The following is a 72,089-nucleotide window of genomic DNA, read 5'->3' as shown; positions in this document are numbered from 1 at the left end:
TCAATTTAGCATGGCTATAAATGAAACGGACTGCAAGACAGACAATAAGTCATGCAGACCTCATTAGGCTTTCCTTTTGTGAGTGTGTATCTGCAGCAATAAGTTATTGCATTTAACCATAATACAGATTATGTGATAATAGCTTATTAAATTCAAAGTTCACAGTGGTCATGGAAATTAATTTCAAGCAGAGAGCACACATTTCCGTAACATTTAAATATGCCAGGACTTCATAATTGCATGACAAACGGAATTAGCCCAGCAGACAGGCTAAACTACAATAAAATGACAACACTAACTGCACAAAGTTCACGTTTCATTTAATCCAACTCGAAGACCACCGCTAGCCATTTTATGGACTTCCAGCGACAGCATCACAACCTGCAGCGGCCGACCTGATCAACCAATGATTTACTGTGGAAACACAATTCACTTGGCAGGTCTATTTCATGTACTATCCAGAGATTTTAAGTCAATCGAAGCAGACCATCTCTTTGCCAAACTTTGAATCGGCACAAAAAGGCTTTGTGCATCAAGCCAACCCCAAAAATACATGCCACAGGTCCTATATTAACCAATGTCATAGAAAGGTTTGGACAGAAAAAAAAAAAAGAAAGAAACTTTCAGCAAATATACTGAAACACCATTTTCAACTGGCAGAGATGCTCATAGGCCTGCGTCCTGCGTCTCTGACGCACAATATTGCGAAAGGACACATTCATGACACTGTCATGGCGTCCATAGGACGCACTAGAGTTGTCACCAACAACAGAAAAAAATATAAAAATAATTTGCGGTAAATATTATACAAATCCACGGGACACCACCATTTTGCATGGCCACGTCCTACTTTATCCTACTTTATAAACAATAAAATCCACGTAGCAATCGTCTTAGAAAGACGATACAAATATCAATAATAATCCACGGGAGCCGCCATTTTGCGCATGCTCAGACCGAATTCTTTAGGTAACGCGTTTGCGTGTGAAACCGTCCGTGCAGTTGAAACGTGACGCTTGTAGATCTGCTATTTTCGGCTGCTAGGGTTCAAGTGGTTAATGTAAAAAACGGACCCCCTGTAGTAACTCTGAGGACCCCCTGTTCTACTCTATTTAATCTAAATGAATGGATAAGTTATAGAACTGCCCCTGCATGTATTGTCATTACAGCATTTCCTTTAAATCAGTGGTTCTCAACCAGTGGTCCTTGAGGGGGTTCCAGGGGGTCCCCAGCAAAAGGTGTTAATACATTTTCACCCCTTTATCCATATTGTATATGTTGGCTATTCAAAAATAGCAGATATACAATAAATAAAAATAAAAGATTAATGTTAGTGGTGTAAAATGGCACCAAAGCGATTCTGAGGGCAACACAAAACCACCTGTTGACAAAACCGTCCCGGGGGGCACCGAACCGGGTCCAAGCACCGGGCACCACGTAGGGTGTGAATTTTTGTGGGACTCATAAAATGTCCCTGGGACCCATCTAAAAGACCACCCTTGGGTCCCAGGACCCATTACATTGAAAACCTAGCAACATCACTGACTGGCATCCCCATATTGGGCGTATTATAGGAGTACATTTCCAAAATAGTTTTCGAACCTCCGAAAAAAGCAGATCTACAAGCTCACAACACGCCGCTCCTGCGACACATTGGGAAGTTGAATTCGCTATTCGTCATACAACAAAGTATGCAAGGGCTAATCACCTCAAGTCAAGCTGGAAAAAAAGGTACGTTTAATTAATGCAACCACGATAATAGGGTTAGATTAATGTATGATCGGCGGTGTATCATGCCCGGAACACATTGTGGTTAATTTGGCGGCAGACACATCCTCTGGAGTAGCCTGTGCCTCCTCCAACAATGGCCAGGCCAGACACGGGGAGATTTGTCAGGCTTTCGGAGTTACTGCTAACAGAGGCTGGAACACTTCCACCCTCTATCCCTGCTTCTCCTTCCATCCCTCTATCCCCGCTTCTACCTCCATCCCTCTTCTTTAAATCCAGAATAACACCCGACTTTCTCAGGCCCACACGCTGGACAAGAACATGAGCAGAGTGCAGATAAGCGGACCGCTTTCATCTTCCACTTTCAATCCCTTTCACTTCATATAATTTAAACAGTCCATTTTAATACGCCGTGAAATGTTCTTGGGGATTTAAAAAACGTATCGTTATATACAATATATTATTAATAATGTATTATTAGTAGCAGTAGTATTATCTGTAGATACAATAGTGCTAATAGTATAGTAGTATACAGTAATTATCATTTCATCAACCATCAGTAGCAACAAGAGCAGCAGTTGGTGTTGTAGTAGTAGCTAAATGAAATTTTAACTGGCTCATTCCATTGCCATTTTTGTCTAACCATGCACTTGTAGGTAGGCTATGTATATATTTTACTCTACTCATTATGTATACATTTTGCTCTACTCATATCAGGAATGGCTGGGATATCTGAACCTGTTTTCCTTGTTCTTTCCTTGCATCTCTATTCTTGTTCCCTTTCTTGAAAAAGGCAAATATTGTAAGCTTGTACAAAAACGTAAACCAGGTTTAAACAACTGTAAACCTGTGATGTAACAACAAAGTTAAGTTGAATGAAATTGTATAGTACCGTAGCTCAGCACTAGCATTAGTGACATATCCATGGCCAAACTGGTCTTACAACAAAACTTGTTGGACTTTGCTCATGGTATATTCATTGCATATAAAATAAAGATGGCCATGAGACTTCAACACTGCCAATAGCCAACTGAACTGGCAAATATCTCCCGGTGTGGAGGGACCATTATGCAGCCTCTTTCCAAGACAGTGTGTGGGTGGGAGGGCCGAACCTCGTCTTGGCGAATAACCATTTTAACCCATTAAGGCCTAAATCAAAAACAGTTTTCTGAAAAAAACTTATGTTGCAATAATATCAGTGCTGCTCAAACTTTTTCATGTCAAGGACCCCCAAAATGATATGTATTTGGCTGCGGACCTCCCTCTTAAAATATCTCGTTCCAGGGACCCCAGAAGCAAAAATTTGAGTTAAAAATGTTTATATAGCTACAGTATATTCAAAGATTTGTCCAAAAAAAAAATAGCAGATCTACAAGCTCAGAGCGTGGCATATCTGCTTGCATATCTGCATTTTTTTTATAGCCAACCAATGTGCTCTATCTCTATATATATATATATATAGCTAAAATGACATGTATGCTTTCCCGGTTTTAACAGGTTAATGTTGCTATACTGTAGCTCTTGCAAAACACATTTAGAACTCTCGTCCAGCAGGTGATTTTTCAGGTTATATTTTAGTACAGCGTGGGTCTTTGTCGGACCATCCATCGTTCTTCCAGAAGCAAAGAAGCTGAGAGCTTCACGTCCACTGGGACCTCGGGCCTACAGTACATCTCTCTCCATTAGTCTTGTCGGAGCCATCTCCCTGATCCGTGCCCCACACGCACGCACACGCGCACATGCATATACACATGGGGGTTTCACACTGGGTATGGTATCAGATAGCCTTGCTCTCTGTAAACAAGCTCGGCGAGACGACACTGTGCCAAAACAGCTCATTAAACGCTATTAGCCAGTCATTTCAGCTAAGTGAATCCCCTCTCCGCTCTTCTGGTTAGCAAACAGCTTCGGGGGGTCACAGCTAAAGATGAAAGGGAAGGGGAAAAAAAAAGAGAAGCAGGCAAACGAAGCCGGCCACTCACCCGAATGGTACTCGTGGGACCGACATGAGGGATATGCGCTGTTGTTGTTAACGATCAGAGAACAGGATTTGAATCTAATTATGCTCTTGGAAAACGCAGTGTTATTGTTGTGTGTGCTTGTTGAAAGCATGTTACCGCCTCCAACCTCCTCGGGGTCAAGGAAGAGAAATCTACTGGCGATGAATATCAAATGAGCAATGCCACACCAGGGGTTTAATTCAGACGATTTGGTCGCAGGACTGTTTCGAAGTTGATAATCGGTGATGAATAAATCTAGTAAAAATATTTTGTCTTTTTAGTTGTTGCTGCACAAACAAGTATGTTTACAGGGAAATGTTTATATAGTTCTGAGGCTACATTTTGACACATTTACTTTCTGCAGAAGGCCTGTTTATGTTCCTCCAAAGAAGAGCTTTAGATGTAGACATAAACATACTGTATAACCTCCTCCACATGACAAGAACATCATGTGGATCTTGTTAGGTAGAGGAAAAGAGGGAAAACTTGCACAGATCAAGCTCTGCCGTCTTTGGAGCTGAAATAAATAAATGAAATAAAAAATGAAGGACTATGGGCTGTTCATGCTCGTGCACCTTGAATGAAGGACTATGGGCTGTTCATGCTCGTGCACCTTGAACAGAGATAAGTTGAGAGACTGAGGATGTCAGTGGTGAAATTTCTGCGTCTGCAGAATACATGGGTTGATGTATAAAATCTTTCCCAGCAGTTTAAGCTACCAGGAACAGAAACCCCTGTGCTTTTCAAACAGTCAAGAGGACGATTCCGGGTTTCTCTACAGCTTTACCAGTGTTGGGGTTGGCATATTAACTTATAGCATATCACTTCTAGGGCTGCAACTGTTATTTTCACTTTTTAAGTCAATTGAATAATTGAGAAGCGTATTAATTACCAAATAACAAACCACTGAAGCATTCTTTTTTTTTACTTTGTCGTGCAAAAACAAGCTCACAACGTGTTGCTTCACGACGCATTGTGAGCTTGTAGATTGGATATTTTCAGTATTTGGGGAATTTGTGGAAACATTTTTAAGCTACTCACCTACTGTATAATAACATGCCCAAAATAGGCATTGATAATAAATCGATTATTTTATCAAATGAGCGATCATCGATTATTTTTCATAAAAGATTAAATTGATTAGTTTGATTAACTGTTGCACTCCCCTAATCCAATCTGTTCTTTACGACATTCCTGATTAAGGCAGATCTCATGAGCTCACTGCTTATGTGAAATTATCAACACTGAAACCAAATGGCCAGCATTTCAGACCACAGAGGAAGTCACAATAAGGCCTCAGGGACAATTTTGTTATGGAGATTTTGTTTTTGTATTCTGTTCTTTTTTCATGTTTTTCTTTTTACATTTTCTCATAGGAGAATGACATGACGCCAGTCAGGTCTATTTGAAAAGCTGTTGTCTGGTGCCAGCCAGCAGACGCCTCCATAAATCAAGGTGACTGCGCAAAGTCAGACCGCAGCCCAAAAAGGAGACTCAACAAAAGATTAATATGGCTGAAGGTTTTGATAAAGGTCAATTTTGTAAAAGTATGCATCCGTTTGAAGCAATTACCACCGGCGATCTGGCTCCAACCGCAGAATTGGAGTTGCCATGGATACTTCCTGCACGGGAAATGAAAATGTTGTCTCCGCATGACAACATCGTAAATGTATTCATTAAACTTTGTTTAACCTGGAGATGAAATCAAACATGGAAAGGTTTATCTCCATCGCTCTAAAAAATCTACATACGTACTTGCATGGTAAAATAAATGCTGCACTATGAGTGGGATTTAAATGTGCGTATAAAAACAGTTGCTTAAGCTAGACCCATTTTTCTTGGCTGCATTTCCAAAGAGAGTATGTGCCAGTAATGACCTTATAACCTTCATTCTGGTGTGTCAGATCACAGACATGTCAATCTTGATACACATAAGCCCCGGCTAGCGGCAGGGCTCCATGGATAGGGATGCTGGTCGGCCCATCACTCCGTCCAGCCCACCGCTTTGGTTCAAACAACAAATCTTGAACTACTACTACCGGTACTATTACTGTCTGGAGCTTATAGGATATCAAATTTCCTATTGATTTTAGTAACCTCCAAAGCCATTTTCTCTAGCACCTCACTGAGTAAATATAAAACATATACCCCCCAAACTAATATTATTACTTTATTTTTTTGCCCCACAACTAAGAGTGCACACAGTGCTCTAAGGATGGTAATGTTGCATGTTCTAAACATTCCCCCAAGGGGACACTAGTGGGGCTTCTAGACTCTTTGTCTTGTTAATTACACTGTACAAAAGAAGTGGGGATTAAGCTGGTGACAACTGCCCTATCAAACGGATGACTCAAGTTCTCTTATAGGATGCCTGGGCATTATTTTCTATAGATTATTGTACATCAATGCCCTCCAATGCATACGTGCGATACGTTCAGAATTTCCGCATGTTCATTAGCCGAGCAGCCTGATTAACACAGAATGGTAATTTTACATGAATGATCTGGAGGCCAATTATGCTTCTGCGGGGCCACAAGTTCAAGTTCCTCTCCCACATGCACCAGCACATGATACACATCGACTGCCATGCTCAGCCTGACATTCCGGGGCCTCTTGATAAGTGCAGATGCTAAAACTAAGCAACCGCTCAATGTTTTCCTGATACGTGGTCCACTGAAAAACCATAGGCCAAGAATATCAGTCCGAGAGCCAATTCTTGACCACCTGCCATCTGTGTGTTGCACAAAGTTATGAGAAAGAAGTTTAGATTCATCCAAGTCAATATCTCAAAGATTTGTGCCACGTACGTCTCAATGAGAGTAGAAACTCATAAGGCATTTAGCACGATTTCAGCGTTGCCACGGTGGTGGGATATTGGCTGTGGCATTTCTTCTGAGGGCAATATTTTCTAAGATGTGGCTGTCATGCATATGATTTGCCAACATTGTAATTCAACATATATTACCAGGAGGTTCTGAGAGTCGCGGTGATAAAACCTCTCATCATGTTTGAGATGATATGCGCACACTGTGGCATTGCCACACGAGTGAACGGGGGTTTAATTAAAACCCCAAACACAAGGGTTAAGGATAAAGTCATCACAATGTAATGCCTTGTCAGTCGCTGCCAATGATGTCAAGAGATTGGCGAGGTTATTTACACCACGGCGGGCGAGTTAATCTGTCTTGATGCTCTTAGATCACTAATCAAATTGAAAGAGAGCGTAAATCACAGAATCATAGAATAATCCACTGAGCACATGTGGTTCGAGGAGTCTGATAGTTTTTGGAGTTCAGCCAGAAAAGAAAAGAAAAAAAGTTTATATTTGACAAAATAGGGGAAAGCAGAGCATCAATCTCATTAATTCATGACTGCATGTTTTCTACAGATGGTGCCAAGCAAAGGATCTCCTGCAAACTGCGAAATACTGTTTGGTATGTTAAAGAATTCATTTCATACTCTTCGGAAAAACTACAACAATTAGGTATTTCAGTAGTAGTAGTCAGTAAACTACCGACTCTTTTTTTCCCCCTAGTTTTTTTCTCTTTCTTTTGCTACACTCATTATTACATATGCTGCAACATTGTCCGAATAACAAAAATAAGTTTTACTCTTATGTACCTGTGCACAAGAAGCCCTACCGTCTTCCACACTGACTGCATCATAACCTACAGTCAGCAATGAAATGGTTTAATGAAACATTTTAAAGTATTTGGTATGTACACGGTCAACCAATCCAATACTACGGATCACTATAAATTATAATGTCGTAGCACGGCAGGAATACGGGGACATCAACCAGAACAGGTTTTAAGCTTTGATGTCTAGTTAATTGTATTCATGTGTAAAATAATTCTGTGTGATCTTATCCAAAATGCCTGATTGGCCATCTTTCTCTACTACACTGACAGAAAGGAACTGTGTTCCCTCCATTGTTCCTCTCTTATGAACCCAATCACATACTGCAGCCAGGTAAAAAGAAAAAGTTCATCGCGACAGTCTTTGATTCTTCAATAGACTAAGGCACATACCGTATGCATATTTCGTGGGTTCATTCACATCTCCAATACAACTGTGAAAGCCTCGCGGCCAAAAGCCTGGCTGAAAGGATTAAGTTCAAAGGCAAGCGAGAAAATGACTCACAGACTCCCAAGTCCTCTGCTATGCAGCAGGCCTTCTTAATACGACAAGTCTTCACCCAGCTCCGCCAAGCGGTCAGTTCCAGTCAAACAGGCTAAAACATGGAGGCTTTGCTCCAGTCAGGTTGAGCAGGTTTTGGAAACATTCACTATATACTAAACGCACAGGGAGGTTCTCCATACGTTTTTCCGGACATAAGCCACAACTCCATCACTTGTTCCATGTCACAGGCAGTCAGTGAAGACACTCTTGAAGAGGATTTATTTTACAAAACGTCATGGCTGGGAAGATTCTCTCAGACCAATCTTAATTTTTTTCAGCTGAGAGAATTCAAGGTCTGAAATCCTTCTACTCTGCTACCACCCAGAGTGTCCTGATGGATGCCATCACTGTATGGAAATAACCACAGCCTTGTATTAGAGAGTTGCATCACCTTAGGGGCAGAAAACAGCAACGATCACGTGGTAACAATGCATAAACTTAACATTACAATTAGGATGTTTTGGTAGCCATACAGCCAACCATCATCATTTTCTGGAAGATTGAACATGTATTTTACTGCTAGTTTGACCACTTCAAATAACGAATAACCAAAAATAGGCCATTGTGAGCTTGTAGATATTATTTTCGGTGCGTGACATGCTTCCATAGATTAGAAGACATACTGACTTCTATGGAATCCAAATGACTGAAATCAGTCGTGGCGACTGAGAACTTAAATCCATGGGGATGGGTCAGGACAGGAAGCCACAAGCTGGTGCATTTCTCCATTATAAATATCATCTGTATTTGCAGCATTCCCTTTTATCAGCACTCCATCGCCACTAAAAAGCGGACGACAACATCACCTGCATCTCATCAGAAACACAAAAGCCAAGTTGACGCAAACATTACTTTGTAAAAGCTTTCTAGTGTAGAGAGCAGCTCTTTAATGGTTTCTTTGTACCTGCTGGTCCTGATGAAGAGGCATGATGAAGGTTCATTGATTGACCATTATGTCTAATGTCTGCGCACAACAACAGGAGATTTGGGGGAAAGCATTCAAAATGAGCGCTAGTTTGAAACCACTCCGGCAAACCAAATTCAATCAAATCCAATTTACATATATATTTTTAGATTGAGTAAAAGTCTGTAGAATTGTGCTTCTTTTTTTTTTTTACTTCACTAGACAATCTATAATGCATATAGCATCTGAAAAGAAGTGAGAGAGATATTGAGAGGTGATGACAGAAGACAGATGTCCTTGGTTTGATTAAAGAAATAAACACACACGCACGCACGCACGCACGCACACGCACACACACACACACACACACACACACACACACAGTCACACACACACACACACTTAAGCCCTATATGCTTCTTTGTATGACGACATAGCGAAAATAGCCTACAAGCTCACAACTTGTTGTGTACATGTAGATCTGCGATTTTGGTTACAAGTCACTTTGAGATATTTAAAAATATATATTTGTCCATAATAGGGTCACCAGGATTAATGTGATTATAATTGTTTTATCAAATTGTTAAAGTGATATGGTCAAACACACCTATCAAACATTATCAGTCTACGTTTCCCAAAAGGAAATACATGTATAATTTAGTCTGACCCGAAGCAGGGATGAAATATTCATCTGGTATCAAAAGGAGAGGCCATCCACCCCAACAAATCGAAACCTGCCCACAACGTTTAAAAGTGTGCAACACACACTCCTCCAGTCCACCCGTTTCATTATCGACCCTTGTGGTGCACTCCTTCCTGGTTGAATCAGAAAGTGCCTTCATACACTAGTAAGAGGCTTATGTTGTAAAGCACCTCAATATAGGGAGTAAGTGCTCCTACTGCTGCTGATATATATATAAAAGAGCCAAAAGCACCATGTCTCCTTTGTCATCCCTACCTGGCACTACCTGCTGTATTTGAGGAAAACTGTGGCTTGAGAAGTAGTTCAAGCATTTTCATGTCAAGGTCAGGACCCACCAAATTATGTATTTGGCCGTAGACCCCCCCCCCCATTTGAAAAGACTTTCTGCCAGTGACCCCATAAGAGAAGATTTGTCAACGTTAGTCAAGATTTTCTTCTCCATTCGAGCTCACAAAGCGTTGCATTGTGATTGAAAAAGAAAAATAGGGAGTGTTTAAACTGCTCCTTATTTTGCTGGGGACTCCCTGGATCCCCTCAAGGACCCCTGGGGGTCCCCGCACCCAACTTTGAGAAGCACTGGGCTAGAGGTCCGACAATGCGGCATGTGTCCTCTACGGTCTACAGACCCTTGAGCAGTCTTTATTGAAATATATCTATATTCTTCTACAATGCTGTCTGAATTGTGTAAATGGGCCTTTCCCGCTCAACTGGTTAGGTTGTCTTGTTTTGTTATGACAATTCCCTTACAGTACTTGACCAAAATGCTCTTGTATTTTTCGATGCTAGTAGTGCACGATTATTGTGGCAAAAATGATTGTGATTAGTGACGATTAGTATTGCAATAATCAAAATATGCTTACAACTTTAAATGGCACTTTTGTTAAGCACTTGAACACCTAGCATCCCTATTCTGGGGTGGAACGTTCGCCAAAAAATAGCCAATCTTCAAGCTCACAACGCGCAAGCTTGTAGATCGATTTGTGTAGAGTGAAATAAGAGTGTACCAAATACGCTCTTTACAGGTGCGTTTTTATCAAGTATTTAATTTTCAGCAAAGATATTTGAGGTAGAGGGAAAGAAGATGGGGACCAAGTATAGACCTCTGTAGGACCCCGGTCAATGAAGTAAATATAGGGTTTGAGTTGTGAACCGTCAAAGCACCTGTACTTGCCATTATTATGACCTACATACAGTGAAGCGTCCCAGTAAATCACAACCCCTTGTCCATTGGGCTCTAGGACTCTTTTAATCACTTTCTCTACCTATAAAACATACATCTTACAGTTATATTCTTCACATCAGCTCTGAGCTTCAAGGCCTTTACGTTCATTGTTGGTAACACATTTATCGTTTTATGATGTGCTTGTCTCTGCACCAAGTGCAAACACAAACTCCTTGTGTTAAGCTCTTACTTGGCAATAAAGTGTTTCTGAGTTCTAAATGTGCCAAGGAACAGTAATTTGCGTGCAAAGCATATAGATAACTGCATTCTTCCTGCAGCATATCGTTAGGAGTTATATATAGCATTGACAGATGCCCTACTTATCTTAAATTCCTTACGTGGGATCAATAAAAGGTATATACAGTATAATGGATATATAGTTCTACCTAATCAGGTAGAACTCACTATTGTATGCCACTGATCAAGCAATAACATATCAAGTGTGAGATACTGTATGAAAATTGCTTTGATCAAAAGCTGTCTATGTTATTTAAAAAGCAGAGAATCTCAATAAGGCAATTCGCACATTTTCACTGATGTTTTCTCTTTCTCAATTTAACCACACCAGCAGTATCTAGTATACGTGCATCTCTAGTTTGTTTAAGTCTAGTAGTAGTTGCAGTCCCCCTAGGAACAAGCCTATTTTATTATCCCAATTCATACTTTGTCGCAATAGCATATTTCATCGAAATATGAAGCTAAACTCTTGAGTGACGGACTGATGTTGGATAGCTCATTACGGTCTGGGGCATGCCCCCTGTAAAATGGTTGAGTCTACTGAATCGTTTTATGGTCTCAAAATCAATCGCATCTGTACGTGTCTGGTCTTACCCTTCTTTTCAAACATAAAGGTACACAATCATGATTTTCAACATTATCTCTGATGGGCCCTTGTCGCAGTCTTCCCTCTCCATGGCTGTGTCCGTCAGTCCTTTTCTCCTGCTGATCGCCACTGTCAACAACATGCCCCCTCTTAGAAACATAACCTTCACCGATCTTGTTTGGACAACTTATTGAGTAAACAAGTGGAGTGGAGTGGACCCTCGGAAACTCAAGACAGTTGAGACATGCGTCCCCTTTGCCAAATGACTCTGTCTCTGTCAAGGTGGCCCCTGGTCAACTAACAGATCGCTGTCTAACAAATCATTCATTCTGAACGATTTCTTCACATCCTGTGGATTCGATTTTCCATTTGTGACTAAGACTTTGCTATGAGCTAGTGAGTCAAGACCCCTCCCCAAACTCTCTCCCACTGACTCGAACATTTTCTAACATTATTATCTGTTGTCTATATTTAAAAGCCTCTTCCACTGCAAGCCTTTGACCACTAACCTTTACTACAGTTTTAATTACAATTACGTGAAGCTGAACTGTAAAAATCTTTTTTTCCATAGTGTATACTGATAGACCACCTAAAATCAGGCAAACACTTTACACAAGACCTTTCTGATCTGCTGGCCTCGACAATGCCTTAATGGGAAATAATTGTAATTCTGGGTGAAATTAATATTCATGTTTGTTGCCCTAGTAGACCTTTGGTAAGAGATGTTGAAAACCTTGCAGAGTAATTTAATCTTGTCCAAAACGTAAGTGACCCTATGCGCCAGTATGGCCATATGTTTCCTATAAACTCCCTGTCTGTAACGTTGAAATATGTGACCAAGTAAATTGCTCATCCGATCACAAGCCCATTATGTTTGATGGAATCTTCCCTGCCCAACGCTCAATCCCTGTCTGCCTGGCCGTCCCTCTCCCTATTAACAGTTTGAAAGCCAGCCAATCCTCAAACCCCTAAATAGCTGCTCTTAAACCGCTGCAATACTGAGGTGCAATATTGAGGTTGATGAGTTGGTCACTTTATTTTACCCTGTTTAAAGCATCGTTGACACTGTTGCCCCCTTAAATCCAGGTGGCCTAACTCCAAATCTCAGCCCTCAATAACTGGCACAACTCGTGCCATAAGACAAGGACTGTGTAAGGCTAGGTGTATAAATGGAAAAAGGATAAGATTAAGCTTAATGTATCTGATGACATTGCAAGAGACTGTTTGACTTAATGCAAAGATGCTGTTATTTTTCTAATATCACCAAAAACGATAAATTCTGTTTACAGCATTCCTCATATATTACTACCAACCTTGATGTGTGCAACAACTTGAAAATTATCTTAGATTTCTTGCTAATAAGGTTACTGACAATCACTCATTTCACCTTCTATCAATGATCCTTCTGTCTCTCTTGGGTCTACTGCTGCTTATGTCAGTTTGAGCTAGTGTCCCTCCCTTGTTTGTTGGATACAGTCTCCAATTATGAAACCTACAACCAGCTCGCTTGATATTGTTCCCTCATGTCTCCCTAAAGTCTTACGCGCCGCGGTAACATCCATTTTTCCATCTTATGGCGACACTAGCTCCGTATTCTGATTCTCAGAATTCACTTTGAAAAAACCCCAAAGACATACCGTTCCAAAAGGAATGCTAAAGGGTCGTAACTCGTAATGCATGCATTTACACGCTGGAAAGGTTCAAGGTTGCGCTTCATCTTGTGTTCAGGTACAAAAGAGTAAAACCTATTTTTGTCTGATTCCTTCAGACAATAAAGCAGCATAGGTAATAATAATAATAATAATACAGTAAAAAAAAAAGACTGTTGCAGGTTCGAGTCCTGATTCCGACGGCCTTTGCTGCGTGTTACTCCCCATCTCTCTCTCCCTGTTTCCTGTCTACCTACTGTACTATCAATAAAGGCATAAGAAGCCCAAAAATATATATATATTTTTTAAACAAATTGAACTATCTTACCCTCTCCACTTTTCACATTTTGTGAATTTATTTTTTGTGTGTGGGAATATTTGCCAAATTTTGTGAATTCTGACGTCATTTATCATTAGTCGGAGACCCAAGGGGAATCCATGCTGTTATTATAACTAACAAATATGTTATAATATTGTATGAAAAGCCACTTTACATCTCTGACGACCTTTTGCACCCCCACTCTAGGCCACTTAGATCCTCTAACCAGATGCTTCTTAGTGTCCCGTGAGACCGGTTTGAAGCATAAGACCTGATTTATACTTTGCGCTGGGATGAGTAGTGAGCTTATAGAAAGGCTATTTTGGGTGCGCCGACACGATGCGCAACCAAGTATAAATCAGGCATAAGGGTGATCATGCTTTTTTCTATTGCTGCCCCAAAGAACAGCTTACCCTTCCCTGCTACAGTAGGTCTGCCCCCTCTATGAGCACTTTTGAATCCAGGCTAGAAACATACCTTTTCTTCTTGGCCTTACAAGAATAGTTCTGCGTATCATGCATGCTTTTTTTGTCTTCTGATCTCTGCGTTATCGTAGGTCTAATGTATTTTATCTAGTTTTAACTCACATGCAGGCACATGCTTGGTTATTGTTCTCTCTAACATGCATGTCTTTTATCTTCTGGTATTACGTTATATGTTGTGCTGCCAGCTCCGATATATTATCACAAGCCATTAGATTTATAAAAGTGGTTTTGGGGATATTAGTCCGTCAAGGCATCGTTTGAGCGCTCGCATGACATCCCTTGAAACTAATCAGTGTTGCAAGGGACCTCACGTTATATGTTTTGTACCACTAGGTTTCAGTTTGAGGTTATGGTCAGAGCTAGGGCTTTCACGACTAGAGATTTTTACAGGTCGACTAATTTGACCCAGTGGTAGTCGACTAGTCGACTAGTCGAAATTTAAATTTAAAAAAAAAAAATACAAAAAAAAAAATTTTTTTTTTTTTTTTTTTTTTTTTTGGTGGCACTGTTTTAATACCATCCTACTACTATATTACTATTATTATTATCCTCCTGCCCTTATTTTTATGGCGTTTTAAGGGAAGCGCTTCTGGCACAGCAGCACAGCACCACAGCAGCGTCTCCAAGGATCCCCATTGCCCAATAATAGGCTTTTATTGGGCATGCTTTTGACCCCCTTTTGATAAAAAATAAAGTCAGGAGGATAATAATAATAGTAAGATGGGCCTTTACTATAGCATTAAAAATTAAAATTTAAAAAAAAAAAAAAAAAAAAGTTTTTTTTTTTTTTTTTTTTTCAACTATCAACTATCAACTAACAAGGTCGACTAGTGGTTATACTAGTCGACTAGTCGACTAGTTGGTGAAAGCCCTAGTCAGAGCCAGTCAAATTAAAGCACTGGTTCAAATATTTTACAACTTACAATGAAATATAATAATAAGTGATTCATGCAAATCATTTAACCACTTGAACCCTAGCATCCTTATTCTGGGGAACATTCACCAAAAATGGTCCATCTACAAGATCACAATGCATTGCAAAACGACGCGTTGTGAGCTTGTAGATCGGTTGTTTTCGGTTTAGAGATTTGAGGGAAATACTAGAGCCCTGGTGGACCCCGACCAACTAATTCATTAATTAAATAGGGTTTAAGTGCGGTCAAGCCTCGAAGATGAATCACTCCCAGGTAATTATGTTAATCTGATAAAGACACCCTGTTCAATTGCCGTTGAAGTGGACAACCTCTCAAAGCCAGAATCCAGACCGACCATGTTTCTGATTTCTCTCGGTTCCCCCCCCTTTTTTTTTTACACTTTATAATCCTGTGGGGGAAATTCAAAGTTTCACACAGCTGATGGCTGCTAAGATGGTTATGATGAGTGCTGGAGGGGGAGCTAGGGTCATGTGTCTTGCTCAGGCCAGGGACACATAGACCAGGGGCCAGGAGGTGAACCAGTGGCTTGCTGATTACCAGACATCCTCTCTAACCATTAAGCTATGGCCGATCTGTGATTCCATGACGAAAAAGCCTGAAGCTTGACTACATTTTAAAACTGTTTAAAGTTCCCAATTAACACAGTTTCACCTTTTTTCTACCAAGATCTTCATCTACCAAGCCTGAACTGTACAGAATTCAAAGAAATGAATCCATAATGCATTACTGATGGGTTTCAGTAGTGTAGAGACGTTATGGATAGTTGCTCTTTCATGTCCAAAAATGTAAAGCCAGCTTTGCCAAGGCTGGTGATTCAGTGTCGTTTACTTCCCCCACTCCTCTCATATCAGTGGCCAGTGTTGCAGGTAGCATTACATCCCACTTGTAGCACGCATGCTTCTTACCCAACTTCGATGCTTCTAGTATCAGGAAGATGGACTGTCCTGTCTGCGAGACACGCTCTAGCATCCGTCTTCTCCCCACCGATATTATGAGCCACCGGACTATACCGTAAAGGCTATCCCAGCTTGAGCACAGTTTCTATTAACCTGCCGTCTTTGTTCAACATTGTTTGGCCTCTGCACCCAACTGCATTTTGGAAGTACTTGTTGACAGGCATAGATGTGGGCACTAGAACATAGAAACCAGTGAAATTGAACTTAGAGGCAGATGCGCCAGAATCATTTCAGAAGTGGGGGGGGGGGGTGGGGGGGGGGCAACAATTATATATGTATGTGTGTGCTGGGATATAGTGCTATTGCTATGCTGTAAGAGCGCACCGGAGCACAACTCTGCCTGTATTTATGGTGAAAAAATAAGATTTGGGGATTTATGTTTCTTTTATTTTTAATTCATCATTGAGGTGAGGCCTGTTCCGTTGTGATGCCCGTTTCACTGAATTAAACATAGCAAGGGCCAACGGTCTTGACAAGCAACTTACATTGATTTAACTGATTTCATCTAGGCTATAATATGCAATGCAACTACAACATAACACTAACTGGCAAGATCCCCAATTAATGTCCAAACACAACAAATACAAGAGAGAATCAAAGATGATTTGAATAAGCCAGACCACAGTAATAATATCAGACCTAGTAGTGCCTTAAAACACACCAGCTTGGAGAAAATAGCATTGGTCTCAAATTGAGCATACGTTACTGCATTTTATGGCACATAATATGTACCACACAGCTGGAGCCGTCGCACCTGGATTAGAACAGTGCACGAGTGAATCTGCGTGCTTGTGGCATGAAGATGATAGCCAAAGCGTCCTCCCCGTCATGAAATACAGTGTGTGTGGACACAGGCCATTATCTGTGTAAGAGTGTAAGAGTTTCTGATTCTGATTCTGAAGAGTGGCCATGTGCAGTTTGCAGTTTGATCATTCATCCCATAGCTTGGGGCGATATAACCATGGCGACGGCTCCCATAGCCCAAACTCTGATTCTCCGGTGTTGACATGAAAGCGTTAATAAACAGCTTACATTTTGGAAAAGTTAAAAACTGGCAACGTTATTTGGTGCATATGCTAATGGTCAATGGCTGTGTGCAAATTGAGGTCAGAGGTTTGGTCATTTATATGTAGGATAGACTGTATATCAGGGGTAGGCAACCTTAGGCACCAGGGCCAACATTGGCACAAGGGAGGGTAACCACTGGCACACAGTAAGTGTGAGAGAGAGAGGATTTCTTTTATAACATATAAAATATTTAAAATATTTGTTAATTAAATTAAGTCCCCTCACACCTGCATGCAAATTACATCCTGCACATAATTCTACATTCATTCAAACTCTGAACTCTGACTGGAGGAGGAAGGAGTCTGGTAGATACAGTAAGTGTGGGGTATTGATCAGAGTCTAATAAGCATTAAAATGTCCTGATAATTAAAAAAGAATTAAATACAGGTTATGTATATGGACAATCACAATCTGTTGGAAATATTGAATTTTGATGTGGTGTCATAATCAAACATAATTTGTTGATATGGCACACTAACTATAAAGAAAATAAAAACATGGCACTTCATGTCAAAAAGGTTGCTGGCCCCTGCTGTATATATATTATATATATATATATATATATAGTTATCATTTTTGTCTGTGTTCTCCGTGGAGCTCATATTATCTTCACCAGGTTGGGTTACCTCGCCACGGCTGTGTAAGTTGTGGGTAGTGAAATATGGGGGTGAAAAAGCTTTTCTATGACATACAGTGCGACTTTTAGCATTTGTGGTGCGCTTAAGTGAAAGTTATTTTGATGGTGTGCTCTATCGACACCCCTCAACATGAGATTTCAATTTGGGGTTGATTGGATGTGTGTGTGTGTGTGTGTGTGTGTGTGTGTGTGTGTGTGTGTGTGTGTGTGTGTGTGTGTGTGTGTGTGTGTGTGTGTGTGTGTGTGTGTGTGTGTGTGTGTGTGTGTGTGTGTGTGTGTGTGTAGGCGGGCCTTTCCCGCTAAATCTGGGAGGCAATAGTAGCCAAGCAGAATGGAATATGAACAATCTGAATGATGCATTTGTATCACATGACTCAGAAGACAATGTGTAGAAATGTATGTGAGGTTTGGAGTGGACGAAAAGTAGTAGAAAACAGTGGAAAATCGAGTTAGGCTGTACGACCTACGGTTCAAGGGTTATAAGCCAAAATGTAAGCCTAGTATAGTGCCACCATGAGGCCGAAAAATAATAATAATACTAATAATTGGGGTGAAGTGTCTTCTTTGGCCTATTATGTTGTTCATATAAAGTTTGACACCAATCGGTCTAGCAAGTTCAGACACACAGACAGATACACACGTCTTTACTTAAAGGTTTCATGACGTTCAGTTTTACCACCACACATTAAAAGTCTTTGTCATGGTCCTTCAAACGTGTATAGAAAGTTTTAACAAAAAAATCCACTCCATTGATCCATGGCAGGTGTTTTTCGCTCACATTTCTAAAGCCTTTTCAACTGCAATGAAAAAAGAAATCTTTGCCTGCGGGTGTCGCTGGTGAGGGATTTTGCCTGTCAATCATCGCCTCTGCTCCGCCCCCCCCAAAGGAAAGGATAGGCGAGGGGCGAGGAGGAGAGTGGGCGGGATTAATCGGCTGTGACCTCACTGCCGAAGGGCCAAGCTCAGATTACTTTTCAGCCTAATTATTCAGAAAACCCCAGACCACAGAAAATCCACTGAATGTTCAAAGTTCAGTTTTTTGGGTGTAATTGAGGTCATAAAACCCCCCCAAAAAATGAAAATGAATGTCATAGAACCTTTAAGATGAACTCAAATGCATTTAGCTCAATCCAACCACAGACAATCAACCCATCAGGGGTCACAATGAGGTTTCAAACTGACAAAGTCAGGAGATTTGACAGCACTTTAGTGCCATTAGTGTGAGATTAGTTAAACTGTCATCACTCCTTGTATCCTCAGATAACTTTTAAATCATTTCAACCCAGAGGAAGAAAAAAATCCCATTTAATGCAGTTGAGAATAGATAAGAGAGATAGACCTTCACTGACCGAGAAAATTCAGTTGTCATTGCAGCACCGCAGTAAGGATGAATGAAGATACAGGTATGGGCAAAGGATAAGTAGAGAAGTAGTACACAAACATAAAATAAAGTAGCTTAAAGGACGACTTCACCCATTTTCAACCTGTCTTCATATAACTGGTCCTCACTAATGCTCATTATAAAACATGGCACCATTTTTGTCTCAGAGGAGGGCTATGGACAGTTCAGAAACCCGTCTACCAGTGACATCGTCAATGGGGAATCCAAGCTAATAGAAACTACAGGCTTTCTATTCCTGGGAAGTTAGCATACTATAATGGAAGCCATTGTTCTCTCGTTAATAAAAAAATCAATAAAAATGTTGATGACGGTCAAATGTAGGACTCAAAAACAAGCTAAAAGACTGGCCATCTGCTCCTGTGCTGGTCAGGGGCCAGTTGCACCACCTCACACTAAGTTCAAACTTAGCCTAGTTATAGCATAAACACATTCAATCCGGGAAAGTATCTCTGTCATTTTAGATTTCTTTGGCTATTCAAAAATAGCAGATATACAAGCTCATAGCGCGGCACCGAGTGCCGCGCTATGAGCTTGTAGATCTGCTATTTATTTTTTTTAATCATGAAAATGAGTGCAAATCTTTGAATATATATTTAAAAATATATATATTCAAAGATTTGCACAAATGTTCACATAAAAAACAAAAAATATCAGATCTACAAGCTCATAGCGCGGCACTCGGTGCCGCGCTATGAGCTTGTATATCTGCTATTTTTGAATAGCCAAAGAAATCTAAAAATGACACAGATACTTTCCCGGCTAAATGGGTATAATGGCTTTTTTTAAAAGCCATTTAAGCTATAACTAGGCTAAGTTCGAACTTAGTGTGAGGTGGTGCAACTGGCCCCACGTGTGCATGTATGAGCCAATAGTTAGTAGATATGAAATAGAGGCATAGGTATCATGTAGGCATGTAACGATTTATTGTAAATCGATTCAAACTGCTGACAATTTAAATCAAATTTTTAAATGTTTTATCGCGATGCAAACAGGATTTTTTTTTTGTAAGAGAATTGATTAAAAAAAATGTTTTCAGTAATTTGCTACTGTATTGAAAAGAAGATAAGAGAAAACACAGTATTGTAAAAAAAATACTGGATTTGTGTAAGAGAAATAATAAAAAAGAAAACATTTTAATTTTAAATAACGAAAATAATTTTGTGTTCAAAAAATAGTGAGAAATCGTATCGTGAACCTAGTATCGTGATTCGAATCGTATCGTGAGTTGAGTGAATCGTTACATGCCTAGTATCGTGTGCTTTCCATCACCAGTGAAAAGGGCAGATAAATAAACTTAAAGGTCCACTTCACCCATTTTCAACATATCTTCATAGACTGTAATTGTGTAGTCTAGTCTCGCGTCACCAGACAACTATTCCACAATCTCTGAATGCTATATAGAGTCTGGAACTCCACTTCCCGAAAGCTGCTTAACGGAAGCTACTCAGACCGGAAAAACATTCGACCAATCACGACGCGGTGCCCGCGGACCTGTAGTCCCAGTGGAAACAGAACCGAGGCGGAAGCATAGAGTCATAGGTAGATTCATGTTACTTGTGCGAGGATTGTTTATCATTATATTCATATATGTATCATATATGATACATACATATATATTTGTATATATATTCATACATATATCATATTTATATTATTTAACACTTTTTGTTTTGATTCCAGTCGGACTCCTTTGCGCCACTGCACAATGCTAAAACGGAAGTGGGTAGGGGAGGGGCTTCCGCTTTCCCCTTAAGCATTTTTAGAGCTTCCGAGTCCCAGACTGTATGCCGGAAACATTTGTAAATTGTGTGAGGCAACAGTCTGGCCACGCGAGACTAGTAATTGTGCCTCACTAATAATGTTCATTATAAGATGGCACTATTTCTGCCTACTCAGTCTGTGTCTCAGAGGAGGGCTGTGGGCAGTTCAGAAACCTGCCTACCAAAGACATCATTGGTAGGCAGGTTTGGCCATTTCAAACAAGAATGTAACGTTTGTAAACTTTTATTTCATTCAAGCAAGAACAATGAGAGTGGGTGAGTTATTTCAGCTTGCTAACTTTCCAGGAAGAGAAAGGCTGTAGTTTCTATTTGCTTGAATCCCCATTGATGATGTCAGTGGTAGGCAGGTTTCTGAACTGTCCATATCTGTGAGACAGAGTCAGTAGACAGTAATTGTAATGCTCATTAGTGAGGTCCAGTTATACGAAGATAAGGTTGAAAATGTGTGACGTGCTCCTTTAAGGACTGGCCTGACCATCTACACTGGATTGAGTGGGTTAGCATAGGGTATTATGACATATTTGCATTATAATAGGCATTCTTTAAGAATCATGCGTAATCTACAAGGCTGTCTTAATGCACAGGCTTATGGAGGTTTCAGCCTCGGGCTTACAATGATCAGGGGCCTATCACAAGCCAAACTATTTTTTTTTTTTTTTAAATCACAGTTTTGTCATTTGTCAAACTTCCTTTCCATCGATTAATATCCATGTGGGTGGCTGACGATTAGTACAATTTACAAGTGACCCACGTGGCCAGATACAGAACAGATAGCCTACAAGAAATACTGTGACCTACGTCTATGCTTGTGTGTGACAAGTGTAGCAGAGTGTGCTGTCAAAGAGTCGGACAAGAAAACGTTTGAGAGAGGTGCGTATAAAAGAAAAGCGTTATGAGGAAAACAGATCTGTGATAAGGAATGATAAGGAACAAATCTAAGCTAAGAGAATTGCTTAAACTTGAAGCTAAATGAGAAGGAACGATCATCAACCTCACACTGGATGTGCAGAATGAGGAGAATGAGGAGCAATACTGAAAGTATTGTAAGCATTGAGATTAAGAAAAGTTCTGTCTGCAAAGTTTAAACCAGGTATAAAAGAGTGGGTGAGTTTGTGCAATGTTCCCTCAAATTATCCAAAAATAAAAGTATGGGTAAAAAACATTTCAAGAACATAATCAAGGACTTTTCCAAAACAAAAAAAGACCAGATGAAAGTTCTGAAGACAATGAATGCTCTAGTCTAGCCTATTCGTTACTTTCCAATCACAGATGGTGCAGGTTTTAAATAGGAAATTATTGTTCTATTGTTCCTGTTGTGCATTGTATTAATACGTATGATATAAACTGGATTTGTGTTCATACACATTGAGTGAGTTTCATATTCTTATATTCTGATAACTGGCATAACTAGGTATGTCACTGTCCGTGGTGCTGAATCACTGCATTGTCATGTGTCATAATATTGATGGATTCAAAGGCCCGCCGAGGCCAAACAGACTAAGAAACTTAGATTTGATATCAACAGTGATTAGACTGACTTTTGTGTTTATGCCAAGTAGGCCCAAGTAATTTTGTCATCTGTTACAAATTTCAATTTCTGATACAAATTTCTGGCTCAGAGAGTTAGAAGACACAGATGTCTCCGGACACAGAGATGGGGTGAGAAGGTGGCCTATAAAGCTTCTCAGCCCCAGTACAGGGCCTTATGAGAGGTTACGACCAGACTGACAATTTAACACCAGTAAAATTGGCAAATACTAGATATACAGTATGTACCAACAGTAATATGGATCAGTATGTATAATGGGTATGTGGTTGTAGTTAATTGAATTGCAATATTGGCTCTGTTCTGTCCCTGCCCTTCCATGCACATACAGTATACATGGAATGCCACAGGCAGGGAGAGCAGCAAGTACAGACCCCTCCTCTGGTACTACAGAACAGAGCAGCAGCAACAATGACATCAGACAATGCCATTGATAAAATCAGACCAGCATAAAAAGGAAGAGCAGGAGTGGAGGTGGGTTTTAGTGACAGACAGCCTGCGGGTATAGACAAGATTAATCAGTTATAAAGAGAGCTCCATAAAGTGAATGGCCAATGACAGATTGGCAGCTGAGCGTCAGCTGATAGGGGAGGGCTTGGCAGGAATCAGCCGATGCTCATGTAAGGATAATGGGAAATGGTGCATTTATGTAGCGCCCCTCTCCAAAGCGCTTTACAATGTGCCTTACATTCACCAATTCTCACACATTCACACATTGATAGTGGAGGAAACAGGGCTGCATCTATTGATTATTTTCTTATTTCTTCTAATTATCCCAGCCATGAGGCCGGAACGGCCGAGGCGAGGGATTATGTTTTTGCTCCCGTTTGTCTGTCTGTCTGTCTTTCTGTTTGTCAACAGCTAATCACTGCTGGACTGATCAGCATTTTTCAAGTTGGCTTCATGGTGGCACTATAACAGGCCATTTACGCTTTGGCCTATAACTCTTAAACCGTAGGGCATACAATATTAAAACAAAATCTCTGGATTCTTTGTATCACGACGCAACTTCACACACTTCACACACTTCACACTACTCCTTCAAATGCTGTCCAGAATCAATGATTATCTTTTATAATCAGTTCTACTTCCTGAGCACCTGCTGCCTCAGGCAAGCTTGAGGCAAGCTTGGCAACCATTAACACTGTTAAGACAATCGACAACACAGCACTGTACTTATCTGCTATATATATATATATATGCTATTTTCAAAAGGTCTTGAAAGATTTTGAATAATATTCAAGAAAAAACCTAAAGCAGCGTGCGAATGCTGTGAACTTGCTTGGGACCTTTTTCCTATTCCCATTCAAACACTGATTCCAACTATTTTTATGTATGCTACTTTGAGTATTTATCGTTTATTTTGGTGCCACAGCCCATGTAAACTCATGCAACAAGCATGTGAGTATTATGCTGGACATCTTTATATGAGGCAAGTAATGCATCAAGAAATGCATTAGTCTTTATCTTTCTGCATGCAAAGGCACAATGAACAGCTTAAACCTTTTGTACACTTGATTGTACAGCTCACCCAATCATGTTAAACCATCAGTGACTGTATGCACGCACTTCTTAGGTCTTAGGTCTGACTGTAGACAGCAAAATACAGAACAATAATAGTTAATCTTCTTACCATTTGTTTATTATTTGGTTCATTCCGGAAGTATTAAAATCACAGGATGACAATGCATGTTCATTAGACGGCGATAATGATTTTCTAATCTCAGTCAATTTAAAATGTCCTCGTAATACTCCGAAATTACCCTGAACTTAGCCGAGCAGAATCAGCACAGTTTTTATCGTACCAGATAGAGTTCCAATCCGTGTCCTTTCTATATAATTAGTTTCACTAAATTATGGCACCCGGCTAATTAATATTTCCATGTCTGCCTAAATGATGGATTAGATAAACGGCATTAATTCCCCCCTCAATAAGACTCCCTCCTGTGGTTAACTGTTTACAAATAAATGCTAACAAAAGCATATTTATAGTGTGTGGGGGGGTTGCGTGGGGAGACTCATTTGCACATAAATTTATGGAATTGTTTTCCTGCATTGTGTGGTCACCGAGGCAAATGGATCTTCAAAACCCATGAATGACTGGAAGTACAGTACAAAGCATGCTGCTCAAACTCAAATGTAAATTTGGTCCTGGAAAGACCGTTTCAAACTGACAATAAGAACAATGCTCCAACCCATGTGGCAGTGGGTTTCCTTAATACCATATAAAAAAGTGCCTTTTTGGTCAGCTGTTAGCTTAACTTAACAAGCGAAAAGCGCTGTCAATCAGCACAGGGCCACCAGTTTTTTTCACCAAACATCCATGACATCCAGGTGGTCAGGAAGCCAACGAGGTCCCGCTTTTCTACAGCCTAAGGCAATCCCTCCAAACGCACAACTGCGCGTAATGAGCTGTCTTCATACTGTTAAACTTTGTTTCACAGTAATCGTCTATATTTCTAGTTTAGTGATTGTTTCGAGAGCCGTTTGGATGTTATCCTCGTTAGTATTGACTCGCTGCTGCACTTCCTCCACCTGTTCAGCAAGCCAAGTCATAGAGCTTCTGATTCCTTGCTTGTTTTTGCTTCAAAATGAGCCAAAAGGTAGCGTCATTTAGTTTAAAATGAAATAGTCTGCTTGGGTAGCATAGAGCTTTTTCCCCTCTTTTTTTATACCTTTATACCTCAGTTTTCAGCTTCAACCAGCTGAGTGCTGCCCACAGAGGAGGACGGAGGGGGGAGCAGTTAAGCTTGCTCAGGGACACTTCGACACATTGCTGAGAGTTGGAATCGTACCCGGGACCTGTGGTGTCCTAGGCGGGCTCACTAACCATTGAGCTATGGCCACCCCTAATCTAGCTAGGGGCCTAATCCTATATCTGCAGTGCGACATAGGTGTGAGGGCCGCATAGCAGCCCGAACCTCTACTAATACTAAATATACCTAATAATGGCCAAGGCCAAATCGCCTACAAAAACGATTGCACCACAAGCACCAACTTTGTGTAGGGAAAAGTGCCTTGGGGAGCAGAAGAGGCATGTTTTTGTTCATAAGACACAGTTTGATCATGGGAGTTGATCTTTTTCCTGTCATTAATGACATCTTGTTCTGGTCCAGAATGATCCAGATAGATTAGATGGAGTACAAACACACGATGAACAAACACATGATTGTCCCACAGGATACCGTTAAGCATGGGAGACTATTATCTCACAACCCATTAATATACACACCACCAGTTAGGTTTTATTCAAACTAGAACAAAGACATCTGACAAAGATTAAAAATGTTTCTGCCGGTGGTGAAAGAATGATCTGCCATTCAGCCCAGTGGTTCAGCTCATCCCTCTGGTCTCTTCCGCTCCCTCATTTTTAATCTCAATTCATGTGGGTCATGTTTTCAAACTAATTGCTTCTTTTTTCCAGTGTGCAAAATGATGGTTTCTCTCTGGAGAAACGTCTCAGATGAACAGATGAAAAGATGTCATAAATAAAAAGCTCCCAACGTCTGAAAAGGGGACTGATGGATGTTGCTCAACTTTGAAAGTCATTTGACGTCCTTAAATGAGCGGTTGCACTGGAATGTTACCCAAAAAAAATGTGCTGCTCTGCATGTGTGGTCTTATGTTCCCTTTAACCACATCCCTAGTGTCCCTATTCTGGGCATGTCACATTCGGCTAAAATAGGCAAACATTCTGTGAAAAAAGCAGATCTACAAAGGCAGCTCACAACGCGGTGTGAGATTGGGCGGTGGAATGTTCGACAAAAATAACCACCAGTGAGTCTCAGCAGCAGCAATTGTCAGACAAGTTCAAGGAAAATATCCAACTTTCTTGGTTTGTTGTTTTCTGCAAATAATAGAACAAAAACATTTCTGAACATTCCCAACATTTCTAACCATATACTGTAGGTGGGAACTTTCACCTGAAAGAATGGTCTTGAGACAAATGATCTAGTCTGTATGGCTTCATTTCTCAGTTAATAAAGGTTGGAAAGAAATAAAAAACGTTGGGTGGCGTTATGTCTTTGTACTATGAAAAGCATTTATACTTTTTCTTTTGATACGCAAGTACATTTAATGTGAGGTGATTTTAAGACGATTGTCTTATGGGTGGGCTTTAGTTTTTACCAGAGTAAAAAGTACGGCTTTCAAGTACACCACTGAAGTTGACCTGTTCTGTGGAAAAGCAAGGTCATAGTGTGTGGGATAGGGATCAGATGGGATAGTTCAGGAGAGTAAAGTTTACAGTACAAACACTCAACTCTGGCAGTGAAGTTCTTATGTTCAAACCATGCCAGGGGCATGCTGAACTGAAAAGATGCTTTTTCTTAACAGCTCAAAATATAATGAGACAGAGACAGCTTGGAGAAAGACAGGAGGTAACCATTCCCCAAAAGCTCCCTGTGGGGCGAGTAGGAGGAGGCTGAGTAAGCTCACTACAAGTTGTGTTCCACATGAACCCTAACATCCATATTCTGGTCATAATAAGGGAACATTCAGCGAAAATAGGCGATCCTTCTACAGATCGACTATTTTCAGTGAAGAGATTAGCTGTAAAGGGAAAAGGGGGGGAACCAATTACAAACCCGTGGGGGACCGCAGTCAATGACTATATACGGTTTAAGTGGTTAAAACTAAGTTAATTGATTTAGGTTGGTACCGTTTTGAGGGATACAATATAAAAGGGCTACAAATAGGTGACATTTCCGACTGAGAAAATATTGCTGAGTTGGATACAGTATAGACTACAACACATATGTAGGGCTGCAATAATTGATTATTTTATTAGAGATGATTCTATCGATTAACTTTTAATTGATCGTATAATAATCGCTAAGCGTGATTTAAAATATTTGTAAAGGTTTGTATGCATCAATGAATTGATTAACCACTTTAGAGTTATTCACCCCCAAAACAACCCTGAGGATGTAACTGTGTATTTTGTGACAGTCAGTGCAAAGGCTTCGCCTTAGACAAGTCCAATCGCATGGAGCAAAACTACAGTCTGTGATATCAATAACCATATAACAATCTGTGACGCAGTTCACTAGTCTGGAAGCAGGGTCTCTCTGCTGTACACCCCAGAGCTCCACATTGTGCGTACGTTCAGTCTAAAAAAGTGCACTATTAAGCATTTGCATTATGGGCTTTCAAAGCTGATTATCAAGTTTAATCTCATCCCCTCGGCTTGTTATTGATTACCTTCCGAAGACTCACATGCCGTCCGACAGCTTTCTAAACCACTTGTAAACTTACCTGGCACTGACACACCCCCGAGTGCAGTCGACGTGTTAGTTGTTCATTTAAAACCCATCTAATTAATTATTCAAGGGTATTATTTTCTACGTTGAATCTATTTCCTGCATCAGCGATGCTGATAATGGCTCCAGGGGGGATTTCAGAGCGGCATACTTTAACCTGCCCTGCTTATAACACATTGCCTTCATAATAGTGCTTATTCAACATACTGTGGTGTACACACACACATGCACGCACCACAATGTATGCCTGCAGGCGCACACACGCACGCACGCACGCGCAAAGACAAAAATCAATGTTTCAAGGGCTTGCGGTGTTAAGCAAAGTATGCTACTAAGTGGAAAGTCTTGGCACTGGTACAGTATTTCTCCACTTGAAAATATTTTACAGATTTCATGTAGATAGAGAGGTCGCCACTCAAATCGTTGTCAATACTGAGGTCAAAACACCAGTATTAACAACTTTTTTTGACAGAAACATAGATCTACCGACTTGTTTATAGGCCAAAATGAGGTTTACTATGAAATTAGGTTCACCCACTGGAGCTGCCAAGATCTCACTGAGTCACATCAATGCTGTACAGCCTAATTTGTTTAACTATGGGATGCAACCCAGAATGGGCTGTGGGCCTATACCTCTGGTGGGTCCCTACGTGACAAGAGTAATAATATTTTCACGGTTTTCATAGAGTCTAAAGTCCCCGGGTAGGAGACTAAATTGAAGTTGAATTGAAGATGAGGAAGCTTTGCTGTTAAACAGCTGGTAACTTTATATCACTCTCACAAAAGAAGTCATTCTCCGTTCATATTTGATTAATGACACGCTCTGCCAGTCATTTCAGTTTGAGCATATGCGTCATAACCGCGCTATACCTTCTCTGCAGACAGCTTACAGTGACAAGACTGCTGCTGGAGTGTGTGGCCACCGTAATCACTGGAAACTTTAGTGAGCAGCAGTTAGGAAAAATTACACAATAGGATGTACTTTACTGTTATTATAGCAACACCTGTGATACAGTTATAGGAACAAACTTTTATTTTACAAACGAACAAACGTTTGTAAACTAAAGCATTAGTGCAAATGTATTAAGTACTAGTAAAGTATGAAGTACCTTACACACCAAAGATTCTAACTGATTACCATCTCTGTCACCATGGACATGGTTAGATGTTATGGACATAGTTATTTATTTATTTCTGTCTGGTGGTGTGATATTTACTGTGGTGATGCATACATGTGAGCACAGATGGGGTGTGCTTTATCCTGATCTGAGCATGACTGGCAAGCGTATTTTGACCAGTCCAAATGCTTGGCTGGAAAGAAGGGTATTATAGTTCATTCAAACTGAAAAAAAAATGAGAAAAATCAAGGAAAAGAAATTAGTTCATTATAAGCCGCAAAGCGGGCCGCTATGGCCTATATTTCCAAACATTGGAACTATCTCTAGAACGAGCATTTCCACATTCCATTCTTACAATGGGAGTCAACGCGCTAGTGTTGTCACGCTCATATTAGATTATGCCTTTGACAGCATCACCAGACCCCTGAATCGCCAGAATATTTTTTTTCCAATGGCCATGGCATGTGAATCAGGGGCTGGAGCCAGGCTAAGGTTGATCGCGTTGGCTGATTATTTGGGATAAAGTGGCGAATGAAGATGTTCCTTCTGGGCCAAATCTTTGCAAAGAAGACTTTAACGGTTCAACTTCCACTGTTTAGAGGTGAACACATTGTTTGCTTTTACAGCTGGTTGAATTTGAATGCACCCCTGATGGGTCGGTGGTCAATGCCTGTCGGCAAAACTGGCAATGTCAAAATACTGACCAAACAGCTCCCACCGTATCCAATATTTAACCACTTAACCCATTAAGACACGGAAAGCATCCGTTTTGTACTTTGGCCATTAACCCTTTAAGACCTGAGGCGATTCTTTAAAAAAAATCTAAATCCTAACAGTTTTTTGAACAAAATATTTTGAAAAAAAAAAAATCACGATTTTTCAAAAATAGCAGATCTACAAGCTCATAGCGCGGCACTCGGTGCTGCGCTATGAGCTTGTAGATCTGCTATTTTTGAATAGCCCAAAGAAATCTTAAAATGAGACGCAGATGCGTCCCCGGTCTTAATGGGTTAAGAAATAGCAGATCTACAAGCTCATAGCGTGGCACGAAGTGATGCGTTATGAGCTTGTAGATTCTGCTATTTTTGAAAAATCGTGATAATTGGCGATCATTTTTAACTCAAACCTTTGCTTCTAGGGGTCCCTGGAACAAAACATTTTGAGATGGGGTGGGGGGGGGTCCGCAGCCAAATACATATCATTTTGGGGATCCTTGACATCCTTGTTTGAGAACCACTGATATAGCGACATACATTTTTCAGAAAATGTTAGGATTCAGAAGGCATTTCTTAGTATTCAGAAGGCATTTTTTGATCGGCCTCAGGTCTTAATGGGTTAAATCCTACTGTGTGGACAGGTAAGGGGTCTATATTTGGCCCTCTCATACACTCTACACTAAATCACTTAGCTGAAAATAGCCGATCTACAAGCTCACACACAACCCATAGCTGAAGTAAGCTTGTAGATCTGCAAATTTTGACAAAACGTTCAACTACAGAGGAGGGATGCTATGGTGTGGTTAAAATGTAGTTTGATTTCAAGCCATTCATAAACAAGTTTGCTTCCGGGATGGCAGTGGTGCAGGCTGGGGCAGTGTTTCCCCTAAAAACAGAACTAAATCGATTTTTTTAAATACTAAATAGAAATGATGATGTGCAAAAACGAACTTAAATCAAAAAATGATTAAAAACGAATTAAAAACTAAAAGTAAACTAAAGTCTCCCTGGCCCGAACTAGGCCTACGTCCGTTGAATAATGACCTTATCCAGCCAAGTCATTTTAAAATGTACCTGGTGTGAAACAGCACATCATGAATGAATGTATTATGTTAGCAGTTGCCTTCACACACCATCAGGTGGATGGGGAACTTATTACCAACCTGCTGCTCAAGGAAAACAATCTGTTGCTTGTCGGTTGGCTGGCTGGCAACCTGTGTTTTAACACCCTGACTGCAATTTATGTTTCTTAAAGCTGCACTATGTAACTTTCCTCTTCTACCCCGGATTTGAGCCCATTTTCCTGCGCAAGTGCTTACATTTTTTACCATTGAGCTAATAGAGCCTGCCTGCTTGCTCAGGGGATAAATGTAATCTTGACCTTCAGGTCAAAATTTGAGTCAGATCCTGTGTCTATGTGAGACATGACCTTTGACACGATCTAAATGTCTCAATAGAAGAGTTTACAGTGAAAATAGCTCACAACGTGTTGTGTTGAGCTTGTGAATCTCCTATTTTCACATGATTTGAATCACATGCTTTTCACATGATTTTTTTTGTACTTTGTAATTTGACATTTTGAATAGGCTTAAGATTAATGTATATTATATGGTTGAAAATTAGTGAAGTCGTCCGATTTTTAAAAGCGAATAAATTTGACTGAGGAACCTTTACTTAGTAGTCAAGTAATATCTGACCAGGAGTATCTATACTTTGTCTCAAGTACTGGGGTTGAGTCATTTGTCCATCACTGCACCTCATTCTGTCTCCATGCTTCACATCACCAGACAGTCTTGGGGCCATGTGTCCACTGTTGCACTTTTGACTTGACGGCAGAGCCGTTTTTAAAGAATCATTAGAACACAAACAAACGAGAAATGGAGTATGGCAAAGTGAAAAAAAAAGGTATAAGCTAATAAAGAGGCTGCCAGCTCAAGCATTTGGTCTGATAGGGCTTTTTAAAAAGTAATGTACATTCTGGCCCTGTGGTAACTGCAGTTGATAACTGCAACTCTGGCACAACTTTTTTCCTAAATATAGCACAACCCTATAGACATGAAATGGTTCTGGAGCCAGGATGAGTTTTCGTACAGTCCAGATTTCATTTGACAGGCTAACCTAGTTAAAGTAAGGTAGAATCTCAGAAGACCAAGTTTATTGATGTGTTTCTGTGGTGAACAACGTGAAAAAGTCAAAAAAGGTTTTCTAAACGTTTCTTTTTGCAAACATTGATTCATATCAGGGAAAAGCGATGTATGGCGTGTTCAACCACTTAGACAGTACTGTGTGCTGTAGTGCTGAGTGAAGGTATGCATGGAGCACCATCCTACTTCAGTATATCGTCTCTGTCGGGTGGAAACCTCTGCCCAAAACTTTTCAGGATTCAAATAAAAAAAAACAGCAAAAGTAGCAGATCTACAGCTCAAAATGTGTCGTCGAGCTTACAGATCTGCTACTTTTGATGCTTTTGTGTGACGCTGTAGTATGATCGAGCAGGGCATTCATTTACGGACAAAAACACAAAAAGTTTCAATATGAAGATAAAAGGTTTCTGCTTGACGGCGACGTTATGTTTCATACTAGGTATGGAGTTAGTAGAACTATCAGCACACCTCAGCACATATTTGTCTTGACAATTTAACTTTTAGAGTCCCCGATGTTTTTTTGTTTGCTTGCTTGTTAGTTTTTTCGTATCCACTTCTTGACAAGAGTGGTAAGGAGGGCTCCATTTGTTTTATTGTATATAGTTATACTTTCATAGGTGATGGTGAGGGCATGTGACAAATGCAGAAACTGAAGACAGATTGAAATAGAGGTATGTACGCTTAAACATAGAAGATGATATGTCAGCCGATATATGGAAATACAAACAGGAATATAGGTAAACAAGGGAGGTATGTGTGGAATTGTATATATACCTGGATAAACAATGTATTCCTACAAGTGATGGAAGAGTGAAGGGTTTCCTGGGGAATGGGATACATGCACTTTTACACTGACTTTTACATAGTCGTTCCTCATTAAATGTATGCATACGGACATAAAAAAGAAGGGAAAACTGGAAAGAGGATGTATGTATAAATAAAAGCTTGTAGATCTGCTATATCTGAACATTTCTGAACGTTTTAAAATCATTTCACCTACACTGACATGACCAAAATAGAAGATGCCAGGTTGAAAGTGGTTAAGAGAAGTCATATTGGGATCATAATCTAATCCTTTTTTTCTTCTTTTTGTTCTTTTTAAATAACTTTTTGGGTCTTTTCTGCCTTTATCGATAGTGCAAAGTAGAGAGAGAGACAGGGAGTGACACGCAGCAAAGGTCGTCGGACTCGGGAATCGAACCCACGACTTTAGAGCCAATGTGGTATGCCCCTTAACCGCAAGTTAAGGCTCTCGTCTTGCCAGCCATCACACACACAACCAATTAACACTGATGTAAGACGAAGAACAGGTCAACTTAGGAGACTACGGAATTAAAGTTTTCCCTCTCCATGACTCCATGTGAACTACAGTAACTTTTCGAACAAATAACGACTCTCATAAATAAATATAATGTAAATTTAGTTTTAACGAATGTCACAAAAGAATCAAATGTCTTTATAGTCGCCCACCGATTTATACAGAGTGTTTTCCAAACAATGGTTCCTGAAGCCGGCCTTTATGAACAGACTGCATTCAGACACAACGCTCCTGATCAGAATTTTAAAAAGTTATCAATGTTGCATGGCAAGAGCATTTAAAGAACTTAATTTCTAAAAAAATCACAGTGGAATAATATGCACGGCGGAAAACAGATGGCGCAACTAGGGGAAAGAGGGGTTAGGTGTTGAGGGGGCAACTAGAAAAAAATAAGCTTGCCTACATGGTGTGTGAAAGAGAAAGAAGTGAGAGAGCGAGGGAGTGAGAGAGGAGAGAAAAAGTGCATTAGAGGGGGAGAAAAGGCTGCTAGAGAGAAATTGCTTTACACAAAGGATCCGTTAAAACGGCTCTGGTCTATTCTCATTCAAACAGACCTGCTATAGAAATGAGGTGATGATGGTGGTGCTTGAGAGGAGACTCACCTAGTAGAATTCATCATAATTTTACCGCCCCCCTAGCCTTATGTATCAATTTTCATTTGCATCATAGTGGGGTGGTGGAATAATATATTGCGTACCAAAAATATTTTTAAAATATTCCAACGCCTAAACACATTTTACGGTATAGCACTCGTTTGAATGATAATCATTATGGTTACAGACTTAGATTACCTGCTTGGTATGAAGGCTATCTTTGTCCACCATAGAGCCCGACCGATCCCGATTTTGGAGAACCCTTGACCACCAATTAGCAACATTTTGAACGATATAACATTTTCCAGATCTCGAAAATACAAATAAACACCCTTAACTTGAGCTTCTTATTATTCAATTAAGCTATATGAGAAAGACTAAGTCAGTTCTTAAGATTGTTTCGATATATTTTCGGTTAATTGCCCAGCCCTACTATATTCTGAAACTTTTCACAAATGTTATATAGTATCATCAGGCAACACAGCCCCATCTCTGCCCACAAAGTTCCTCTGTCCTTAATGCTTTCAATTTGACATCTTTCTATTCCAGGGGTTCTCAAGCTTTCGCATGTCAAGGGCCCCCAAATGTATGTTTTTCTTTTGCTTTGAAAATAGTTTGTACCAGGGGTCCCCATACAAGATTTGCGTTGTTAAAATGTTTCAAAAGTAGCCTATTCCAAATTCTTCAAATTGTTTTCTAGATTAGTTTGAAACTAGCAGATGTACAAGCTCACAAAAGCCATTTTCAGCTATTTTCAAATAATATATAGGTTTAAAATGATTGTAATACTATATTATAATAATCAATATGATTTTAATCCTACATTAACAAATTTAGCTTGGGGCCCCCTGTAACTCCCTCAAGGATCCCGGACCGCACTTTGAGAACCACTGTCCTAGTATGTCTATAAGTTATTGGAAGCAATGTCACATTCTTCAGAATAACTATCAGAGCATACTCGTATCTTGGTGAAACAGGGTCGATTCACTCTCGCAATAAGAGTCTCCTATATATATATATATTTATTTATTTTGCTATATAAATATCAAGGGCAAGACGAAACACCTGCAATTAGACCTCTGCTTGCATCTGTATCCAGTGAACCAGCGGCGTCCAACCTTTTAATCTGCTTCAAAGGCTGCTGGGATTTACGGTAAATGTGGTGCGGTTTAATTTTAGGTAATGTAGTTACTACAAAGGTGCAGAAGGGAACTCCAATGCTTTAGAAGAAAAAATAAAAAGGGGGGAAAAAAAGGTACAAAGCCTATAATGAAGCAATGCAGGTTATTTTACAATATGTGGCATAAAGTCAACAAGACACAATCAAGCCTTGCTCAAATATTAAGCCTATAATCAGTCACTGTGTGTGTGTGTGTGTGTGTGTGTGTGTGTGTGTGTGTGTGTGTGTGTGTGTGTGTGTGTGTGTGTGTGTGTGTGTGTGTGTGTGTGTGTGTGTGTGTGTGTGTGTCACAAACAGACACACAAGCAACACTGGCCCTGAAAGAATGCCCACACTGCCCTCTGCTGGAGATAGAGAGGTGCACTTTAAGAGGTTTGACAAGAATGGACTCTTTGGAAAAGTGCCACATTCTGGAAACACGTCAGGCCATAGTTTGAGAAACAGTAACAGGTGGTAAAGAATAATTAAATAAAACATAATTTCACTTTAGACTTAATTTTCTCCTTACCATGAATTGTACTGGTTGTCATCTTTCTTGTGTGACATCGCTTCGCTGTGTGTGGCCCTTTGACTCCATGGCAGGCCTTCAGGAATCATTCAACCTATCAACAATCAAAGAGCAGGCATCAAAATAAAAACATCATGGATGTTGTTTGAATCTCTTTCATTTCATCAGAAAGCAATACTCTATTAACCCATTTAGACCTGGAACGCAGTGTAATTTTTAGATGTTAGCTAAAAGCATTATTTTACACTTTGGCTATTAAAAAAAAACAGATATACAAGCTCATAGCGCGGCACCGAGTGCCGCGCTATGAGCTTGTAGATCTACTATTTTTGAAAAGTTGTGAAAATGTGTGCAAATCTTTGAATATATATGTTTTTAAAGCGAACATTTTTAACTCAAATCTTTGCTTCTGGGATCCCCTGGAACAAAATATTTTGGGATGGGGTTCCACGGCCAAATACATATAATTTTGGGGGTCCTTGACATGAAAAGGATTTAGCACCACTGATATAGAAACATATGTTTTTCAGAAAACTGTTGGGATTTAGGAGACATGTAGAATCGGCTTCAGGTCTTATAATGGGTTAATGACTCAGAGTCAGACAAAAGGCTGTTTCATAAAATTAAGTGTTTAGTAGATGTCAACATGAATAAGGCTTACATTATTGACATAAATACAGACGTGACCAGCCACCACTAATGCTGGAAAATTGACAGCTGGCAGTCACTTGGAGACACACTCTAAAAAAAAACATTTTGGAGGCTCTTTTCCCATTCTTAAAAAAATGTATTTGACCAGTACATTACTGGATACATTTTGGAACCCAGCAGCCTCTCTCCCCACCACAGAGGGGGAAAGAGTTAGGTCAGGGGTCTTTAACATGGTATCCGGGACCCCTGCTGGTCCTCGGAGATACTGCAGGTGGGCCACCAAATCTTTGTGTGATAGGAACTTTTTATTTTTATATTTTACATTAAAAAACTTGAAACCTCGCATCGCTAGTCTGGGGGGAATATTAGCCAAAAAATAGCCGATATAAACCGTGAGGTTTGGTGTGGAGGGAAAAAAAGAGCAGACCAAAGGTCAAGTTGGTTAAATGTCTGAAAACACACATTTAACATGAATCAAATATGTAGTGGGGCGTCCCTGCTTCATATCTCTCTCAGCTAAGGGGTCCTGGGCCTGAAAAACATTGAAGACCCCCGAGTTAGGTTCTTCCGTTCAGTATTGTGTAGATTTCATTGTCTGTATTGTGTAGATTGCATTGTCTTTAAAACAGAATGGCAAAATATTTCACATCAAACAGTCAATTGTCAACGGTTCAAAACAATGTGGTAGTGTCTGTCTCCAGAAGGGGTGTGTGTGTGTGTGTGTGTGTGTGTGTGTGTGTGTGTGTGTGTGTGTGTGTGTGTGTGTGTGTGTGTGTGTGTGTGTGTGTGTGTGTGTGTGTGTGTGTGTGTGTGTGTGTGTGTGTGTGTGTGTGTGTTCGCCGGCTCCAGTCCAGCAACCTGCTCACTCAGAGCAGGGAGGGAGAGGCTGATTTGTTGGGGAACATAACTATAGTTTGACAAGGCATCAATATAAGTCTTATTATCATGCAGGGGCTGTCTGACAGCCGCTGTCAGCACAGCAGAAACATACATCCCCCCTAGGACAGGGTGTTCCTCCGCCACTTTAATCTTAAATGTACAGAATGTGCAAAATGATGATCTTATGGAAATGATGCAAATAATCACACCGCCATCCCCCCCATAAATATGTGACAGCCTTGCATTATGCAATGAGACGAATGGTGTTCCATCTCCCCAACACCATTGCCTTCGGAATGCAGAGTGATGGTGTGCATGTCTTAATAAATATTGCAGGAGGACACATTTGGACCATCTACCCCATTGCATAAATCAGGAAGCCTCAGCACAACCTCACATTATCAGGCCCTTCACTTGGCTCCGGGCTCCTGCAAACTGACAACTGCCAGTACTCACATTTTTTTTAATGTGTAGTATCAATACTACAGTAAGTACAGTACTAGTACTAGTAGGCTACTTTGCTACTTTTCACCACTGTATAGCCGTTTTAACTTAATCCTTGTATTTTATGCAATTGTCCAGCACCTTGTAACCATGTTTTGAAAGGGGTTTGAACATAGTTATACTTTAATCCAGGGGTCTTCAACAGGGGGTCCTGTTGAAGACAGTATTTCTACATTGCAGTATCAATACTGCAATGTAGAAATACTCTGTTACAAGTAAAAGTCTGGAATTCAATATTTACTCAAGTAAAAGTACAAAAGTATTGAAATGTACTTAAAGTAACAAACGTAGAAAGTACTCAGTATGCAGAATGTCCCATTTCTCAAGTTTTCAAATGTATTAAAAACATCTTTTGAAAATAGCAGATCTACAAGCTCACAATGCATCGCACCTTGACCCATTGTGAGCTTGTAGATGGGCTGTAACTAGTGACTTAAGTTTTCAAATAATTATAGTGGAGTAAAAAGTACAATATTTGCCTCTGAGATGTAGTGGAGTAGAAGTTAAAGTACTGAAAATTTGAAATACTCCATTACAGAAAAAATACCTCAAGTACAGTACTTGAGTAAATGTACTTAGTTACTTTACACCACTGCCGACTATACATTCAATAGCATCTGCAAAACTACCAGACTTTTCTTTGTATGGAATGTCCTCTGGTAACCTCATGCAAACAATCCATAATAGGCTCTATGCACAGCAGCCATATTATCACTTCCTTCACAGGTGTTACCAATGATACTAATGAAGGCTCTGTTCCATTTAATCTAGCACAGTGGTTTCCACGACCCCCATAACTCTGAGTGTACAAATGGAACCAAATGGAGTGAGTTACACACCTTTAAGCGGCCATTTGGAAGCCCATGAGGGTCCCTGGACCCTAACTGTAGACCCACTGGTGTAACAGAGTGTTTCCAGTGGGCCAACATGCACAATATCAGGACTCTGTTTGACCAGAATGGAACAGAGCCTTCATTAGTATCATTGGTAACACCTGTGAATGTTTTCATAATATGGCTGTGCGGCCATATTGGAATTTAACATTGAAAGTGCCGCCACTCGGGGTGGCTACTTTCATTGACTTCATAGAAACATGGCCGCCGTGTGAATATAGTCTATTGCAGTACAAACGCCCTCTTCTTAAAAAAAACAAGTCCATCCGGCCCCTAGCTTTGTTCATGCAGAGTGCTTTCATTTGTACTTACTGTAAAATGTTGTTGGTTCTTTCCACATGCTGTCCTCTTCGATACAGGGACTATGAGAGCAAAAGAAAAGTAAACATGAGTTTTACACAAGCTTATTATCATTGGTAGCACCTGTGAAGGAAGGAAGAAAGGACGCGGCCCAAATTCATGCCAAGCATATTGGTGTATTTACAAACGTCACAAAGGATGTGTTGCATGCAGACATGATGCACTCTACAGAAGCAAGTAATTAATACAAGTTTGTTTAGTGGAAACAAACACACAAAAACCTACCTGAGAATCAAGTCGACTCCAGTGGTTCTCAAAGTGGGTTCCGGGGACCCCCAGGGGTCCTCGGGGGGGGGGGGGGGGGGGTTCTACTTCTAAGGGGTCCCCACTGCTAAATGTATTAAAACAGCACCACAATGATTTTGACCACTTTATCCATTTATGTGTTGTGTTGGCTATTCAAAAATAGCATATCTACAAGAGGGGCTCGAGCCACACAACCACGGGCGGGACTTGACAAAGGCTCGGTCTTTGACATGAAAAACTTTGAGAACCACTGGACTAGCCAATAAGGAACGAGTAAACGACGCAACTGAGCACCCACCCGGACTATGGGATGCAGGTCCAGATCTATGGTCCAAATGGCGTTGAGATGGCGTCATTCTGGGCTATGGGATCCAGATGCAACGGCCCAAAAAACCCGTATTTTTAACTCTATAAACCAGGGGTCTTCAACAGGGGGTCCGGGACCCATAGGGGGTCCTCAGAGTTACTATAGGGGGTCCGCCAAATCTTTGTGTGAGAGTTTTTTTTTTGTTTTTTTTACATCAACCACTTACCCTAGCATCCCTATTCTGAGGGGAACATTAGCCGAAAATTTTCGGCAAAGAGGTATATGAGTAGAAGGAAAAAAGAGAAGTTCAATCTGAAACACAATTTTATACAATATAGAGGGGGTCCCTGCTTCATCTCTCTCTCAGCTAGGGGGTCCTTGGGCTGAAAACGTTGAAGACCCCTGCTATAGACCCCTTAACAGACGACGTCACACTGGTTGCAAGCTCATACTGGTTGCAAATGAAACCCATTCATCTGTCAGGTCTCGCTAGGGCGCGCAGCACTAGCCAACACACAAGAGAGGGGGTTGGGGTGTGCTGAAACCCAAACCAGCGCACCACGAAAAAACAGGTTGAGAATTGATTGATTGCGTGAAATAATCACCTGTGCATCCACCTGCTCAATGTTGGTAAACAAATAATTGGCCTATGCCCAAAACTCAACAGGTGCGTCTCGTTACGGTTGCCTGTATAGCCTACAGAAGTTAATTCCTGTCATTTGCCTGCCCTTCAGCTTGCTTGGGACTGGAGTTGTTGCATAAGAATTATCTGAGGATATAGTTAGTGTGTTGTGTTATTGTAATATGGAGCTGCTGTATCAGGACATGATCCGGCAGAATTCTGATGCACAGGCCACAGAGCTCGGTAAGAAACTTAGTTGGCCTAGAATAAACGTATTCTACTTATGTTATGAAAGGTGCTTTTTAAAATAAAATGGGTCTACTTGTTCTGATTAAAGCAGGGGTCTTCAACGTTTTCAGGCCAAGGACCCCCATATCTGAGAGAGAGATGAAGCAGGTTTTTTTTTTACTTAGTCTGCTATTTTTTCCCTCTACACCTATAGCCTCTTTGCCAAACTATTTTCGGCTAATGTTCCCCTCAGAAAAGGAATTTTAGGGTTCAAGTGGTTAATGTAAAAAAACTAAATCCTATCACACAAAGATTTGGCGGACCCCCTATTGTAGCTCTGAGGACCCCCTAGGGGTCCCGGACCCCCTGTTGAAGACCCCTGGATTAAAGTATAACTATGTTCAAACCCCTTTCAAAACATGGTTACAAGGTGCTGGACAATTGCATAAAATACAAGGATTAAGTTAAAACGGCTATACAGTGGTGAAAAGTAGCAAAGTAGCCTACTAGTACTGTACTTACTGTACAGTACACTTTTGAGGCATTTTTACTTTAAAGGAGTATTTCCAATTTTCAATACTTCTAATCCACTACATCTGAGACAAATGTTGTACTTTGTATTTAAACTTGTTTGCAATGGAGTAAAAACGCATAGGTTACGTTACACCAATGTAAACCATGTTAGTTTTCTTTGACACTAATTGGCTGTAATTTCAGCATTTCCCCCTGGATGTTTCCTATAGCCCCCATGAGTCGGTGCGTAATACTGTAGGTCATGGCAGTTCTCTGCATCACTTCCATCTTAGTCATAGTAGTGACTGGTGAGCTACTCAAGTACAATACAACTGTGCATGCATTGATTTATCCCCTCTTTTTAATTGCAGCATTCAAGGACATGGTGAAAAACTTTGAGGCTATGAGGAAGAAATGGCATCATGCAGAACATGAGCTGAAAACCTACAAGGAACGGCTGGTGAATTCTGATGTGGCCAAGGCTGGCCTCGAGGTCCAGCTGAAACACGCCCGCAACCAGGTGGACCTAGAAATAAAGAGGCGCCATAAGATGGAGGTGGACTATCTGAATCTGGTGAGTCCCTCACACAGAACTACCGTGATGTTGACCGGATTTGGGATTACTTAATTTAGGGGTTCCCGCAACCTTTTCTATTTCTAGATCAGGGCCCACTTGAAAATAAGCGTTTGCGGCCCACACATCTGACCACTTAACCCATTTAAAACCGGGAAAGCATCTGTTTTATATAGCAACACGTTTTTCAGAAAACTTTTAGGATTTAGAACAGTGGTTCTCAAAAATGGCAGATATACAAGCTCACAGCGCTCCACTTCATGCTGCGCTGCGAGCTTGTACATCTATTTTAGAACATTTTTGTAAAGTGTCTGGCACAAAACAATTTCAGATATGGGGGGGCATGGCCAAATGTATATCATTTTGGGGGTCCTTGGCTTGGCAGAAACTACTGAATCAGAAGGCATTTGTATAATTATTGGCCTCACGCCTTAATGGGTTAATAGATCGATTGTGTTCTGGCTTGGATAATTAGGACCAACATAGTGAACCTAAATATCCTATTTATTGATATCACAATGAAAACTTGTTTTTTTAAAACATTATTTTAATGTTATATTATCATTAAAGTCTTAGTATTTGCCAATTTGGAATCGCTGACTTAATTACATGCAATGATGGAATTGGATTAATCACATTTGCAGGAGAGAAGGATGCAGTTGGTGTGTGACATCCTGATCCATGACACCAAAGCCGTTGCATGTCTCAATGATGAGCAGAAATCCCTCCTCGCCCGTTTTGACGACAGGGTGGCCAATGTCAACCAGCAGTACGGCAACAGGTAATATATATAAAAAAAAATAGGGGTTAAAAAAACACTGAATGTTGCTTCTAGAGATGGCCGATGTGCAGACGGGTGACAAACAAAAGGGAAACGCCAACAAAGTGTTATAAGGTGTTGGTCCAGCTTAATTGTGCCTTGAAGTTAGATTGTATACATACATAACTACTGGAGGGATGGAACTCCATTCTAACAAAAGATATTCCCTAATTTCGATGTGTTGATGGTGGTGGTGGAAAAAATCGGCGTTGGTCAAAAATCTCCTATTGGTGTTGAGTTGGGTTGCGGTCTGGGGACTGGTCATGGCATATGATATAATTTAAGAATTCAATGACTGGATTGTTCCCTGTGGATGGAGCCATTGTCATCCTGGAAGAGACCACTACCATCAGGATTGGAAGGGTTTCATCGTAGGATGAAGGGTGCTCACTCATAACTATTGATTTGTAGTGACCCTGTCTTGAGTGGACAAGTGGACCCATGGCAGGAAAATGCATAAGAGCCCCCCCGACCCCAAGCATTCGCGCCTAACTGGCGCCTTGGTGTATGCCATATATCGTCTCTGTCGGGTGGAAACCTCATGCAGTATGTCCACAACTGTTACTTTTCAGGATTCAAAAATGGAAAAAGGTAGCAGATCTAAAAGCTCAAAACTCGCCACTTCACGCCGTATTTCAAGCTTGTGGATCTGCTGCATTTGATGTTTTTGTGTGACGGTGTAGTATGATCATTTATTTATGAAAAAACTAAAAAAGTTAAAATATGGGGATAAGAGGTTTCTGCCCCACAGCAACGATATACCAGTTGCATATCAGTCTGTGACTGAAGCTCCTGCCATCCGTGACCCAATAATGAACCCTCTTTCTTAGTCACATCTTTGTCTCTTGCCATCTAGATCCAAAATCGAGGTCAACTGCGCCTGCTTAACATTTTTATACATGCCTCCGAACATGTTAGGATGTTAACTTATTAATTGTATCATGCAGTTCACCTGTATGGAAGCGGATGCATTCTCTGTTTTCTCTTTCTTTTATTTTAATTTGTCAACTGTCTGTTCATAATAAACATTGTAATTTAAGACTATAGTCTGGGATTTTGGTTGTGTAATATTGTGACATAAATATTGTTTTTTTCCGGGTCTCAAATGCATTCAGTTGTACACATCATGTATTCAGAAAATTCCAATAATCAATCCCCCAAATATTGTCTCATCATATTGTTTTGAGGTACAGTATTTGGCCAACACTACATTTGATTTGGTCTTACCTCTACTAATCCATGGACTTTGTTCCAACAACAGGTTGAATGTCATTGATGGGTCCTCGTTCCTGTCTCACTCGGATATCAGTTATGATAAAACGGATGATGACATGGTACAGTATGACCATTTCAAGCGAGAATAAGGTGGTGTTTTAGAAATTATTGTCATGTAGTGGGTGTAATATTTTATATATTGTTGCTGTCATACAGAACAATTGTACTCTTTTTTTATATTAATGCCCTACTTTGTCATATAACAGTGGAGTGCGTAAAATGGCTGATCTACAAGCTCACAGCGCTGCAATGCAACGCTCACGTTATTGAATATGTCAGTAATCTCTTCTTACTAAGCCTAAAAAGCGAACTAAATGATGTTCCAATTTTCAATGCCAAAAACACAATTAAATCGTTAATCGCAATTATTTGTATGACAATCAATCGTCAACTTAAATGTTGTAATCGTGACAGCCCTACTTACATACAGTAGAGGAGATGTGACACAGCGGTGGAAGGCACTGTTTCCCCCCTGACTTTTCTTGTGAATTCATTCAGGACCTGGACACGACTATTATTAGACCCCTGAGGTCGAGGGCCAGAGAAAAGAGGGTAAGTCTCACAAAACATGAATGCAACCATTTTGATAGTGTGGTATTATTCAGTCACCTGCAATTGGGGATGTACTGTACTTGGACGTATATATTGCAGCTAAATCCTCATCCTTCTATTATAGCTCTCCATCTATACCATGCTACTGGCGTCACACCCCATTCAACCCTTGGGGATTGAGTCTTAATTTGATCTCAACCCACTGTCAACAATGTTGGAAAGTAATCCACTTTTTGTTTAACAGAGGTCATCAATGGCACCATCTGTATGCAATGCACCCTCGAGGCGGGCGAGGATGGCTAACACATCTGGAGAGCTACTGGAGAGACCTCAGGACAAGGTGAATATGGAGTGATTATTTGACTGTTAATTAATCCTTGTTCACCTTCATTGTCGGATAAATCTAATAAGTGTGCCTTCGTGCAGCACTGGAAAGTCTTTTCTAGCTTCTATTAAACCCTATGTGTCAACATAATCAAATGTTAAACTTGTTAAGTCATTTCCTGTGTTGCCAAAGCACCAGACATGACACAATTACACGGGACATTTTGCATTCCGACACAAGCCTTTTCATGGCATTATGAATGATTAAACGGAAAAAGTTTAGGTCAATCAACCACCAGAGAGCGCATTCAGCGCAACATGACATTCTTTCAAACATTGTTCGTGTTCTATCTTTTGCTGATTTAGTATTTGGCCACATTGAGGAAGAGCAGATGAGTTTCTGAAGGGTTGTGTTCTACCCACTGAAGTGTAACTAGGCTTGACTCTGGAGGATGCTGTGAAACATGTAGTGGCTTTTAGTTCCAGCTATTTAGGTCATTCTAATCAGAGGCTAATATACCTCCCTGTTTAAAGAGGCGTAACTTGCCTCTTATAAGTGGGGGATAGGAAGAACTCAAACACAGTTTGTCTTTAGGCTCTGAAAGTTGACACCTAATGTTTTAGTTAATGTTTTTCCGTTTGGAAAAATGTTACCATTCCCTGGTGACATGACATTTGCACACACTACACCAGTCACCCACTAGTGGGCCTCAGGGCACCTCCCAGGGGGCCACGGAGGTGCTTTTTGTTGCTTCATCCATCTGTCCACAGTAGGGCTTCTTCCTTCTCAGTACAGATGTCCTGTCAGGTGGAAATATTCCATTTCCTGGATCATAGCCATTCTGCCTGCCTGTCAAACATTTTCATGCCAAAGACTCCCAAATTGACATGTAGTATTTGTATTTGACAGCAGACCCCATCTCAAACACTTTTGAAAAAGATTTTCAATTCAGATTTTGATGATACGTTGGCTCATTTCTTCTGGGGACTCCCTGGAACCAACGCCCCCAACCCCCTCCCCAGGACCCATTTTGCTGTACATTTCCCTGTCTTAAGAAGCCTTCTTTCTACCCTCTGTTGTCAGGAAATGGAGACCACCGTGATGGCGACTGTCACAACCCCTGATCACGCAGGCCCAGTTCACATGGTGATAAACATCACCCAGGAGAGGGTACCCATCATAACAGAAGAACTGGTTTCCTTCAGAGGTGAGGAATTAAGGTGTACTTTGCTACCAGTCAGTCAGTGGTGGAAAAGTACTCAAATGTTTTACTTAAAGTAGAAAGTACTCAATATACAGAATGTCTCATTTCACAAGTTTTCAAATGTATACAAATATTTTGGAAATAGCAGATCTACAAGCTCACAATGCGTCGCAATGCATAGTGAGCTTGTAGATCGGCTATGTAGTGGAGTAAAAGTACTGAAAACTGGAAATACAGTAAACAAAAATACCAAAAATGTGTAGTCAGTAATCGAGTAAATGTACTTGTTTACTTTACACCACTGTTGTTACACACATCATCATTCTCTCTCTCCCCCAGAGGATGTTTTATTGTCATGCAAGACGATGTTTGGTCCACAGACCACTAGGGGGCCATGGCTCTCGGGCAGAAACCTCTAAATCTCTACATTTTACTTTGTGTTTTTCCGTAAATTAATTAACAGATGAGGCCCCCTGTGATCTTGCGGGCCAGGGGGGCCCGGACCCTTCTGTCCTGGAGCACACTGCACCGTGGGAGACGATGGCAGAGATGGAGGAGACTATCGAAGTCGGCAGGACTTCGGTTTTCACTCCTCCCATCGTGGAAGCAGCTGTGAAGCACAACTTCCAGACCAAAACAGTATGAAAATAAACTTGATTAAGCTACACTTAATCAAACTTATTTTAATCACCTGAACCCTAGCGTCCCTATTCTGGGCAGAACATTATCCCAAAATGGCCAATCTACAAGCTAAAAAAAAATAAAAAAACGTATTTGTTTCTATCGATTAGTCACTTGGAGACTTGAATTCAAGGATATTGTTTTGTTTTTGTCGATTCCTAAGCCAATAATTTGATGACCAGCGGACCAGTCATCAAATTATTGGCTTAGGAATGCAACCAAAAAGAAATCTATGATTTCAAGTATCCATGAGGTGACTAATCGATAGAAAAAAGTCTTTTTGGGGGTGAACTATCCCTTTTAGTTGCTAAAATTGCGAGTGCAATGGACCTGTCTATTAGAGGTCTGGGTTCTTTTCACATGCTTATTTTCTTTTACTGTTGTAAATGTCTCCATCTCTTATCGTCCCGGATCATACTTAAGTAGAAATAACTATGAATTAGTACAACATTTTAAAGGGAGCTTTGTACTCAACTACAAGTGAAATTTTCTGTCAAATTTGTACTAAAGTACTGGGGGTTCAGTACTTGGTCCAGCACTGGGTGGTACATACTGTGCCTGCTCGCAGGCGAAAAATGACCCCACAGTGGAAAAAACATGGCTACTCGCTACTGAACATAATTACGGCTCTTTTTAGGTGATCGGGCGAGAGACATGCGTGCCGTGCGGCAAGAGGCTCCGCTTCGGGAAGATGGCAGTGAAGTGCAGAGACTGCCGCGTCATCGCACATCCAGAGTGCAAGATGATGTGTCGTGAAGGCTGCACCCCTTCTAGGACGCACAATCCTCGTGGACAACAGGTGCATGGAGTGTGGTACTCATTAACCATTCTGTCTGGTAGAAACCAATGTACTGTATGTCCACAACAGTTTGTTTTCAGGAAAGGGGGGTGGGGGTAGATACATGTCTGTTGCTGTTCCATAATGGATTCAATAGTTATTTAATCACAATATCGTGTTAAGTCTGTCTGTGTGGTCACAATATCTTGTTAAGTCTGTCTGGTTAATTTTATTTGGTTACATACTTATAAAACCCACAGTCTTAACTGGTGTCCCTATTTTGGGGCATTGGCTAAAATGGACGATCTCTTGCTGTGTGCTTGTAGCTAGGTTTTTGCAGACAGACGATAAAGGGTTTGTTTTTTGCTGGTAGGATTTTAAAGATTATAAAATGTGTGTGTGTGTCATCTTCAGGACACTCTGGAGAGCTTCGCTCCATCGACCCATCCAAGAGTCCCCGACTTGGTGGTGAAGTGTGTGGGTGAAATTGAAAGGAGGGGACTGAAGGAGGTGAGTATCCCAGCAGTGTAATTCACCTCTGAGATGCGTCCATTAACGAAAACGACACTAATTTAGCGGTCTAACCCCTCACCTCTTCCCGTGCGACAGAGGGGACTGTACCGCGTTCCCGGGAGTGAGCGCATGGTGAAGGAACTGAGGGAGAAGTACATCCAAGGGAAAGGAACGCTGTATCTCAGCCAAGTGGACGAGATACACGTCATCTGTGGCCTCCTGAAGGATTTCTTTAGGAAGCTGAAAGAGCCACTGATAACCTTCAAGCTCCATGCTACATTCATGCTGGCCGCTGGTATGTTTAATATCATATACAAGAATCATCCCATGCAAACCTCTCTAGAAGATGGTAGTAGGGCTGCAACTCGATTACTTTGTAACGAGTTGTGAGCATGAAGATCGTCTAGTTTTTAAGGTATTTTCAACGTTTTCGCCTAGGGACCCTAGGTTTAATAGTAGATTAAAATCGAATAGCTCAATTAACTGTTTGTGTTGCACCAGTAGTCTGTAGCTGCAGCTCTTGCAGTGGGGAAAACTGTAGCCTTGATGGCTCATCTTCTCCCATGTGTGTTCCATTGTGTGTGTGTGTGTGTGTGTGTGTGTGTGTGTGTGTGTGTGTGTGTGTGTGTGTGTGTGTGTGTGTGTGTGTGTGTGTGTGTGTGTGTGTGTGTGTGTGTGTGTGTGTGTGTGTGTGTGTGTGTGTGTGTGTGTGTGTGTGTGTGTGTGTGTGTGTTCCAGAGATGGCTGATGAGGAGAATGCCGCATCCCTCATGTACCAGGCCATTGGAGACTTGCCAAAGGTCAATAGAGACACTCTGGCCTTCCTCATGCTTCACTTACAGAAGTAAGTGCTGCTGTTACAGGTTGTACCATCTCCTCTGTCTCATAGGGTGTACTTGGATAATGTTCTTTCAGACGAACATCATTTACTTGTTGGGGAATTTGACTTTTGTGTAGAAAAGGTAGAATGCAAGGCAACTTCTGAATCAGAATCATCTTTGTCACAGGTGTAAAGTAGTGGGTGAAATTAGTTTGTGTGCTAGCTCCATTTAGTTTTTCAGGAAGATAAATGTAACCACTTAAAGGGGGATGAAACCCTAGTGGACAGATTGTGTAGTTTGATTTCCTGCCCATTGTAACAACATGGCTGCATGAAGGCTTGCCTTATAGTAACCATGATGTAAGCAACACAGCTGCAGCAAATACAAATATGTTTCGTATTTAGGTATGTCAATGTGCGCTGTCATTACTGTTGACTATTATGAACATTGGCATAACCATGGTTACACACAGTCACACCTAAATCTAACACTCCCTTTATTATTATTTGTATTAGCTACAGCTGCATTGCTTACTAGCCTGCAGTTTTTTTGTTTTTACCTTGCTGTAGGTTTTAACCTGAACTGAAAAACAAACGAATGTACCTAGGTTTAAGCCCAATATAAGTTTACTTTGTCATACAATACCCCCATCACTCTCTCCTTTCAACTCGGCCCCCACTTTGAGAACCATTTGAACATTTAGTGAGCCAACGTGTCTGTCTCGAGACTAATCCAAACAATACTAATGACACTAATTAGTTCCCCTTTCTGTGGTGGAAGGGGTGCTAATTAGTGAGATCAGATGGTGTAGTAGTGTTTTGTTGGAAGGAAAGGCCACAACAGTGGGTCCATGGCACAGGTTTATACACCACTGGTATGAATTAACAATTCTCAAATCTGTCAATATTTTATTCTCCTAGTAGAAGCGTAAGGTTTGTCTGGCTTTATTTGTCTGTCGGTTGTGTGTTTTTTTCCCTACCTGAGCAGCATTCATAATACAAATACAGGGTGCAATACAATTCAAAATTCTGCCTGCTAATGACAGGACAATATACAGTAAAACACCAGGAAAGTGCTGGTAGCATATTACACTGCTCTCACAGGGAAATGTTCAAAAATACATTCTAAATGTGCTTTCCAGGGTAATGAAGAGTCCCCATTGTCAGATGGACAATAACAACCTGGCCCGGGTGTTTGGACCTACCATTGTTGGCCATGCGATGGTGGATCCCACCCCACTGGTCATCTTGAAAGACACAAACTCTCAGCTTAAGGTTAGAATCTCTTTGCTGGTACATAATAGAGCCCTGCACGGGCCTTAAACTCCAGGCCGTGGTATTCCAGCCCGTTATTAATTCTCATGTTAATTTAATCTCAGGTTGTTGGCCGCATGCTCTCGTTCCCGGAAGCGTACTGGAAGACGCTGTCCACGATGCGGGACACTCCAACCACGGGCGGTGCTAGCCGTAATAATGGTACACACACACTACACATGAGCTTAGAATCTGCCGTCATTTGGGTTGTACCAACCACAGGGTTTTGAATTAAGGTTCAGCCATTTACTGTAAATCAGTAGTTATCAAACATTTTCAGGTCAGGATGCCCAAACTGATACATACTTGGCCGTAAAACCCAATTTGAAAAGATTTGCGATTCACTACAGAATTCAAGTGTTTTATTACGCTTTTATGTGTATATCCTGGGTTTTAAGTTATATTGTGTTTACTCTCATTTCTTTTACCAAACTCAAATCTAATCTACAGCTGTCTTATGGGAATATAACAGTGGACAGTGAAATAAACAATGATAAATGACATACTGTACAATGAGAGTGACAAAACACTGAATAAACTGGTAGACAGATGAAATGATCTTCACACATCTCATCTGTTCTGTTTGTCACCGTTTCTCCAGTGTATTTCGATCCTCTGACGTCCCCGGAACTGAGCGCGGCGTACCGGACGGTTTCCAACACCGGAACTCTGGGGGGAAGAATCAGAAAGCTGGGCCATGCCTTCACGTAAGACTGCATTAATTATGACCTCTAGGTTTATGACCTCTAGGTTTTAGCCACATTAAACCTGGTGTGCCTATTAGTCAGGTTGCTTAGGACAAGATTTTAGGAAAATGTGGACATGGCTGACAAAAGCGCCACATTTTTTCTATATGCTCTCCATCACCATAAGTTTCATTTTGGATGGGGAGCCACGTCATCAAGATGGCAGATGGCGGCCATCTTGGATTTCAAAGATGGCCACCATGGGAATATCAACAAGTGACTATTTCTGCCATGATTTGGACATTTGGTTCATTCTGGCAAGATATCTGATACGAGCGGTGCGCCATAATCACTCGTTGCTGAGCTTCGTGAGACGTTTTAAACCACAACACGATGTTGGTGTTGCTAGGCATGCATGGCAACCGATTATGCTGTGAGTGAGGTCAGACCAAAGCTCTGCTCGGATATATGAGGTGTGATGTTACTTTTGACTTCCACTTCTAGACCAGAAGATGGTGTGTCCACTCGTGTTGTGAGAGAAAGGTATACAGAACTTTGGTAGACAAAGAATACAGAGAGATAGAGAGGGCACATTTTCCAGCCTCAACAGAACCTACAACTCTGTTCCCATCACAGTCCATGTACAGCAGCAGCGCTGACCATGAACCGCCACTCCTGGGAGGAGTGTCGTCCCAATCCTCCCAGACTAAGCTCTCCTGTTGAGTGTACCTTCACGTCTCATCCGAGCCACGACGACCTCAACCGCCAAACGGCGCTGAGGCATGGGCATATCTGCTCAGAGGCCCGTCAGCAAATAGTCAGCTCTGTAACCAGCCGGAAACAAGGAGACACAGACCCACCAAAATCTCAAAGTCATCAACGGTTTGCCGAGGTTTTAACTCAACCAGGAGATGTAAAGAAAAATCAGATGATTTACAAAGGAAAGAAAACTCACATCTGTAAACAGTGTCACATAAGTTTCAGTGAGTCAGGTAGTCTGAACAGACACCAGCATGTCCACACTGGAGAGAAACCTTTCCCCTGTAAACAGTGTGACAAGAGTTTCAATGACTTAGGTAATCTGAATAGACACCAGCGTATTCACACTGGAGAGAAACCTTTCCACTGTAAACAGTGTAACAAGAGTTTCAATCAGATAAGTCACCTGAAGACACACCAGCGTGTCCACACCGGAGAAAAACCTTTCCACTGTAAACAGTGTAACAAGAGTTTCAAGCAGATAAGTCACCTGAAGACACACCAGCGTGTCCACACCGGAGAAAAACCTTTCCACTGTAAACAGTGTGACAAGAGTTTCAGTGTCTTAGATAATCTTAAGAAACACCAGCGTATTCACACGGGAGAAAAGCCTTTCCACTGTAAACAGTGTGACAAGAGTTTCAGTGTCTTATATAATCTTAAGACACACCAGCGTGTCCACACGGGAGAAAAGCCTTTCCACTGTAAACAATGTGACAAGAGTTTCAGTGATTTAGGTAGTCTGAGGAAACACCAGCGTATTCACACTGGAGAGAAACCTTTCCACTGTAAACTATGTAACAAGAGTTTCAGTGTCTTAGATAGTCTTAAGAAACACCAGCGTATTCACACTGGAGAAAAACCTTTCCACTGTAAACTATGTGACAAGAGTTTCAGTGTCTTAGGTAATCTGACGACACACCAGCGTATCCACACTGGAGAAAAACCTTTCTACTGTAAACAGTGTGACAAAAGTTTCAGTGAGTTAGGTAGTCTTAAGAAACACCAGCGTATTCAGTGGAGAAAAACCTTTCTACTGTAAACTATGTGACAAGAGTTTCAGTGTCTTAGATAGTCTTAGGAAACACCAGCGTATTCACACTGGAGAAAAACCTTTCCACTGTAAACAGTGTGGCAAAAGTTTCAGTAGGTCAGATAGTCTTAAGACACACCGGCATTTGTGAAACATGTATGATGATGATCCATAATGATCTCACAGAGCATTCCCATCCACGCTGGAGGCTAATATAACCAAATCAGGCTGTTACTGCATGCTTACAGAGAGAGAGGAGCAACGATCCGGTGGGAGGTTACCATAATGCTTAATTTATGCACGTACCGCATGCTGCAGAAATACAAGGTTATCCAGTTTTAAAGGTGTCCTACCACTAACAAAGATGAAAATTATGTAAATATGTATTGCTAGAATGAACATATTTATTTGATCTTGGTACAAATAAAAATCAAGTGGTATTCCCTTTTTTTTTCTCCACGATTTTGTAACCTTTTTTCACCCGGTGCCAACTATCTAAGTGATCCTGGGCGCTACACTCCCCCCGCCAGCCCAGGGAGCCCACAGCCGAGCTCATGCCTCCTTCAATGCATGAGAGCCAACTGACCTTCTTGTCACCTGACAGGAGGGAGTTTCCCTGGTAGGATGTAGCGTGTGGAAGGAACACGTTATTCCAACCAGTTCCTTTCCCCTCCATCAGGCGCCCTGGCTGTCATGGGGGAGGCGTTATAGTGACCAGGATTACTGCATGTTTTTGTGAGGGTACCTACCCTAGGAGACACGGGGAGAACATGCAAACTCCACTAAGTGGTATTCTCAATAGCTTAAATGCATTCCTTGACCCCAAGATTGAACTTCTAAGTGGCTTGGAATTCACTCATAGATATTACACCTGATATTTCACCAAAATAATTTGGGGATCCCCAGTTTGGGAACCACTGCTCTAGGCCCATATCATCACTGTCGGTAGCTATCATTTAGTCTGAATATGTTTCTGTGGTTAAATATTTGTAACACCCACAGCAAAAATAGCAGATCTACAAGCTCACAATGTGTTGTGAGCTTGTAGATCGGCAATTCTTTTAACTTATTTGGCGTGATATTGTCAAACGACAAAGTAGGGCATTAGCGTAATTGAGCTTGTGTCCTGGAAGTCCATATGGGCTGGGCTTCCTTGGAAGCATGACACTTAAATAAAGAAAAATCAATCATGTGCATGTGCTATTTTTGAACATTTTTGAAAAATGTTGAAAGTGTTTATTTTTGTCATCCACTAGATCCTCTGGTGGAAAAAGAGCAGACCCAGCAAAGAGGTTCTTCCCCCCTACATGAGTGACTGTCTGCTCACTCCCTAGATCACACCCTCCTGGCTCACAGTTGTACAGCTCCTTGGCAAAACAAGCATTTTAAATAATATGATGACTAAAATAAAGATTTGAATGGTCTAAAATAAAGATGATTTGTATGAAAACTTTGAAGTACTTATTCCTGTATAACTTTTTGTGCAAACGGGTAAACGTATGGATTAGAGCAGAAAGCTCATCTGACCTAAGGAATATTTGGTGGAGTCCTGTAAGCAGATTCAACATGTTGCAGCCAAACATTTTGGTTGTTTCATTGTAGCTCCAGAGGAAGACATGGCTGACAAATCTTGTTGAGTTGAGCGTCATATCCAGCACTAGAATTAATCACATAACCCGAGTCTGCTCTGTACTTGGTCTGCACTTTTCTTTTTCACTCCACACTGTTGAGAGAAAGAGAAGACCAAGTACAGAGCCAATTTCTACACCAACTTCTACACCGAAAATAGCCAAAATACAAACTCACAATACGATGCTTTGTGAAAAAGGGTTGCTAGGGTCCAAGTGGTTAACGATTTGCTCTAAGGGCCTCTCAGCCCCTAAAGTGGATAATACCATAATGAAAAGCCCTTGGGCAAAGACGAATTAGACTTGTTTGACCACTTACAGCAGGGCACTCTAATGGAAAGTACTTGTATAATTTAAACTATGATCATATGCTGTTAACTCAAATATGAGCCTTTTTGGCGATTGCCATAACTTCTGAAAGGCTTCTAATTAAGTTGGTTTAAGCATCAGACCCAATGCCTCCTGCTAGTTCCACATTAAAAGACAAAATAATTTGATTGCAGTTTAAATCGGAATTTAAGTTGTCGAAATAGGCGAACAATTAAAATGCTACAAAGTAAACCGCCTCACCAATGATTACCTCCCCTCATTGACCACACAGTGGGTAACCCAAGGTTTTTTTTATTTCGTCTTAAAAAACCACTAGTGCAAGTAACAACCCCAACCCCCATCCAAACAGAAAGGTACCCTTGAGAAAAAGAACACGACTGTCAAATAAAACGTTGTCTAAATCAAACTAAATTCAAGCAAATTACATTACACTACAAGGGTGTCTGCAGTAATTCTCCAGCTCAATAATTTTCCATGAAAATCCAATATGAAGTTCAGGGAACAGGAAAGGTTTTCAAGGTGAATCAAGCGGGAGGCGATTAGCCCCCTCTTGTCTATTTCCAATGTTGCTGACGCCAGAGAATGCATAACGGCTTCCACACCGAACAATACATAAAAATCTTTCCTTTCAAAACCACTAAATAAATGTCCCATATCTTTTCTCTTTTGACACCTTATATACAGTAACTCAGAGAGGCGGTGTCAGGGAAGCTCTAGACCAATCCTTCATTCATGACACTAAGTGGACAAAAGCATCCAGGAGATAACTAGAGAAATAATTCGGATTTTGAAGCTGCGGGTGAGGTCGTCGTGCGCGGGAGGACAAAGGCCATGATTAGCCACATTAAACCTGGCATCCCTATTGTGTATTTCGTTGCTGTCAGGCAGAAACCTCTAATATTCTAACATTTTGATTTTTTTTCGAAAACGAACGGCCAACTTGATCATGCTACAGCGTCACACAAAAGCATCAAAAGTAGCAGATCCTCAAGCTCGAAACGTGGCGCGAAGCGACGCGTTTCGAGCTTGTAGATCTGCTGCTTTTGAATTTGTATCCTGAAAAGTAACATTTTCGGACTTACTGTATGAGGTTTCCACCCGACAGCCACGATTTTGCTTAAGTTATACACGTCAAATGGCGAAAATAGCAGGTCTAGAGGCTTGTAGAACTATTTTTCGTCATACAGCGGTGTCAGGTTTAAGTGCTTAACTGACTGGGATCAGTTTTTATTTTTCATCCACTCTCAAGACCTCTCCTAGATTGATTATCTTTTCGTCATCTACTAGATCTTCTGCTAGGAAAACTAGAAAAAGTGCTCCTCGGAGCACTGCCAGACCCCTAGTGGTTGAAATCTGAATGGCCGGACTTCGCATGACGTGTGTGCAGAGGAAAAGAGGGCCAGACAGACCGACCGACCGACCGACCGACCGACAAAGCCTCATGTAGGCCGACCCCCTGGGTCTGGCAAAAAGAACAGACCCAGCAAATAAGAATCTTCGCCCCACAGGACGACCAGGCAACCAAGAACATCTTGTGTTGGATTGTTAAATAGATAGTTGCATGCAGAAAAGGTCAGTGGCAACCAAGAACATTTTAAGTAATGTGCTTGTTAAGAAAATAAAGATGAAAATAAAAATTCTTGCAGGTAAAAAAAAGCTCTTACTCAATAATAACAGTCATATCATTATTAATTATGATAATCAAAATATGCCTATATCTTCCTTTCAAAACAACTAAATAAATGTCCCATATCTTTTCTCTTTTGACATCTTATATACAGTAACTCAGACGCGGTGTAAGGGCGGCTCTAGACAAATCCTTCATTCATGACACTAAGTAGACGCAGTCAGCATCCAGGAGGAGATAAAACTAGAGAATAATTTGGTTTTTGAAGCTGCGGTTGAGGTCTTTGTGTGGCAGGACGATGGAGTTGAGAATGATGACCTCTGAGGGGATGGTCACGTTACAACCTGAGGAGACAGAGGGATTCAGATTCAGTACTGGTCAGTGTAGTGCAGTGTACCCATGTAGTGGCATCAATGAAATTACAAGAGATTTCTTTGGCTATTCAAAAATAGCAGATATACAAGCTCATAGCGCGGCACTTGTTTTATTTTTTAAAGCGAACATTTGTAACTCAAATATTTGCTTCTTGGGGGGGTCGCTGGAACAAAACATTTTGAGATGGGGTCCGCGGCCAAATACATCTAAAAATGTTTTCTAAATCCTGACAGTATGTTGCTATGTCAGTGGTGCTCCAACTTTTCCATGTCAAGGACCCCCAAAAATGATATGTATTTGGCCACGGACCCCGCGGCACAGATCCGAGTAAAACATATATTCAAAGATTTACACATTTTTTTTACGATAAAAAAAAAATAGCAGATCTATAAGCTCATAGCTATGAGCTTGTATATCTGCTATTTTTGAATAGCCAAAGAAATAAAAAAATTACACAGATGCATTCTCGGTGTTAATGGGTTAAAGGAAAATAAATGTAATCTAGCACAGTATAAATATCACGAGTAAATGTCACTAAATGGTTATGTCAGTCAAACACAAGGGTGTTTGATGAGGTGCTGACCAAGGCAGGTAATAATGCTTTAAAAAAAAACCTGAGGAAGACTATTGTCGAAAAGTTGGGTTTCCTGTATCCTTTTAAATACATCTTTGCATCGTGGCTAAGAGCTGTGCGGCCTCCATCTCATCTAAATGGTTATGTAAAATGTCTGTCATCTCACGAAAAGCGTTATCAAGGGACACAGGTGGACATCATCACCAGATAGACATACGTCCTGTAGTTAATGATGGGGTGGCACGCCAGACGAAGGGCATAGCGTGCCCTAACCAAACTTAAGATGGTGGGAATCGGGGAACAAACAAGGTCTCACGCCAGGAAAGTTGTGTCACTAACAGTAAATGTGGTCACGTACTTAAAATCCCTAAGGACCAAGATGAGGACAGATGGCCATGACATGGCAAAAAGTCTATTGTTAAGAACATGATTTATAGACGTATTGAAAGCTGAGGGATAATGACTGTATTAAACCCAATGTCGGGGTGGATGAGCCTCAGACAATCTGTATCAGGCTTGCTGCTGAGTCTCTGCAGACTTAACCTCTGCATTGCATGAATAAAGCCACGCTAGAGATTCAACATTTTGTCTCACGACTTGATCAATTCTCTGGAATAAGAACCCAGCCACAGAAATCCACAATGCCACATAACAGCGGCTCCCAACCTTTTCTTCTGGATCACGGCCCACATTAACCCTTTAAGACCTGAGGTGATTCTTAAAAATGTTTTCTAAATCCAAACAGTTTTTTGAAGAAAAAAAAAAAAAAAGTTTTCAAGATTTTTCAAAAATAGCAGATCTACAAGCTCATAGCGCGGCACTCGGTGCCGCGCTATGAGCTTGTATATCTGCTATTTTTATAAAGCCAAATAAATCCTAAAGTGACACAGATGCGTTCCAGGTCTTAATGGGTTAAAATAAAACATGCTCTGAAAATGAAAAACATTTTCAGAGCATGTTTCAGGGTATGTTTAATGGTCAATCAATTGACTGTGTTCCGGCTTGGATCAATGGAAGAAACATGTATACTTTAAATTGCCATTTGATCGGTATCACAATGAAAACAAAGTTTTCAAATACCATGTCTTTCTTTTTTTTCTCACATAAATAGCCAATCTACAAGCTCACAACGGGTCATTCTGAGCTTGTAGATTAGCTATTTTTGCAATTCGATGTATGATGAAGTATATAGGGTTTAAAGATTCGGGTTACATTTCTTTTCTCCATTGTGTATGACCAAAGGTTGAAATATTTGAAATGTGTCAAGAAATATTAAGATTCTACAACATATTTTAAATGACCCTGATGAAGAAGATATTTCAGTGAATTAGCATACAATACTGAAAAGTCCACTTGACAAAGACGATATACACACTTAAATAGCAGCGAAGGTCAGAGTCTCTTCTTACCCAGAATAGTAATTGAAGGTGTGAGTTTTCCTTCTCTAAACAGGGTCTCGCTGTCGATCTTTGCGTAGGGGTCGTTGGGGTTGGGGTCGCTCGGAGTTCCCTCCACTCTGGCCCACTTGCCGATGGTGCTGTCCCATCCCACAATGCAGTTCAAGACACAGCTGTGATCCTTTACAGAGCCATGGGGGTAAAGGGAGACAAGGAGGAAGACAAACCGTTCATTTCATACTTTTCATAATTTGACTTGGTCTGCTCTTTTTCCCCTCTACGCCTAAACCTCTTTGCCAAAAATAGCTGATCTACAAGCTCACAACGCCTCGCAGTGCGAGGCGTTGTGAGCTTGTAGATCTGCTATTTTTGGCTAAAGTTCTCCTCAGAAAAGGGATGCTAGGTTTCAAGTGGTTAATGTAAAAAAGATCACACAAGGATTTGGCGACCCCCCCGTAGTAACTCTGAAGACCCCCTAGGGGTCCCGGACCCCCTGTTGAAGACCCCTGCCATACAGTGTAGGCAGTTGTCATCAATAGGATCCACCATTGAGGAGGAACTGGAATCGGATCCATCACCTTCGGGAACCGTTTCTGTAACCGGTGTTATGACACTGTCAGAGCTGGTAATGTGGACTTCACGTTTGCTATACAATTACAATACCGGTGGTTCTCAAACGTTTTAATTTCAAAAGACCACCATAACTCTGACTAATCCTTACAGGTGCATTTGGCTCCATTTGTACACTCTCAGAGTTATAGACCTGTAAGGGTATCATTTGGTACCCCCTATATCGCATCGATTCAGTTCCAATTGTATCCGTTATTTTTATTGTTTGTTTCATCACTTTCAATGTCACTTGTTTACACTGTAACTTGTATGAGTTCTCTCTCTCTCTTAATTGGATGACATTTGTAACCCACAAGAAAATGTATTTTCCGTTTACCAGAGAGCTCAGGGGAGACCCTGTCAATGAACAAAGAAGTCTATAGCAATATAGAATTATTCACTACTTATTTCTACTTGAACCACTTGAAACCTAACATCCCTATTCTGGGGCTAACATTCAGAGGAAATAGCAGCGACCTTTGGAGGTGTGAAGAGATTTGCTGTAATGGGGAAAAAAAGGAGGGTGCCTGGGGGACCCTAGGCAACAAAGTTCTTAGTGGTTAAAATGTCTCAAGCCAAACTTCCAATCATCAAGTATTACATTTGTTTGTGCAAGAAAGAGTGGAACATAAAATGTTTCCTGACACAATCAGTATGTGTTTACCTGTAGAGTTGCACCGTGCAGGATGATGGATTCTCTCACTCTGACCCCAGCTCCAATAGTTACTCCAGTGCCTATGGACACGTTGGGACCCAACTGTGGAGAGGAGCGACACAAGAGATTGCATGGTTTAAAGCTAAATACAATCTCATGACTGAAAACCTTTTTTAGGCGAAGTCCCAAATGTTTCCTAAACAATTAGCATACTATGTAGAATTATGATGTTTGTTTTGTTCATATTTTTCCCTATGTTCTACATTCCAGTTGAAGAAATCGCAGATTGAGGCTTTAACTTTTGCGTTCATGAAATATCCGAGACCATTAGGGTTTTATGGAAGATGAACATGCATTCTATAGCTAGTTTGACCAATTCAAACACTCTTTAATATAATCTATTCTATTGCTAGTTTAAACACTTCTATTACTCTTCCAGTTTCATCTTAAATAACTAATAACCGTAAATAGCAAATCTACAGAGCTTGTAGATCGGCTATTTTCGATCCACAACATGATTCCATAAAAGACTTGTAGAATGACTGAAATCAGGCGTGGCGACTGAGAACTTTAATCCATGAAATTGACACCACATTTGATTAGCAACATTATGTGGGGGGAAGAATATTTAACCACTTTGAACGTGGTATGCCTATTTTATTGTATTATGATTGTGGGAATTTGTTCTCACATTTGCAAAACAAACAAAGAAAAGATTTGAGAAAAATAGAAAATAGTAGATCTACAAACGCAAGTCACAATCAGATGCGCAGCTCTTGTAGATCTGCTACTTTGACGATTTCTGCATGACACCATTGTGCAAGTATGGCTAAAGTGCTTAATCAATGAATTAATGTATACCATATATTTTTATACCGTATATAAAAAACGCACTTCTATATTATTCGATAGATTGAAGATGTAATGGATAGAATAATCACTAACAAAATAATTGGTAGTTAAAGCCCTAGTCACTTGCAATAATTAATCATGGAAGACAGTGCAGCAATGTAAATATAGAACCTTACCACAGCAGTTGGGTCTATGTTGGCTGTAGGATGAATATAGACGTTACCTAAAGGAACACCAAATGCAGCGTGATTAGATTTATCAATCATACATCGAAATGAAACAAAGAAAATAACAATAATACAGTAGTGTATTCGGCTAAACTAACATACCACTTATTTTGGGCCCGCCCTCTTCATTTGAGGCCAGTCTTTCAGGGTGAGTTTTGTGGTACTGGTTAAGGTATAGACGACTGGCATAAATGGCAGAGCTGTTGAGAGACGGACAGAAAAAAACATCAAACACAGCCCAGGGAGAGGGTTACACGTCTATGCCAGGGGGTGACAAACTTCTCTATGCCAAGGAACTCCAGTTAGCCACTAGTCTCGCGTAGCCAGACAACTATTCCACAATCTCCGAATGATATATAGTCTGGAACTACACCTCCCGAAAGCCGAGAACGGAAGCTGTCATCTGTTCACGGAAATATGTTTTAAAATATCTTTACATTTTATTTTGGAATTTCCATTTCTGATAAGCAGCAAGCTATATTATTCATCGATTATTTTGATTTATATTAGGACAGATTTGAGCGACTGTAAAGACCAAATGGCAGGGGAAGAGGCGTCACATCTGATTTTATTATCCTCTGATAATTTTCAGAGCTTCCGTTGCTCCTGACTGTATGACAGAAGCGTTTGAAAATTGTGGGAGGCAACAGTCTGGCTCGAGTCGCGAGACCAGTTAGCCACAACATCTGGCTGCAGCACCCCATGTTGTGAAATGGTAAAAAAAAAGAAACCAAGAAACATTATTGAGCACGTTTGAAATGTTTTGTCCGGTACACTGTAATCATTCCAGACATTGCCTCCAGCAGTGTGAATTCCTAGCGCGTCCTCTGATTAATTATTCTATTTATCTATCTACCTTATAATGAATTTCACCCCAAATTGGCCATGCTGGCGCCCCTGGCGGCTGCCCTGGGGGCCACAGACAGCCCTCACTTTTAAAACCACTGGTCTATGCACTGTGACCAGATCTCAGTAGACAGACTGTTTATTCACCAGCATCAAATGCTTTTTGCTAATAAATAATTACTGTGTTCTGTGTACCTGCTTGAAGTAGTCTGATGAGGCAAAACTCACTGTCAGATAGATGATCGAATTCAGTACGGTCATATAGGGGTGACCTCTGCTTAACTGTCCTCTAGACCAGTGGTTCTCAAAGTGGGGTGCCAGGGGCCCTTGAGGGGGTTTCAGGGGGTCCCCAGCAAAATGTGTTAATTTAACACCAAAATGATCTGTTTAACCAGTTTAACCCTGGATACATGAGATTTTGGAAAATAGCCGATCTACAAGCTCACAATGCATGAGCGTTGTGAGCTTGTAGATCTGCTATTTTCAAAAGGGTTGTGAACAATTTAGAACAGTGGTTCTCAAAGTGGGGTCCAGGGACCCCAAGGGGTCCTTGAGGGGGTCCCCAGCTAAATTTGTTAAAACAAGCAATACGTTGCAATTCGTGTCGCGCTGCAAGCTTGTACATCTGCTATTTTTGAAAACATTTGAAAACTATCAAAGAAAAGTCCACAGCCAAATATATATCAATTTGGGGGTTCTTGGCACGTAAAAGTTGGAGAACCACTCATTTAGAAAGCTCTCGCCTTAAATGAGTGACATGACATGCCCCAAAATAAAACGGGGGACGCCAGGTTTCCGAGTTGTTAAACGTTGACAGCAGATGTAAGATGATTCATGTGCTCACCCAGCAGACTTGATCTGGCTCCAGAAGCTGAGGGTCTTGTAAACGTAGAGCTTGCCCTGTCCCGCCATGGCAGTGAAAATGTCTTGCTCCAGCCGGATGGCTTCAGCCCGGTGCCAGCCGTTAGTGGGCTCCTCTCTTCAAAAGGAGAAAATAAACTCATTAAGACTGGGGTACTACTGCCGTACATAATAAGAACCCAGTGCCAGAGGCCTGATTTACACTTTGACGATGACAAAGACTGATTTTCAACTAGGGAAAAACGTAACTGCAAGTGACACGGTCCGCGACCGACAAAGTTATAATTTAGCCCCAAGAACTAACCTCTTGCAATTATGATTTATATACAATAATCTCACAGCCAAAACATTCATTTACTACATTTTTGTGTCATTAATCAAAAAGATAAAACCATTTTTTTAGATAAAAATAACATTATATCCCATTTGTCATGAGTCATTTGCCAGGCCCATAGCACCGTAGCTGTTAAAATCATATTTCTCCACTGACTTAATAACGGAGCAAATATTATATTTACTAAGTACTTAGACACTATTGAGACTTGCGGCCCACAGCTAAGCACAGTTCATGCCGCTCTCCTCCTCCAGCTATGCACATCAACAGGACTTGCAGACATGTCCCTCGCCTTGACACTGACTGAATATTAAACTCCCCAGTGGGCCACTTATAACGTTATCCCTGCTTTTCAACCTAAGAAACGATTCGATATTTGGTCATTATCAGTGGTGGAAAGTAATCGAGTACATTTACTCAAGTAATGTACTTGAGTACACATTTGAGGTAATTTCGTTTTTTTTTTTAATACTTTATATTTCTACTCCACTACACCCAAGAGGCAAATGTACTCCATGTTCTCCATTACATTGAGTTACAAGTTACTCTGTAGATTAAGATTATTCTTACAAAACATACATTAACCAATTAGGCCCTAATTTATACTTTATATTTGAAAATAGCGGATCTACACGCTCACAATGCGACGCAATGTGAGGTTGTAGATCTGCTATTTCTTTCGAAAACAAATTAAACACTTGAGCACTTTTACACTGGTACTGTAGGCATATATATAAGTATATTTTGATTGCCAATACTTTTGTACGTTTACTCAAGTAACATTTTGAATACAGGACTTTAACCTGCAACAGAGAACAGAGTTCTATATTGTGGTATTGCTACTTTTACTCAAGTAAATAACTTCTTCCACCACTGGCCATTATTTCGTGGTGCCGTTTCCAAGGTTAAGACCAATCAGTGTGAGCTTCAATGTAGTGGCCTTGCTCCTAAGCCCTGATTGGTTCCCAGTTGTGGTATTTTGAGAATCCTTCAGATGTCCTTGGGTGGAAACCCTTCAGATTGTCAAGGTAACTTGCCACCACCACCACCACCACCACCACCAAAACATGTCTACAATTCTGGGGAAAGCCCATAGTTCCGATGCCTGGGAGGTAAAATAAATCATTAATGACAGTGACTCAGACTTGTCAGTTCAGGGCTAAAAAACAAAGCTGTGTTGGTCTTTAAATAACAGTGACTGGATCAGAACTCCTCAGAACTTCCTACACATGAATTGCCATCTCTGGTTGACTAATGTACATCCACACTGGTTAATTAATTATGAGAGCCCCAAGATTAAAGGAAATGTTAAAAAATATGAATGAAAGGAATATTAAAAAGCCACAACAATGAAAGTTTATCCAAAGAGGAGTAGTATGGTGTGGTTGAAGGCAAAGCATGGGTAGTAGTGAGATCTTGGGAAGGTTGTGTAACCCTTTTGTGTGTGTGTGTGTGTGTGTGTGTGTGTGTGTGTGTGTGTGTGTGTGTGTGTGTGTGTGTGTGTGTGTGTGTGTGTGTGTGTGTGTGTGTGTGTGTGTGTGTGTGTGTAACAAGTGTCTTGTGAAATGCCCTGAAAGCAAGTGACACACACTAAACACAATTCACCAATATAGGCCACCATGTGAGGTCTCCCTTCTGTCTATATATAAGATATCGTCACTGTCGTGTCGGGTGGTCACCTCATATGTCCAAAACTGTTACTTTTCAGGATTAAAAAAAAACATAAGATCTGCTACTTTGGATGCTTTTGTGTGAGGCTGTGTAGAATGATCAAGTAGGGTACTAATTTACGAAAAAACACAAAAAGTTAAAATATGGAGAGATAAGAGGTTTCTGCCCGACAGCAATGATATATCACACATACACCACTGATGAACATGTGAAAGTCTAATTATAAAGAGTGAGGTACACATCCAGTAGCTAAAAGTATCTGTTTTGACAAGCACTGATAGCACGTGTCCATCCTTACTACCAGAGTAGGAGAAGGGTGCTCTGCCTTATCAGCACAAATACACAATGGGGGGGGGGGGGGGGGGGGTCACAGTACACTGAACTAAGTGTCACTGTGTGGCCGACCCTGTGCTCCAACCTTCTAGGGTGGCCAGCAAAAAAGAGAATTTCCATTTAGGCGCGCAACAGTTAATCAAACTAAATGATTCACAACGATTCACAACGCCTCACAATGTGATACATCGTGAGCTTGATGATCGGCTGAGTGGTTGTACGACAAATCATACAAATCGATTTAGCCGATTATTAAAAAAAGGAAATCTGTTTTCGTGTTGATTCATTAACTCATTCAGTGCCACTGGACGTCTAAGACGTCCAAAAAAAAAAGGAAAAAATGTTCAGAACCCAAGATATCATGATTTGAAAATGTTCTGCTCCATTCACTCTTTGTTTAACTTCTTACTGAAAAAGGCTGTATCTCAGCTCCTAAGCACTTTTTTTTTTACAATGAATTTTGGCTCTGGCACTCAGAGCCAAACTTCCAGAAATAAGTCAGGCACTGAATGAGTTAATAGATAAAAAATATAAATATATTAATAATAATGCCCTTCACGATTATTTGATTATACAAAAAACTAGATCGATAGAACAAACACGAAGAAGATAACTGACAGTTGCAGCCTTCATTTCCTTTAAGTGGATGAACACAGCAAGAGGACATAGATTAGATTCCGTTAGTTTTCTGGCTAAACTACTGTATGTCTACGTCACACCCGACAACACCAGTGCACTCTAGTCTACAACCACACTGTACAACCCGCTTGTACCAACTTACCCATCATATGGATATCTGATGAAAATGGGGTGAGAACGGGAAACAGAAATCATGTCGGCGGAGGAAGAGGAGGAGGAGGGAAGGAGAAAAAAAGAGACAAATGAAAGAGACCCAAAGGAAAAAGGGAATTAATGGTATTAACATGCACGGCTCCCACGCACGGATCCCCCAGGAGGCCCTCGTCCTCCCACTCACAACATCATGTCCTGTTGGTTCTTCTGGAACACGGCACCGATGTGCTGGAAGATGTCAGGTGTGAACAGGTAGATCCCACAGTTGATGATGTCGCTCACAAACGTGCTGGGCTTCTCCACGTAATGCAAGACCTGAGAGAAAAGTCCAAAGGAGGAGAGAATGGAATTCGCAGTGAAACGTAGGACCGTCGTTGCGAATGCGTCGCATGCACAAAGTAGCCGATCTAGAAGCTCACGACCGCGTTGTGAGCTTGTAGATCTGATACTTTTTGACGCATGATTCAGCATAAATGAACCCATTGAGGCCTGAAGCCGAGTCTACATGTCTCCTAAATCTCAACAGTATTCTTAAAGACGTATGTTTCTGTATCAGTGGTGCTCCATCTTTTTCATGTCAAGGACCCCCAAAATGATATGTGTTTGGCCGCGGAATCCCATCTCAAAATATTTGGTTCCAGGGACCCCCAGACGCAAAGATTTGAGTTAAAAATGTTTGCTTTAAACAACATATATTCAAAGATTTGCACCAATTTCCACGATTTTTCAAAAATAGCAGATCTACAAGCTCGTAGCGCGGCACACTATATATATATATATATATATATATATATATATATGCACAAATATGTCAGGGGCATTGTTTGTTTCCTGATTATAAACAACATCTACAGATCCATACCTCATTTGTTTCCTGGTTTTCAACAATACAGCCGTAGTTCATAGACTGCTGCCTGTTGGCCTAGTGGAAGGAGAGAGTTGATGATTTGCTGTAATTATCACCCAATGTTCAATCCAATTATTTGATCACAGCCAGCATAACAACATAACAATCTGCAAACAATAATCAATGATACCAAAAAAACTATCCAAAACTCAAATCGGGGAACATTCCGACTAGTGCTGTTGATTATTGCTGCACCAGATGCAGCATGAAATACAAAGCACAGCTTGTCAATCAGGAAAAGTCTTACCGTTGTCCCCAGGATAACAAAGCTGCCAGGTTCTCCGTGTTCCTTCTGAAAGCTGAGCATCTCTGGCAGAGGAAACTCTGAACAGACGTCAGCATTCAGGACAAAGAAAGCCTCCGGGCTGCCGGAGAGAATTTGATCTCTGAAGTGATAGATGCCCCCTCCGGTGCCCAGGCCTGCGTACTCCTGCAAATACCTGTCCAACACACATTCAAGAGAAAATGGAAGTTTTGCTTCAGTGGCGTGCACAGACATTTTGAGGGGCAGGTGCTCAAGTAAATTATACCTTTTTTTTGTTTACTTGGTCTGCTCTTTTTTCCCTCTACTACTATACCTCTTTGCCAAATATTGCCGATCTACAAGCCCACAACGGCGTTGTGGGCTTGTAGATCTGCTATTTTTGGCTAAAGTTCTCCTCAGAAAAGGGATGCTAGGTTTCCAGTGGTTATGGTAAAAAGAAAAATCATATCACATAAAGATTTGGCGGCCCCCCTGTCGTAACTCTGAGGACCCCCTAAGGGTCCCGGACCCCCTGTTGAAGACCCCAGCTGTAAACTGAAAAAAACAACAACTTTTTTTTCCTTTTTTTCAAAAGGGCACTTCTGGTCAAGAGGGCAAAGGGCAGGTGCTCTAGCACCACCTAGAGTCTATCTGTGCACGTCCCTGGTGGTGGCACAGCAGCAGTGAAACTAAAACCACACATAGAGGAAAAGTGAGAATGCCCACTTCCCCTCAGAACATAGACAAGTTATAGGCAAAAACAAAAGATCTGTTTAATGTTATGCTATGTATTGTTTACAGTAATCAGCATCATTGGAAAAGAGAGCTTGCTCTCAATTGACCTTCCTGAATAAATAAAGGTGAAATGAAAGATGAGCTGAAATGAGCTTTTTTTTTTTTTGTATTGCAGTGATACTGAGGCCAGGCAGGCTAGGATTTACATCATCGCCGTTGTCGGGCAGAAATCTCATACGCCCAAAACTGTTACTTTTCAGGAAAGGGAAATAGGAACCTGTGTTCCAATGAATCCAAAGTAGTTATCATTTAGTCACAAGCTCTTGTTACTTTTCATTGGTTCGATATTTATAAAAACCCACACATACACTTAAAGTTAAAATCAAAAATAGATAAAATAGCTGATCAACAAGCTCACTCACAACTTGTTGCATCACAACCTGTTATTGTGAGCTTGTAGTTCGGCTATTTTTCTGTGACACTGTAGTATGATGAAGTAGGGCATTCATTTACAGAAAAACACAGCTTGCGCTTGTAGATTTTTAAAATGTTCTTTTTTTTTTGGGGGGGGGGGGGGGGGGGGTTTACCTAATGGAGATTTTGAATTCCTGCTGTGCATTTGTCAGGAATCTGGTGAGTTCTTCATTTGGTTGATAAAAGCCCATGAGCAAAATCTCCTTCATATTCGGTACCTACAGAATACATAAGATGTCACATATTAGACAGAATTACATCAGAAACCAGAGACGCACTCAGGCTGATACAAACATCATGTTGTACAAACATTTCCCCAGGACATTAAGAAAGACTTATTGTATTCCAACAATACTTGTATTCCAACACCCTATATCTTATCCTTTGGCTATTCAAAAATGTAACCCAATCTAAACTCACAGAAAACTAAGGATTTTTTTTTCTTGCAAAAATGTTGCCTATAATGTTGGACATCACTCAAAATTGCACATAATGCAGGAGGCAGCAGGACGTTGCATTTAATACAATCAGATAGGACTTTTCGGACGTTTCAATGAATGGGCTGTCAAGGGTTGGTATTGCAACTTAGATGCCAGATGGTATTATAGCATCTAAGTTGCTTGCGGCTGAAGGGTTTATACGAAGTCACCCACCTTTGCACATGCTTCGATGTGATGCTGGAGCATTGGAACTCCAGCTACTGGAAACAAGGGTTTGGGAACTTCAAATGACAGCGGCCTAAACCTTGTGCCTGCAAAACAATTGCTTTTAATTAATTACATTAATTAAACAAAACAATTTAATATGATTACATGTAGTTAACTGACAAACGGATGAGCTACATGTGTGCTGCTGCTTACTGTTCTGTTGTTGTAAGTTAACCAACCAAAACAAAGGCTATATTGCCTTGTTTGTTTGCGTGTTATCATGTTATGCCACGTCATTAATTTAAACAAGCCCACCACACAAATGCATGTCATGCTCATAATGATAACAGGAAGAGTGGGCACTAAGGAAGGAAGGAATTTAGTCCAAAATGTAAAAAAAAGAAACAATTTTAAAACTAATGTAAAGTATACATGATTAGAACACGCTTGAACATTAAGGTCTAATATTTCTACAATTGCTACAAAATATGTGTATCCAGTCATTTTGGGGCATAAACAAGAAACTGAAGGATAAATGTACAGTAGGTCTGAAAATGATGTACCGTGCATGTTCACATCATGTATACTTTACATTACTTTATTATTATTAGTATAATCATGTACCTGTATGTTCACATCATGTATACTTTACTTTACTCAAGAACATTTTCCAAACATTACAAAATATCCAATTTTACATGGAGGTGCCCACTCTTTCTTAGTGCCCACTCTTCTGTATCATAATACGGATACAGGATAGGTGGGCACTATGGACATCTGGGCACCTCAATGTAAAATTGGCTATTTTGTCCAAAAAGTAAAAACATTAAATATTTGAAAAATGGTTCTAAGTAATGTAAAGTATACATGATGTGAACAACTTCTTGTTTATGCCCCAAAATGACCGGATATACAGGTTTTGTAGCAATTATAGAAATGTTAGACATTAATTGTGGAATGTTTAAGCATGTTCTAATCGTGTATACTTTACTTAAAAGCAATTTCTACATATTGTTTACATATTGGAAAACATATCCATCTAGCAGCGAGGTGCCCACTCTTCCTCGGTGCCCACCTATCCTGTTACCCATAACACACATACAGTAACAGTACTCACTACAGTACACAGCGTTCAGTCTAATAAACTGCACATAGCATCCAGTGAACAGATTCTCACCTTTCTGGGGACCTCCGATCAAAACCACTGCCTTCAGCATGTTGATTATAAACAAAGAAATATAATTAAAGATGATAAAGTGACATAAACATAAACATAAACGTAGACCCTCTGACAGAAGCTCAGCTGTTCCTCCTCAGACACGTCACTCTCTACTAGTTCTTCTGTCTACTTCCTCCTTCCGGAGCTCTCTGTCCCATAGCCCAGAGGGACGGTCCACGCTCTGATTGGCTACATTTCTGTCAGGCAAGGAACATCTCGTTGTAACTACAAATGTAACTACTAGCAAAAGTAGAATAGCCCTACCTGGCGTGTCAGAGTTTCGTTAAACGAGTAAATAGCATAGCTACATTTTTCAATTCATCAAGAACATCTATCTAGCCAAAACCATTGTCAAATACAGACTTTCTTGCGGTAGCTGGTCGACGTTATTACCTCCACAAGGGTTGCCTGGCAACCAAAATGTGACCAATAAAAAACGTGACCGACCATCCCTCCGCGCTATGGCACTCAATGCAGAGACTTCTTTGCTTCATAGAGCAGGGGTCTTCAACGTTTTCAGGCCAAGGACCCCCTTGCTGAGAGAGAGATGAAGCAGGGACCCCCTCTATATTGTATAAAATTGTGTTTCAGATTAAACCTTTTTTGTTTACTTGGTCTGCTCTTTTTTCCCTCTACACCTATACCTCTTTAGCAAAAAATAGCAGATCTACAAGCTCACAACGTTGTGAGCTTGTAGATCTGCTATTTTTGGCTAAAGTTCTCCTCAGAAAAGGGATGCTAGAGTTCAGGTTAATGTAAAAAAAAAGAAAGAAAATCATAGGCTATCACACAAAGATTTGGCGGACCCCCTGTAGTAACTCTGAGGACCCCCTGTTGAAGACCCCTGGTGTAGAGTTCTTGATATAGTCGAGCTCGAGAACCTCCACTTTTCATCAATTCAATTCCATTTTCCATTTTCTGGGTACATTGAGGATAAGTTGTAAGGTAAGGTAAGGTAAGGTAAGGTAAACTTTTATTGTCCCGAAGGAAATTTGTTTTGGGCTTTAACCCCAGCTGCAGCCACACGTAAAAGTTGAACCAGCATGACTTCTCATCATGTCATATTTAACCATTTTTTTCTTGTTTTTCAACAGAAAAATAATATGCAACCTCAAACAGTTGTAGGATGAGGCCAGACAATGCTCCTGTCCCGTTCCAAAAAAAAACAGTGGTCCTCAAAATGTTCATGTCAAAGACCCCCAAAATGATATGTATTTGGGATTTGGCTGCGGACTCCAATCTGAAAATATTTTGCGCCAGGGACCTCCAGAAGCAAAGACTTGAGTTTAAAATGCAAGAGGGATTATGTATAAATGTGATCTTTAAGTTTTAAATAGCCTATTGTAGTATATTTCACTAGGAAGAGAATCTGAAGTTGAAATGTAACAATGTAATGTGGCAATATAAAGCAGCTGGGCAGTATTCAATATTTAGGTGTGTTCTATTTCCACTCAGAGCCAACATGGGCACATCATCATATCAATAGAATCTAAATTAAGAAAAAATTGTAAACGTCATTTTGTGTTTGACATGAACAGGTTCGTACCCTAAGCATACTGGTCCAGCCAAATATGTCACTACCTGATTGATTGATTAATTAATTGATTGAATGCTTTATTAGCAGTTGGCAAAACAAGCACAGGAAAGTACAGTTCAATACAAGGTCTGCTAAGGATTATACCCAAGAAAGCACTATGGCTTGTTTCCATTGGGGCCCTGTGTACTCAATTCATCGAAACATTTAATGACAGACAGATATACAATACTATGCAAAAACATCATATATATACTGTACCGGTCTATAATGATGACAGAGTGGGAGTGTAGCTATGTTGTAACTTGTGTGTGTTTGGCTCCTCGAAGATGGCAAACTGGTGAACAAACCTTTTGGACAGCACCCAGTTTAGCCTGCATAGATATACAGTAATTTGATTGGAAAAAGACAGGCAGGGCTTATATGTGATGTGTGTGATGGGAATCAATGATTAAGTGAGAGATGTGAGATGAATTAGGATGCGTGTGTGCGTGTGTGTGTGCGTGTGTGTGTGTGTGTGTGTGTGTGTGTGTGTGTGTGTGTGTGTGTGTGTGTGTGTGTGTGTGTGGGGGGGGGGGGGGGGGGGGGGGGGGGTCTGGGCTGACCCAACCCAAGGTGTATTTGCTTTGTGAGAATTTGGCCCCAGGTCAAATCGATTTGATGACCCGCGCTGTAGACGAATCTCATAATATTTTCTTAATGTCAAGGACCCCCAAATTAATATGTATTTGGCCGCGGCCTGCTGACACCCATCTGAAAAGGTTTTGGCACCAGGGACCCCCATACAAGATTTGTGTTGTTAAAATGTTTTAGAATATTCCAAAATGTCGATTTATTTTCAAGATTCATAAAAAAAAATGCGATGCATTGTGGTTGTACTGTACATACATCAATTATACTGTATAGCAGGCAGACAAAACGGACTAGGTTAAAATGTAGAAAACATCTCATTACAGTAATGAGAGTACTTGTGATGGTTACATAAGTTATGTAAGAACCCAGGTCATGCACTTCATTGTAATTGATCTTAATTATGATTCTTTAGTGTAACCAGAGCATGTTGTTACTACAAACTCGTTGCCACCCTAGGCCCAGCTTGACACAGGTCTTCATTTGCATACAGTAGGGTTACGTTTCCCTAAACTAAGTCCCGATGGGAGGTACATTGTAGGGTAATATAACCCATATTTTAGTTATGAACATTTATTTAGATTACAATAACAGACACACGGAATGGAGGATTTTGACTTTCAGAGATGTTCATTAAAATGTAACCTGAAGTAAAATGTCTCTCCCATGTGGCAGCATTTATAACTCAAACATAATCCTCGCTGTCAGGTGGATACATCATATGTTCAAATAACTGTTACTTAAATTCAGGATTCCAAACAAAAAATAGGGGGAAAATGCAGATCTACAAGCTCAAAATGAGTCGTAATGAGACACGTTTTGAGCTTGTAGATCTGTTATTTTTGCTACTTTTGTGTGACCCTGTAGTATGAT

The 72,089-nt window shown here is 40.7% G+C and overlaps 2 protein-coding genes across 3 annotated transcripts; one reads left to right on the top strand and one right to left on the bottom strand.

Annotated features, from left to right (window-relative positions):
• Positions 1-39,822: 39,822 nt before the first annotated feature.
• Positions 39,823-50,189, top strand: LOC311064454 (rac GTPase-activating protein 1-like; the record flags this gene model as incomplete). Its single annotated transcript, XM_084084284.1, has 12 exons — positions 39,823-39,883; positions 40,753-40,955; positions 41,600-41,736; positions 43,037-43,109; positions 43,549-43,602; positions 45,011-45,134; positions 45,595-45,770; positions 46,450-46,611; positions 47,005-47,100; positions 47,200-47,398; positions 47,842-47,947; positions 49,066-50,189. 12 exons carry the CDS (start codon positions 39,823-39,825, stop codon positions 49,244-49,246), a joined length of 1,572 nt encoding a protein of 523 aa, XP_083940410.1. The 3' UTR covers positions 49,247-50,189.
• Positions 50,190-53,948: 3,759 nt separating this feature from the next.
• On the bottom strand, positions 53,949-69,144 carry LOC311064885 (mannose-1-phosphate guanylyltransferase regulatory subunit alpha-A). 2 transcript variants are annotated; one of them, XM_084084909.1, is made up of 13 exons: positions 69,011-69,144; positions 67,840-67,937; positions 67,301-67,404; positions 65,981-66,173; positions 65,689-65,748; positions 65,011-65,141; positions 64,816-64,830; positions 61,680-61,814; positions 60,092-60,189; positions 59,939-59,985; positions 58,920-59,012; positions 57,659-57,827; positions 53,949-55,644 (listed from the first exon to the last, which is right to left on the bottom strand). In XM_084084909.1, exons 1-13 carry the CDS (start codon positions 69,048-69,050, stop codon positions 55,544-55,546), a joined length of 1,284 nt encoding a protein of 427 aa, XP_083941035.1. In that variant the 5' UTR covers positions 69,051-69,144; the 3' UTR covers positions 53,949-55,543. The 2 variants fall into 2 exon arrangements, with proteins under 2 accessions (XP_083941035.1, XP_083941036.1); XM_084084910.1 differs by lacking the exon at positions 64,816-64,830.
• Between the last annotated feature and the right edge of the window lie 2,945 nt (positions 69,145-72,089).

Source organism: Gymnoscopelus microlampas, assembly GCF_963454915.1.
Source record: "Gymnoscopelus microlampas genome assembly, chromosome: 17".
NCBI lineage: Eukaryota > Metazoa > Chordata > Actinopteri > Myctophiformes > Myctophidae > Gymnoscopelus > Gymnoscopelus microlampas.
The sequence above is the reverse complement of the archived record's forward strand: the minus strand, read 5'-3'. Positions and strand labels throughout refer to the sequence as shown.

Excerpts from the sequence above, each read along its gene's own strand:
- LOC311064885 (XM_084084909.1), bottom strand. The coding sequence starts at position 69,050 with ATGCTGAAGGCAGTGGTTTTGATCGGAGGTCCCCAGAAAG. Across the intron at positions 65,142-65,688 it reads AAAACCAGGAAACAAATGAG|GTCTTGCATTACGTGGAGAA; the intron begins GTATGGATCTGT and ends CTTTTCTCTCAG. Across the intron at positions 57,828-58,919 it reads TGCACGGTGCAACTCTACAG|GATCACAGCTGTGTCTTGAA; the intron begins GTAAACACATAC and ends GGCTCTGTAAAG.